General features: G+C 39.5%; 2 protein-coding genes across 4 annotated transcripts; one reads left to right on the top strand and one right to left on the bottom strand.

Moving 5' to 3' along the window:
• The first annotated feature begins 20,269 nt into the window (after positions 1 to 20,269).
• On the top strand, positions 20,270 to 58,628 carry MCM6 (minichromosome maintenance complex component 6). 3 transcript variants are annotated; one of them, XM_057745762.1, is made up of 17 exons: positions 20,270 to 20,462; positions 24,613 to 24,759; positions 26,046 to 26,156; positions 27,026 to 27,275; positions 29,183 to 29,348; positions 29,636 to 29,781; positions 30,553 to 30,703; positions 33,291 to 33,432; positions 35,892 to 36,033; positions 36,759 to 36,866; positions 37,892 to 38,047; positions 39,655 to 39,783; positions 41,463 to 41,624; positions 50,957 to 51,092; positions 51,576 to 51,731; positions 54,940 to 55,079; positions 58,174 to 58,628. In XM_057745762.1, the coding sequence occupies exons 1-17, from the start codon at positions 20,356 to 20,358 to the stop codon at positions 58,288 to 58,290; spliced, it is 2,466 nt and encodes an 821-aa protein (XP_057601745.1). In that variant the 5' UTR covers positions 20,270 to 20,355; the 3' UTR covers positions 58,291 to 58,628. The 3 variants fall into 3 exon arrangements, with proteins under 3 accessions (XP_057601745.1, XP_057601746.1, XP_057601747.1); XM_057745763.1 differs by lacking the exon at positions 37,892 to 38,047; XM_057745764.1 differs by lacking the exon at positions 58,174 to 58,628 and having other exon boundaries at positions 51,576 to 51,773; positions 54,940 to 55,066.
• Positions 44,924 to 46,182, bottom strand: LOC130858773 (heterogeneous nuclear ribonucleoprotein A1-like). The gene has a single exon (XM_057745765.1). It carries the CDS (start codon positions 46,175 to 46,177, stop codon positions 45,191 to 45,193), a length of 987 nt encoding a protein of 328 aa, XP_057601748.1. The 5' UTR covers positions 46,178 to 46,182; the 3' UTR covers positions 44,924 to 45,190.
• Positions 58,629 to 66,482: the final 7,854 nt, after the last annotated feature.

Raw genomic sequence — 66,482 nt, 5'->3', positions numbered from 1 at the left:
AAAACTTTGAGTTCAAATCTTGACATGACAATAATTCTGAGTCTCAGATCTCCTCCTGTGAACAGTGGATTAATGCCTATGTTGTAGAATTGTGAGGATTAAATGAGACACGTAGGTAAAAGCTCTTTCATAGGTCCAAGGTATAAAATGTATTCACTAAACAGGTATTGTTGTTAATGCTAAGAGCAGGCACCTGGTCTTAAACTTTTTGTAGCCCCATATTCAGAGCTTGGTTCTTTGGGACACTAGTCCACCATCTTCTCGTCCACTGGCTTTCCAAATAAAGTCGCTATTCCTTGCTCCAACAACTCGTCTCTCGATTTTATTGTCATGCAACAAGCAGTACAAGCTTATACTGGGCTCCCGAGTCAGCCAGAAGGCTTGCTGCTCATGGCCAGCCGGCCCTGAATGGGGAACTTTGGGATAAGGTCGTAGCAACTGCCAGGACCACTTGTCCTGAGGATCTTCCCTTCAAAACTCCCCAAAGTGACACTGGCTGCCCCAGTGCTTAGCAGTTGGAGCAAAGAATGGACCAGTAGGCTCAGTACAATACAGTCTGCCTATCCAACCGAAGTAGCCTTACATCCTTTCCGACCCAGAGACCAAGTCCTCCTTAAAACCAGGAGAGAACAAGGGCCTGAATTTCCGCTGACTGCAAGGTGGGCAAGTGATATTGTCTGGCAAGTTGACTGGGCTCACAGGAAACATTCTGACCAGGCTTACCTGTGAATGCCTACAGGAAGGAAGAAATTAACACATCCTTTCCAGGACTTTACCCCCTCCTCTTTTAGTATAAAAGAAGGCTGAATTCTAACTCATGGAAGATGGTTTTTTGGGACACTAGTCCACCATCTTCTCGGTCTGCTGCTTTCCAAATAAAGTCACTATTCATTGCCCCACCCCCACACCCAAAATGGCATGGTCCTGATATTAGTTATAAATTGGTTAATTTGGGGAGTTTGGGAGTGAAGCCGTTAATAATTAACCCAGGATAAAATGGAGTTTTACACAGGAGTTTTATATTCGCATCTGATAGTGTAGTGTGTTCATTTAAACGTGAAAATTTGTGTGTATTTTTAGTTAAAACACCAAAGTGTGACCTGAAGGCCTTCTTTAAAAAAAATCATCTATGACAGGGAGCAAGAAAATGGGGACCTCAGTTCTACAATCACCAGGAAATGATTTCTTCCAAAAACCTGGGCAAGTTCAAGGTAGACGCCTCTCCAAGAGTTTTTAGAGAAGAGGCCAGCTTCGTTGATACCTTGTGATCAGCCTAATGAGACCCTAAGCAGAGCACCCAGCTAAGCCCCCCGGATTTATTATCTACAGAATAGTGAGCTAATGAGTACATGGTGTTTTAAGCCCCTAAATTTGTCATAATTTGTTATGTAGCAGAAGAAAACTAATACACTGGCTGACTTGGATTCAAATCTTAGCTTTGACCTTTCTCCAATTTGTGATTGTGGACAAGTTACTTTATCTCTTTGTTTTCCCATCTGTAAATGGAGATAGTAATGCACAGCCCAGAAAGTTAGTGGGAGGACTGGATTAGCTGCACTGGTTCTGGCACCTAGAAGCCAATATCTGCTACTTGTGAGGAAGAATCACAATAGCCCAGTTCCCCAAACTGGCCACCAGGTGGTGCCACCAAACAGGAACAGCTGCGTTTTCATTCTGAACCACTAGCTGGACTAGGAGCAGGGAGCAACGGAAGGAACAAAGGGAGTGAGGCTGGCTCTTTGTACCTATGACTGTTCACTACTCAGGTGTACAGAATCAAGGGAATCAAAAAGGTAAACTGTAGAGAGATGCTATGGAATATGTGCAGAAGTTGTAAAATATTTGACTTCATGCAATGATTTACTTAAAACCTATGTCATTCCAAATGTATTTGAGGTAGTTCACAAAGTAAAACCATCCATCAAGATAATAATTAATAAGTGAGAAAACTGGGGGGGTGGGGAAGAAAACCAGGGATGTACAAACTTCGTGGTATTAAGATCTTTTACCCATGCTGAGAATGGTTTTTGACCGTCCCAGTAATCACTGAAAACAAGGACACAGGGACAGTATACAATTCTCAGAGAAATTTGCTTAGAAAAAGCAGAGACCCGGAAGAGAGACCTCATGTGGAACCTTCAAACCAGACGCCACATCAGATTGGGAAAGAGTTCTTGGAAAACGCACCACAGACATTTATATTTCCTTCTCAATGTTTTTGTGTATATGTCTTTTGCATATTTTTAATTCAATTTTAGTATTTTTCTTCATGATTTATATGGGTTTGTTATACAAGAAGAATAGCTTTTTGTCATATTTGTTGTCTATCATATTTGCAACAAACACACCAAAGAACTAATATCACAAACGTATTTATTTACTTTAATTTTGCTTATATTTTGACATGAGTGAGTTTAAAATTTTTATGTAGTCTAACATAGAGGTATATATTTTCTTATACATATGTGTGTAAGGAATATGTATACATAATGTATATACATATGTATATGTACATTATACAATCTCCTATTACTTTACAGCTAGAATCCATTCTTTCATCTAGAGACGAGATGAATACCTGTATCTTCTTCCAGTTTGTAATGGTTTAATTTTTAAATTTCTGTTGCTAAAGACTACTGAATTTCAAAACGCATCTTTCAGGCCAACGTTCATAAGAAATGGAATGGATAGTGTTCCTGAAGCAAATAAAGGGAACTTTCTTGTAAGAAAATAATTTAAAAATAAAAAATAAATTAAAACAAATAAAAACAAGTCATCTGGCTAAGAGTGGTACCCACCAGTTTGCAAAGTCTTACCATTTTTTTTATCAATATATACTCTTTCTTCAAATCATTGTTTGTTTGTACCTTGCTTAATTAAAACGAGCCACACTCTTAATTGCTGCCCTGAAAGTTGGACTGGTGGCTGCAGCTGTTTCTCTTAGATTAAGATGTCACCATTGTCCCTAGAGCAAGTAAATGCTATGCCTACTTTCAACATCAGTAACCTTTAGGGAACTCTTTTTCCAGATAACTTTTAAAATGTTATCTCTTAAAGATATTCAGCTTCCCTGGCAATCAAATTGAAACACCAGTGAGATATCAAACTGGCAGTGAAGATAAGACATGCTTATTGTTTGCAACAAGATGGAGATTTGGGAACTTTGAGGCCCTGTTGGTGGAGTATAACTGGCCCTCAGCCTGCCTTTCTGGAAGGCAGTTTAGCCATAAGTATCAAGATGTGAATGTGCATAGCCTTTGACCCTGTAAACCCTCATTCTTAGAATTTATCCTAAGAATACAGGTACTCAAAAAAGATATTATAGGGACTTCCCTGTTTGTCCAGGGGTTAAGATTCTGCACTTCCACTGCAGGGGGCATAGGTTTGATCCCTGGTCAGGAATTAAGATCCGACATGCCACACTACATATCCGGGGGGTCGGGGGGAGATGGTATAGGATATTTATTGCAGCATTGTTTATACCAGTGGGAAAAAAATTATCAACCAAATTTCCATTAATAGGTCATTAAATATGTTTTATCTATATTATAGAATGTTAATCAGTCCTTGAAAAGCACAATACAGGCAAGTCCTTGCTTTGCATAGTTGTGCAGAACACTAAAAATGACCATACAAACCCAAACTGTGCAAAACAATATCAATAATCAAAGGGGGAAAATATGATTGTTTTGTGACCTTTATAATTTGTCAAATGTTAAAAATTGTCTTAGTTTGATTATAAGTATATAGGGAAATTAAAAAATAGTAAAGTTAATACTTAATTATACATTATAATTTAAAACATTTTTAAAAATAAAAAAGGGACTTCCTAGATGGCGCAGTTGTTAAGAATCTGCCTGCCAGTGCAGGGGACAAGGGTTCGATCCCTGATCCGAGAAGATCCCACATGCCATGGAGCAGCTAAGTCCATGCGCCACAACTACTGAGACTGCGCTCTAGACCCCACAAAGCACAACTGCTGAGCCCAAGCGCCTAGAGCCGTACTCTGCAACAGGAGAAGCCTCTGCAATGAGGAGCCTGTGCACCACAATGAAGAGTAGCCCCCGCTCACCGTCAACTAGAGAAAGCCCATGTGCAGCAACAAAGACCCAATGCAGCCAATAAATAAATAAATAAATAAATTTTAAAATAAAAAAAAAACATTAGAAACATTAAGAATTAAATTGTTTTAGTCCATAAAAAAAAATTTATTGAGTAATTTGAACAGTGTTTCCCTTCTTGTTTAGCTTTTGGTATGGAGTGAGCATCTCGCCTACACTGTGGTGAATTATCACTGCTTCTTAAATTCAGATAAGCTTCTGACACTTTACCCTTTGTACTTTCAATGTCATGAAATATCTCCAAGAGTTCTTTTACTGTGAATTTTTTTGCTGTTGTCACTTCCTCTGAAATATCTTCATCCTCTCCATCACAGCCACTTTCTTTGTTTATTTCAAGAAGTTCATCCGGCTGCATATCTGGAGTTTCTCAAATGGTGGCAATGTCAACACTCCCATGTTCTTATTTCCTCTATAAATCCATTTATGTGTGATTCAAATTTTACTTTTTGTTTCCTTGCTACGCTTTTATTTTTGTTGGACAATTCCCACTTTCAATTATCTATTTTTGTAAAATATCACATGGGTTCATCAGTAGATGACAAGAAGCAACATAACTACATGTTTTGCTATCTGTATGAACTGAATATCATGTGTAGTGATCAGTCACTGACAAACTTTGACAGAAGTGACATGATTGGTCACTGATCATGACAAACATCTGTTATTTACGGAGTGATCTGTGGACTGTAGAGCTAACAATGAAGTTTGTATTTTATGGTAACTAAAATTTAAACCACGCTAGGGGACTGGTGTAATTTAACAAGATGTTAGAAACTGAAAATCGTACTTATCAGAACCATACAAAGCTATTACTGCATATATGTGTATTCATCGTCATTGAAAACTCTTCATGAGAACTGGACGTTATTTGCCCCTTCTCCTCTCTACTGTGCGCAGGGAAGCCAACTTCTATGGACTACATCAACCAGGTAAGCTTCCCAATGTCTTCTAATTGGGTTTGGTCATTGGAAGACACCAACAGGAGATCAGATGGAGAGAGAGGACAAGGATGGGGATGTTTATTTTCCTTCTCTGCTGGGCCGCACGTTGGCCTTGGCTGTTCTCCTTTCCTGAAGGCTCCAGCTTGCTCTCCACAACCGCAGCTTCTTCTCAGGTCCCACTGCTGCTCCCTCTCTTTGCCCCTTCAGGCCTTATGGGGGGTGAGAGCTTCCTGTGGTTGCTGGCTCTTGGGTGCTTCACTATCCCTTTCTGGTTTCCTCTAAAGCTTCCTAAACCTTTGTTTACGGCCTCTTCACACAACTCTCTTCATGTGTACTCCTGAGCGTGCCACGTTTCCCACCAGGACCCCAACCTAGATACCATGTCGCACTGTCTATGGAAAACTGTATGTACGAGGGCGAGTCAAAAATGATCTGTACTCTGGCTGTAGAATTTTAATTAACTTTTAGAAAAGACAAATACATCATTTTTCCACATAATCTTTTTGCTTTTCAACACACTTTGTGCATCTGTCAACAAGCTTTCGTATTCTGTCATTAAAAAATGTTTTAGGCAGAGCTGCAAGCCACGAATGCACCGCTGCCTTCACTTCTTCATCAGAAGTGAATCTTCGATCTTGTAGGGCTGCTTTCAGGGGACCAGATAGGTGAAAGTCCAATGGAGCAAGATCAGGACTATAGGGAGGATGCTTTAACGCCTCAAAATGAAGTTTTTGCTGAGTGTGGACAGTGTGGGCAGAAGTGTGCGGACGTGCATTGTCATGCAAGATCACAACGCCCTTGGATAGCAGTCCTCTGCGTTTAGTCTGAAGTTTAGGCTTCAGCTCTTCTGAAACCTAAAGTTTAGGCATAAGCATCTCACTGTAATGAGCACTACTGATTGTTGAACTTTTTCCTGATAATGTTCCAATACTGGACCTTGAGAATCCCAGAAAACAGAATCAGTTCATGTGTACGCTCAATGTTGACATCAGCGGTGGATGTGGATGGGCGTCCAGCTCCTTCCTGATAGCTAACACTTGTGTGACCTGCCTTGAACTTATCTATCCATTCATACACACTTCTTCGCGACAAAACACTTTCTCAAAACACTGTGCACAAAGTCTTCGATAAATAACAGCACCAGGTACACCCTCAGACCACAAAAAACGAATCACTGCACGCTGCTCTTCTTTCGTGCAAATCACAAGTGGGGCATCCACTATTGCTTGAACCGCAGTTACAAATGAACTGATGTAACACGTTCACACCTGCACAGCAGTGACTGGGGAGACAGTAGCCTTGAACAGAAAGCGCTGATAAGACAGTGCAGCCAACAGAAGTTTTAATACGACCAGAGTGCAGATAATTTTTGACTTACCCTCATACATATCCAAATATGTATATGCACTCAGAGTTCTGAAAGGATATAAACGTAACAGTGTTTTTAGCCCTTTGCCTTTTTCCTGTCTGCTTTTAAAAATAAGTGAATTACATGTATTAATGGAGTATTCGAGCTTCAAAATAGTTATTCATGTCTCTAATTTGGTCAAATCTTTCTACAAATTTCCAGATTAACCACTCTACTTTTTTAACATACTCAGCCAGACATATCTTTGTATGCGTGTCCTTTAAATCTGTTCTAACAAAGAAGAGTTGATCATGCGGCAATTCGTATGAAGAAATTGCTGAACAGAGACAAGTTGCAGGAATTAAACGAGATTAGTTGTCTGCCTTCTTAAATAGGGTAGCTCAGAGCATGCTTTACGCCCTAGCAGACTCCTGCACCTGGACTGTCACTGGATCCAGTTTGGGACAGCTAATGTTTTCCAATTTGCAGGAAGACCGTTGACGTGCACACATAGCTTTCTCGCTGCTCCGATGGCTATTAGCTACAGCCTCCACACATCCAGCTGAATATTTCCTTCAGAACCACACCTAATTAAATTTTCCACCTGTGAGAGGCATTAAAAAGCTAATTTCAAAGTTCTTCTGTTTTCTTACTGCTGTCACCAGAATATTTAACAAGGCAAAGCAGACATGGTAGGGCCAAACATATACACAAAATGGGTTTTGGAAATGCCCATGTGACTTTATCATTCGAAATGCTGAAGACTCTGTGTGTTTGGGTCTTTTTTTAATTTTTACTTTAAGGGAATAAGAAAGTAAAACATTTCTTCAACTTTTTTTTAAAGAAACCTGTCATGGAAGAGCCTCCTAAAAGAAGATCTGTCCCCTGGAAATCCTTCCCTTTGCCCTGACCGTTTAACACAGCAGTACTTGCAGAATTCACCGTGCTGCTTTTATGACTGTGGGTTAAAGAGTCATTTCCTCCATAACATTTTTATGTTTGCCCCGCTTTATATAAGACATTCAAAAATGCAATAATAACAATAATATCCCAGTTTATTTTTACTTTCCAAGTCTAGCATACATGGAACTAATAACTGTTGGACAGAATACTTTACACTTCGCTCTGACCCATCTGCATGGAATGCTATCAGGTTTGAGTGGTGCCTAGAACAGGAGAGGGCTCTTAAGCAGGTCCAGGCTGTGGTTCAAGTAGCAGAACCTGTGGCTGTAATGGTATCAGTGGTGAGAAAAGGTACTATGTGGGGTTTATTCAATAGGAGAATCACAGCATAGGCCCATTAGCTTCTGGAGCAAGGCTATGCCATCTGCAGCAGAGAACTATACACCATTCAGTAAACAGCCCCTGGCTTGCTACAGGACCCTGGCGGAGATAGAGCATGTGACTATAGGACATCAAATGGCCATGCAGCCAGACCTTCCCATTATGTGCTGGGTTCCATCAGACCCACCAAATTATAAGGGTCAAGGCAATCCATCATAAGATAGTGGTTGGTATGTCTGGGACTGGGCGTGTATAGAAAGGGGCCCCAGTAGGCTGGATAAGCAGAACTCCCAGAGTCCCTCGTCATCACCACTGTTGCTTCAGTGCTTCTCCTTGCTGAAACTTCTGGCCACACATGGGGGAAGGCGGGACAAGGAAACTTCCTTAAGACCAGCTGGCAGAGGAGGAAAGGGGTCATGTTTGCTTCATGGTTGGGCTGACTTGGCAAGTGGCTGCTGCTGTTGCACTACTACCACTCAAGCGTGGCCTTGAGAGGCTTGAAATCCTCCCAATGGTCAGTGCCTCTGGCTATCTATTTTCTGTGGAAAGAGAAGTGGTCCAAGGTAAGACCATACATAACCTTCGTGGGCATCACTGAATGGCTAAGCTGATTAGTCAGAGGCCAAGAAAGAGAAAGATTGGAAACTTGACAATAAGGAGTCTTGCAGAAAAAGCATATGCATAGATGTATAGGTGTAGGCACAAAATGCAAAGTTCTTATTATCACATGTTAATACCCACCAGAGAATATCCACCATAGGAGAGGCACTAGTAGACAGAATGTCTTGGCCAGTTGATGTCAGCCAGCCTCTGTCACCAGCCATTGCAAGCCTGGCACAGTGGGCTCATGAAAGTGTAGCTAGGTGGCAGAGAGGGGCTTTGAGCCCAGCATGAGTTTCCACTCACCGAGGCTGATCTAATTACTCCCACTGCTAAATGTCCTATAGGCCAGCACAGAAATCAATGCTGAGCCATAGTATGGCATCATACCTTGAGGAAACCAACCATTTACTTTTTAGCAAGTTGATTAATTACATTTGGTACTTTCCATCCTGGAAAGGACAGCAATTCACCTTAACTTGACTCAATACATACATCAGGTTATGGGTTTTCCTTTCCTGCCCACATAGCATCTAGTAGCAGTCCAGAGGCTTACAAAGTGTGACCCACCAACATGGAATCCCACACTACAACTCAGACTGAGTCCCACTTTATGATAAAGTATTAGGCACAATACCATGGGATCTACTGATTGAGGAGTCTGGTTCCTGGTTAAAAATCTATGGGTGATGTTTCAGGGCCCAGTTACAAAAGCTTTACCTGACAGAGAAAGCTGCCCTCCCCACACCAGAGCTGGTGCATGGTGAATGCACTGCAGTCTCTGCAGGGAGATGCAGTCAAGGACGACGACCCCTTTGGCTGGTCGTACTCTTCACATATTTACAGCCCTAGCCCAGGCTCCTTCACTCCTAAGTCTCTTTATCTAAGGCCTTGGGAAGAAGTCTTCTTCAGGCAGCTTTGCTGACCCCCCCTTATAGAAGATGGGGGGGGGAGATGAAAGGCTGGGGGTGGGGGTGGCGAAGGGGGTGGACCTTGAAGATGCCTCCTCCCACTCTGACTCAGTACCCAAGACTTTTTCCCTCCAAGTCCTTCCCCCGGTCGCCACCCTCCAACTCCAGGGTCTTAAAACTACCAGAGCCTTTTGTTCAAGCCTCCCTCAACAATGAGGTGACCCCCACATCTGCATGGATGCACCTGACTCTCCACCACTCTCATTCCATTGAGGAAAAGGAACAGAGGAGTCTGCCTTCTCTGGCTTTAGCCTCTTGCTTATACCGTTGCAGTAAGTGCTTAAACGTTTAGCTCTTTCATTTTTGGTTTATGTCATCAATCAGCTATTCAGACACTTGACAGCTTAGCTCTTTCCCAACTCAGCTGTGTTCCTGACACTGATCAATTACATACTGCAAACACTGCCCCCCCGCCCCGCCCTGCAGAAGCTTCAAGCCTTATAGAAGGATAGAGGGGCCTTTTGAATGCTTGACCAAGGCCCCAGTGTAGAGATATTGTGCAAGGAGGGTGCACCACCTCCAGAACATGTTACGTACCTTAAGTCAACAACCACTGCAAGTTGCACGGTGCCCATCAGGTAGAATACAAGGGTCCGGGACTCAAGAGGTGTCAGGAGTGGTCCTGAGCACCGTCTCTTCCAGGGGTCCACCTGGGAAATTAGTGTTCCCTTCCCCCACAGAATGAGACTGTGTGGGTCTAGAGGTCCTGGATTCCAGGGAGTTAGCAATGCCACCAGGAGACACAATAGAGCCCCATAAACTTGAAACTATAGCTGCTCTTCTGCCATTTCAGGCTCCTCATGCCAGAAAGCAGGAGGCAAGGAAGCAACACAATATTGGCAGGTTTACTTGAACTGATTGGCAGGAGGAAGGAGGGCAGCTGGCATAGAAGAAAATGTGTGATATCAGATAATCCAGTAGGGCTTCTCCTTATATATCTGCTAACCAGTTTTAGCCATGGCCTGAGAAAGATATGATGGTCAAAGGCATAGGACCCTCAAGTACAGAGTTCTGTGTCACCTTACCAGGTACGCCACCTACAGCAAAGGTGCTGGCTGAGAGTCAGGGGAACCTAGAATGAGTGGTAGAGGAGGAGTCATGATGAGTATCAGTGGTAGCCTCAAGATCAGCTTCAGCTACAAGGGCCGTCTTTCATTCTACTAACCTTCCTCTTGTAAGTTTCTCCAGGAAAAGAGCCAACCAGGATCCTGGAGATGCTGTTCCCAGATACAGAGTTGAGAGGTGGCTCTTACAGGTGCAAGCAAGTGGATCTGAGAGGTGCAAGCGTGGGCTGTAGTGGATGCTGTGATTATGCCACCCAGACACCCTCTTCAGGACCTCATTCACCACCAGCTCCAGGAGTGCTGGCTGTTGAAGACTCACAGCCATAACCCTTCCTAGGAATTGCCCTTGACCAAAGGAAGGTGCTTCACCTAAAGTTACACTTCCTCCCCAAGGGCAGCCTGCATCCAATGACTGCTTGATGCTGGGGTCAAAGGCCCAGGCCCCTGCCTCAATTTGGGACAACTCTGAGGGGCCATCTGGCCACCAGGGTATCTGTGGGATCAGCTGAGGTCTCTGTTGCAACTGCATCGCAGTTCAACTTCTCCCTCCACTCGGTTGTGCTTTCCCTAACTCCACTTGGTATTGATCCCAGGAGCACTCCCCCGTAAATCTCCTGCACAGAAATCTCTGTCTCAGAGTCCATTTCTGAGGACTAAGACGAGGAAGATGTAGTTTCAGAGTTTCACCCACTGTGTGAAATGCAACAGGAGAGCGTACCCTTGTATAAGCCACAATGGAACAGTCAAAGAAATTCAGATGTAGTGCAATGCACTGAACCCTGAACTGTATTTAGGGGGGTAAGGTGCCCTAGAAAATCGTTAGAAAAAAATGTGAAAACTAAATGTGGTCTCATTTTTTCTTTTTAAATTGGCAAGGAGGGAAAAAATTGCAATGGTACAACCATAATGCTGGAGAGAGTATATCATTTTTCTGGAGGGCAGTTTGGCCACACGTATCAGGAGTATTAAAATGCTTTCCCCTTTGACTCATTAATTCCTCAAAAAATTATTGAAAGATTTAAATTAAATTTGTAAGAATATACTACATGGGTGGACTTTATAGTAATCTAGATAGCCATTAGAAGAATACCGAAATATACTTATCAGCTGTAAAGATGTTCATGATGTATTACTGAGTTGTTAAAAAAACAGCTTGTACAATAGTGTGTTTACATGGAAGGATATACATTCTCAAAATATTAACCAATAATATTTCTGCATGATACAATTTGGGGTGGTTTCTATTGTCTTTTCATTTATCTATATCCATCTGCCTTTGTCTGTATCCCTCTGAATATGTATTACTTGCAATTGTTAAAATTAGAATTTACTATAAAATAAAGAATGAATGATTTTTTTTCCTCCCAATAGGTTATCTCATTTTACAGAAAATATCCTAATTAGAATCCTTCATTTCAACGTTCTTTTATTTTTATTTTTTAATATTTATTTATTTATTTATTTTTAGTTGTGTTGGGTGTTTGTTGCTGTGCACAGGCTTTCTCTAGTTGTGGTGCATGGGCTTCTCATTGTGGTGGCTTCTCTTGTTGCAGAGCATGGGCCCTAGTGTGCAAGGGCTTCAGTAGTTGCGGCACATGGGCTCAGTAGTTGTGGCACACAGGCTTAGCTGCTCCACAGCATATGAGATCTTCCCAACACCAGGGCTTGAGCCCATGTCCCCTGCATCGGCAGGCTGATTTGGTCTTTTTTTTAAATTAATTTATCTATTTATACATTTATTGGCTGCATTGGGTCTTCATTGCTCTGTTGTGGCAAGTGGGGGCTACTCTTTGTTGCAATGCATGGGCTTCTCATGGTGGTGGCTTCTCTTGTTGCAGAGCATGGGCTCTAGGTGCTTGGGTTTCAGTAGTTGCAGCACATGGGCTCAATAGTTGCGGCTTGCGGGCTCTAGAGCCCAGGCTCAGTAGTTGTGGCACATGGGCTTAGTTACTCCGCAGCATGTGGGATCTTCCCTGCCCAGGGATTAAACCCATGTCCCCTGCATTGGCAGGCAGATTCCTAACCACTGTGCCACCAGGGAAGTCCCAGCTTTCCACTTTTATATCACTTTATGCTTTACATATTTTGGTATACTTGCATTTTCTGCAATTTGTAGTTGTATTCATATCCTGCCTCCACCATGAGGTTGTAAGTTTCTTTCTCTCTCTCTTTTTTAATTTATTTATTTATTTTTATTTATTGGCTGTGTTGGATCTTTGTTGCTGTGGGTGGGCTTTCTCTAGTTGTGGAGAGCGGGGGCTACTTTTTATTGTGGTACACGGGCTTCTCACTGCAATGGCTTCTCTTGCTGCGGAGCACAGGCTCCAGGTGCACAGGCTTCAGTAGTTGTGGCACTCAGGCTCAGTAGTTGTGGCTCGCAGGCTGTAGAGCTCAGGCTCAGTAGTTGTGGTGCACGGGCTTAGCTGCTCCATGGCATCTTCCCTGGCCAGGGATCAAAGCCATGTCCCCTGCATTGGCAGGCGGATTCTTAACCACTGTGCTACCAAGGAAGCCCAGGTTGTAAGTTTCTAAGAGCCCTATCTACAAAAATGTCTGCTCACTACAGGACACCCCAACATACTGATGACTGAAGGACAGGATTCATATACTGCGCTGTAGCACAGAAAGAACCAGCAGCAGCACGAAGCACTACAGCTCTTTTTTCCTGTTAATTAAGAATATAACAACAACAAACCCAACACGTGCCACACACCCTCAGACATCCTAGTTGAAGTCATGCTAGGAATCAGACCAGATGCCCTTATAGCCTCCTACATAGTGTGCAATGCAACGCTTTCTGAAACACTGCTATCAGTCATACAATCCTCTACAACTACTAAAGGAGCATGGGCTCCTTTTGGTTTTGTGTTTCCTTTTTTTTTATTCCGTTTAATTATTCAGAATAACCTGGTGGACTTGCATTCAGAGCAGAAAAAAGTTTCATTTGGTTCCATCTGAGCTGCTTGTAAGTGCCTCTTTTTGAGCTGCCTGCCAACCCAGCAGTCTGCTAGGCCCAGGATGAGTCTCCTGGGGCTGATAAAAGATGGATGATTAGCCTGTGATGCCTGCACAGCCTGTTACAACTGCACATGAAGAGTACGAATCTCTTTTTGTCTTGAAGAACAGGCTGTAAAATTTCCTTTTTCAATTTCAAGCCAAGAAGATGGGTTTTACCTCTTTATGAAGCACTGGGTAATTATTGGGCTGAACTGTAACAGAAACAGTTTACCTGGTTGAGGCTCAATAGCAAGAAATAATGAATTTTCTCCAAGTCTTCAGTGTGGTCCACTTCAGCTTGGCCCCCTAGAATGTAAGCTCTACAACAGATAGGCACTGCGGTATCACTAGCACCTTAGTACTGACACATAGCAGGTACTCATTAAATATTTGTTGCATGATTGGATAAGTGAATGAATGGAGCAATTTTAGGGGTCCCAAGCAGCTTCTATTACCCAAATAATAATTTCCCACTGGCAGGCTGCAACCTGTAATTCTAAGCTCAGAACTTAACCCATTTGCCTTAAGGTCCTTATTTCACTTAAAATGAAAACGCCCTGTGCATTGGTAAGAGAAAAGAGTGATACAACCTTATTGAAAAGCAATTTGGCAGTTTAGGAAAATGGAAAATATTCATTCCCTTTCACCTACGACCAGCCCTACCCTCCAGAAATACACACATACAAAGAGGTTTATTGTACTATTGTTTCTAATGGGGGATGGGGTGGGGGGGAGGGAGCAGAAAAAACCCTAACCTAACCTACATACCCATATGTAAGGGGTTGATTAGGGGGAAGCAGTTTAGCCACTGACTCTCCTCTTCCATTGATCAAAGATTCTCTGTGGCCTTGACTCCCTCTCTCCCCCAGGGTGCTTCTAAGAGGCATGAGCCGGTTCCTCAGTGGTGACAACAGGGAAACCTGCGAGGCACAGAGGGCAGGAGACACCATCAAGTGGCTCAGGGCCTTCATGGAACTCCCTTGAGAGATCAGATGAGGACCTGAAGGGGAACATAAGAGCATCTGATACAGTGGCTGTATGTTTTTCACAAGAATGCTTATCTTTTAGAGAAACATACTGGACTACTCACAAAAGAAATTGTACAATGTCAGAAATTTCCCAAATAATTTGGTGTCAGGAGAAGATGGTGGGGCTATAGATCCAACAAGATTGAACTAGGTGACGGATACAGGGCGGGGGGAGGGTTGCATCCTTCTATCCTACTTTTTAATAGATTTGAAATTTTCTATAATAAAAAATCTGCTTGAGAAAATATGCTCTTTGGTTTCTTAGGAGATGTTAAGTATTCCCAAGTTCCCAGTTTTAATCAGTCAATTAAAATGTTTGATATCAAGCCAAAAGATAACAGCCTGAAAAGAAAACCAACCTAACCAAGGCAGAAAGCTACATGTGCCAACTGGGAGACGGAATGTTTCCAGAGTTCAGAGAAAGGAGAGAGAATTGTCGGCTGGGAGGCCAGAAAGCCTCACAGAGGAGGTGGAATGGTAAGGAGCCAGGTCTCATCATAATGGACACGTATCCCACAGTGGCAAGTGGTCTCTGGGTCCCTGGAAATGGCAATGCCAGCCACATCAGCCCCACGTGCATCCTCATAGCACAGTCCTTAAGGAGATGCATTCCTGGAACAAATGCACTGGCATTTGCTCTTGAATCTCCTCAAAAACTCTAACGTTAAGACAGGCCTTGGGCCAAAGTTCTTCCCAGGCACATGTCATACCATTTTGGTCTTTCCTCTCCGGTGGCATTGATGTTTATGAAGCCCTTCATAACACCCATCTTCCACACGTCTCTAACTGGTAGTACTAAACACAGCCGAGTTGCAGAACACAACTGGTAGTACTAAGCACAGCCGAGTTGCAGAACACAACTGGTAGTACTAAGCACAGCCGAGTTGCAGAACACAACTGGTAGTACTAAGCACAGCCGAGTTGCAGAACACAACTGGTAGTACTAAACACAGCCGAGTTGCAGAACACACTCACTTCGGCAGATGGTGGTGTGCAGTTCTGCGGTGTGGTGGGCTGAGCAACCTTTACTGGTACAGAGTACACAGTACAGTGGGCTTCAGTGTTGAGCACTCGTAACAGCAAGGTTACACACACACACACACACACACGCACACACACACACACACGCACATATGTCATACCATACTATACCATGTTATATGAGTGTATTTTTTGTGGAAACTATTTCAGAGACAAATAGTGTTATAATGAATCAGTCCCGAGGAGGGCTAAATAGAGTATGAGGATGATATCTAATAAGTGCCAGGTATATTTGCACATATTATGAAGCACTTTACACATTTTTCTTTTAATCCTTACAACAACAGCCCTGTTAGCAGGTACTATTATTATCCGTCAGATTAAAAACTCATTACATATATTATCTTATTTACTCTTTATAACGATAGTGCTATTAACAGGTTCTATTATTGTCCCACAGATTAAAAAAAAAAACCTATTGCACAGAGAGGTTAAGTAACTTACCCAAGATCACTTAAGTAGCGGAGCCAGGACTCAAATCCAGAGCCTATGTGCTTAACTGTTGAAGCTATGCCAACTACTTGGCATACAAAACGTCCTTCCAGGTACAAGTGGATTCTGGCACAAGGTTCTGAGTGAGTACTCCTTTATTGTACATACTTTTCTAGAGCAAAACACTTCCCCATATTTTGCCTTTGAGGGAGGACAAGTAGGATTAGCTAACGCAAATTTTCTTGGAGAAGGGCTATCTGCTGCTGCCCCATCTAGTAACCCTGTGCAATCTGGAACAAAGTTCTCTACCAGGGTGATTGGCTGGGCTGGTAGAGTTTGACTGGGTTTCAGCAGCCTTGCCTATCACAGGTGGTGACCCTGGCCATATGACTTCAAGAGGGAGTAACAGGAGGCCTGTATGGGGTGAAATGCATCCCTTCCATCGCAAATGTTGAGGGCCATTTAGTCTTCTCCTGAGTTGCCAAAGGGAGAGAGTATCTGCTGACTGACTCTCTCTCCCTGCACCTTTGCTCCAACAGCCAACGGTTTCAAAAGCATCCAAGGCCTCTCAGCCCAGACACAGCAGAGCAGTTCCCTCACGATCCACTCTGTCTTTGTAGCCCAACTTAGTAAGGAGTGGCCGCCACTGACTCTGCTTCCTCAGCTCCCCTCACTCCCCTGCAGTCTAACTTCCACCCCCACCACTTCCCTGAAACTCCTTCTGCCATGTTCAGTCTCTGTCCTCCTTGACCACTCTGCAGCCTTCACCACTGACAGCGACTGAGTCATCCAGAGTCTTCTCTTCTGGCTTTTCAGATTCTCCTCCTATTTCTTTGGCTGTTCTTTCCCAGTCTCTCCCATGGCATTTTCCTCCTCAGCCACCTTTTACTTTTCTTTTGGCCATGCCTCAGCATGTGAGATCTCAGTTCCCTGACCAGAGATCAAACCCACCCCAGCACTGGAAGCACGGAGTCTTAAACACTAGACCGCCAGGGAAGTCCCAGGATGCCTCTCAGCCTCCTTTTAAATGCTGGGATTCTCCAGGGTCTCGTGCTTGGACCTGCCTTCTTCTCTTTCTTCAGATGCTCTCTGGGTGATCGCATCTATTCCTAAGGCTTCCCTACCATCTCTTCTGAGGATTCCTCACTCTGTTTCTGATGCCCAAATCTGTCCTAAACTTGAGAAGAAAAAAAGGTAATTCCAACAAACCTTTGCTTATACAATTTTTTTTAAATAAAGTGCTTTCATTTTATAATGTTCTTTAGATACATATTGGCCAAAACCTTAAAGCTCCAGATTTAGGTCATTCAATGTCTGGAAATGTCCACCCCATAACACTCAGAAAAGCCTGTCCTCGTAAATCAGTCAGCTAAATCACAGTTACCATTTTCTTGGAAAAAAATCCAACATCATTTTTCAATTCAAACAAAAATGTTAGCATTGTTTCAAGAAATAATCTTGAAAACCAGTGGGAGATTATATATATGTATATATGTATATTTTTAAATACATATACACATATATTAAAATATATACTTTTTTAAAATCTTTTGGCCACATCACACAGCGTATCGGATCTTAGTTCCCTGACCAAGGATCAAACCTGCACCCCTTGCATTGGAAGCACAGAGTCTTAACCACTGAACCAGCAGGGAAGTGCCTGAAGTTGGTTCTTTAGTTGTGACATACTGTGGTAATATGAGATGTTAACAGGGAAAAATGGGCATAGAGTATATGAGAACTCTATACTACCTCTTGAAGACTATTTTAAAAGACGATTCTAGGGGCTTCCCTGGTGGCACAGTGGTTAGGAATTTGCCTACCAATGCAGGGGACATGGCAGAGCTACTAAGCCCGCGAGCCACAACTATTGAGCCTATGTGCCACAACTACTGAAGCCTGCATGCCCAGAGCCTGTGCTCTGTAGCAAGAGAAGCCACTGCCATGAGAAGCCCCTGCACCGCAGTGAAAAGTAGCCCCTGCTCGCCACAACTAGAGAATGCCCACTCACAGCAAGGAAGACACAATGCAGCCAATAAATAAATTAATTAATAAATAAATTTATTTTTTTTTAAAAAAGACGATTCTAAAATAAAATTTTTAAGATAATCATTATGGAAAGGGAAAAGCAGATGGGGTGTGTGGTTGGGACAGGATTGGCCACATGTTAGTGCTTATTGGGGCTGCATAATGGAAGTTCATTATACTATTCTGTCTAATTTATGTGTGCTTGAAATTCTCTGTTATAAGGTTAAAAAATACATACATTGTGTTGGGGGGTCCTCAAAGCCATTCTCAGGTTCAGTGATTTGCTAGGAGGACTCCAGGACTCAGCACATAATCATAGTCACAGCTATGATTTATTACAGTGAAAGGATCGAAAATAAAATCAGCAAAGGGAAAAGGCACTGGGGGCAAAGTCCAGAGGAGACCAAGCACAAGCTTCCCAGAGTCCTTTCCCTTTGGAGTCATACTGAATGCACTTAATTCCTTCCCAGCATCAAACTGTAATAACACACATGTCTACCAAGGAAGCTCATCAGAGAAGCCCAGAGTTTTTACTGGGAGCTGGTCATATAAGCACCCTCTACCAAGAACATGTCAAGATTCCAGACTCTCAGAAGATATTCAGTATCAACCACATCGTTTGTAAAAACATTTTAGGCACAGTGAGCCGTCCTTACCATTTAGGAAAAGTGTCATATAAGTGTAGGGAACTGTTTACCAGTCAAGTTCCCAAATGCCAGCCAAGAGCCAACCTTGCAAGCAGGCCATTCTAAGGATAGCAGTCTCAGGCCTACACACACACACACACACACACACACACACACACACACACACAGGCATACTACTCTCTGCGATACAGCACAGAGATGTTTCATAACTCACATCCTCCTCTTCTATGGAAGGTACCTCTACTCATCACTACGAGGTGTCATCTCCTATTCTGGTCCAGGGGGGCATGTCTGAAGGGGGAAGGGAGGACCTGTGAGGTGTGGAGGGCTGAGAAGAGCAAGTTCCAAGTTTCTCAGTGGGCACAGACGTAAATTAGCCTGGAACTCTGCACTCCTGTTCTTTGCTTTCTTCCCTTCTGTACGTGGTACTTTAGTTCTGAGAAATCTACCTTGAGGACAGAAGAGAGAGAGAAGGGGGAGAAAGGAACATGGGAAAGAAAAGAAGGAGGCCTTTTGAGAGAATGAGACAGAATCTGGTCAGCAAACTGCTCCTAGATAGCTCCTGGGTCCGTTCTTGTGCCAGTGCAGGAGGGTTGCGGATATCATGAAACAGGTGAGTTGGAGGTTCCTAAAGTCTATACAAGTGGCGATGTCCTATAGGCAGGCAGATCTGGAGCTGGTGAAGGGCTGAGGGATACAGGCCTGCAAAGGTTCCCATCCCCTTCAAATGAGTAACACACACAATCTGATACACTACAGTACTCAAGCAATGAGCTTTTTTGTTAAAACTTGTAAACATCTTGTGAATAGTGTCTTTGTAAATGTGTGTGTGTTAAAAGAATTACTGTAACTTGTCATCCTGCTTGGCATTTAAAAAAAAAATTTTTTTTATATGCTTGTTGGAAGCCTCAAAAAATGGAATTGATCCAGGCTTCTTATAATCTCGTGGAGGCCCAGGAAACAGAACTGGTTGGTGACACACATTCCGAAGTCATCAGCAGCAAGTGAAGGGGATCGCCCAAGAGAGCTCCCTTATGGGAAAAGAGGGCTCTGAGACCAGAACATTTAAGGGACTCCCTAAAGAGGGGCCTACAAAGGAGGCTAACCAGGAATGGCCGAAGGGGAAAAACCAAGTGAAACGAAGGCCGGGACATATGGCCAAAGAGAGGGGAAGGAAAGTCAGGAGGATGCAAGCCAAGAGTGCGTTTGAGAGAGGAATTAATCAACAGCATCAAATATTCGCTTATTTTTCCCTGTCAGCACCAACCAGACTAATTCTGCTAACTCTCCTCTCCCCCCCCTCCCCCCGCCCCGGTACTGTTTACAGATAACTTTTGACTCTTCTACAGGGTCTTAACCGGTGGTTTACAGTTTACGGCCACCAATTAGATGGCTCAAGCAGGAGGTCTGAATCTTACTCATTTTCCTCTTCCATAAGACCTTACGCTTCCTGCTCAATTAATATCAGTGAAACGATTTGAAGAACATTTGAAAAACCACACACACACACCCCGCCCCCAGCCCCGAACAAAGATTTTATGTTTAAACTGGCTCCAGCAGCCAAATTCTCCCGGACGTGACCAACTGCGCAGGCGCAAAGGCAGAACGCCGGGCCTTCTCAGGTCTTTGCATTTGGCGCGAAAACTCCACTCTGTGGGCGGGGCTGAGGGAGAAGCCGCGCTCATTGGGCAGGTTTGGCGCGAAATCCCCAAGCTCCTGCGCCACGATTGGCTCCGGCCTTCTGACGAAGAGGCGGGGCAGAGGCGGCGCGCGCAGAGCGGCAGCGTACGGGGAGAAGCAACTCTCTGGAGCCGGCGAGCGTGGAGCCGGCGGCCCCTCGCCGTTAGGCAGCGATGGATCTCGCGGCTGCGGCGGAGCCGGGCGCCGGCAGCCAGCACCTGGACGTCCGCGACGAGGTGGCCGAGAAGTGCCAGAAACTGTTCCTCGACTTCTTGGAGGAGTAAGTCGGCGGGCGCCCCTCCCTCGCGGAACTGCCCCTCCCGTCCCTCCCGGCTTCCGGAGCTCGGGGGCGCTGTGGGCCCCGCGCGTGTTCGGGACCTGGGGGTCGCGAGCCTCGGAGAGTGGGCCGCGGGGAGGAGCCTGGGCCGGGCTGGGCTGGTTTCCGGGGGTGAAATCCAGCTGGAGCCCTTTCTCAAACTCCTGCCGTGCGCAGTGCCCTGGGCCGAGCGCCCTAGGCCCGTCGGTCAGTCCTCACAGCCTGGAAGGCTGGTGATCGCGTAGCTCCCGGTTCCCTGTGGGGACCCGGAGGCTGGGTGGGGATGAGTAACTCGCCCAGTTAGGCCGCACGTCCGCCGGGTCGGGTGGGAGGCCGAGCTGGCGTGTGAATCCTGGCGGGGGCCTGACTGGGGTCCACCGAGGGCCTGGCTGCCCTGGAGCCTGTGGAGATGCAAGTGCCGGAGTGAACCCCGTGGTTGACAGCTGCTCGGGCGAGGGGCCTCCCTGCTTACGGCGCTGGACGCACTCCCTCCATCTTTTCCTTTCCTTCCAAGCCCCCGAACCCCACATTTCTTTTTTTCTGTTGCCTTTTTAAGGCTCCAGGCATCTCAAACCCCCTCTCCCTGGCTTTCAGCCACTGCCACCAGCTACTTTTCTTAGATCGTGCAGATATATCACTGCTTTCCCTGAGTATGGATCCTACTGCCTCCAGGATGAAATAGAAGCACTTTGGAATGTCTTAGGAAATTCTTTTTTTTTTTTTTTTTTGTTAAGAGCTCAGTGTTTTTAAATTTGATCATTTCTTGCATTTGAAGTACTCCTCGATGACATCCTTGGCCATAGTCCTAAAAAAAGAAAATCGTATGTGATTTTACTAATATTTAGAAACTTTACTAAGCTCTTAGCACTAGTTATAGTGAAGCTTTTAAAAAATTAGCACGTCTTATGAAAATGCTTCCCATCATTAAAATTTTTTGTAATTATTCTCAGGGACCTTAATGACTTCCGTGTCTTCAAGGCTCATTGACATGACAGGAAATTCTGTGTGTGTGTGTGGTAAAAACTTTATACCATTTTAGCCTTTTTTTTTAAACGGTTTTTGGGTTTTTTTGGCCACGCCCTGTGGCATGCAGGACCCCAACCAGGGATTGAACCCACGCCCCCTGTATTGGGAGCGCAGTCTTAACCACTGGACTGCCAGGGAAGTCCCCATTTTAACCTTTTTTAAACATAGAGTTCACTGGCGTTAAGTACGTTTACCTTGTTATACAGCCATCACCAGCATCCATCTCCAGATGCTTTCCTTCCCAAACTGAAACTCTGCACCCACATTCTCCCCACCCTCCAGCACCTGGCAACCACCATTCTATTTTCTGCCTATGAATTTGACTACTCTAGGTGCCTCAGACTTGGAGTCATACAATATTTGTCCATTTGTGACCAGCTTACTTCACTTAGCATAGTGTCTGAGGTTTTCCACACTATAGCATGTGCCAGAATTTCCTTTTTAAGGGTGACTAGTATTTCATTGTATGTCTCTGCCACATTTCGTTTATCTCTTCATCTATCCATGGACATGTGGGTTGTTTCCACACTTTCACTATTGTGAATAATTCTGCTGTCTTAGGAAATTCTGATATAGTTAAAACCATAGTTTAATTTATATTTCCCTACTTTTGGCAATGTTTTTCTCTGCCTGACAACTATTCATCCTTCAAAGCCTAGCTAAAGATTCATACCTCATTTGTTAAACCCTATAAACCTTTCAGGCAGCACCAATCCTTTTTTCCCTTACGTTCCCAAGCTGCCATTTTCTATTATCTCTGGTAATATATCTACCTGCCGGCCATTTCATCTGAATATAAATCCCATCCTTAATCCCACCTAGCCACCACACCACATTACAAAAGTCCTCATTATGTTTGATTTTAACAAATGTAATTACCTTCACTTCCTTGCAGTTTGCCATGCAGCTAACTGCTGGGCACAATGATAAACAAGACAAATAATCCCTATATTTGTTGGGAAAAAATGTTAACTCCCTCTCAGAATACCAACTTTGATTTTCCATTGCTTTTGGAATAAAGTCCAAATTTTTCACAGCTGCTCTTTCCAGTTTGAGCTTCCACAGCCATTCTGTCATCATCCACACTCCTCCTATACCTTTCCTGACTTTGCCACATACTTGCAAACATCTGTAGCCAATCTATCCACCACTCATTTTTTTCTTTCAAATTTTAAGTCTTTCAAGGCTGAATTCCAGTGCTACCTTTTATTTTTATTTTTTTGGCACATGGGCTTAGTTGCTCCACGGCGTGTGGGATCTTCCTGGAGCTGGGATCAAACCCGTGACCTCTGCATTAGCAGACGGATTCTTAACCACTGCGCCACCTAGGAAGCCCAGTGCTACCTTTTATATGCATGAAATCTTTCTAGTTATTCCCATTAGGCAAAATTAGCTTACATTCCCCTGTCACATTTCTTTTACATCCTCCTTTTTTTCCTTTTTCCTTTTATTGTGGAAAGAACACTTAACATGAGGTCTACCCTCTTCACAAAATTTTAACTACCATGTCTTGTTGCACAGTAGATCTGTTAGATCTTACTGAAACTTTATGCCTGTAGTGCTTCCACATTTTCCTCGTCTTCCAACTGCCATTCCACTCTTTGATTCTATGAATTTGACTTTTTTTGGGGGGGCGCCCCCCCATGGCTTGTGGGATCTTAGTTCTCTGACCAGGGATCAAACCCAGGCCCACAGCAGTGAGAACGTGGAGTCCTAACCACTGGACTGCCAGGGAATTCCCAAATTTGACTATTTTAGATACCTCGTATAAGTAGAATCATGCAACTTTCTTTGTGTAATTGGCTTATTTCACTTAGCACCATGTCCTCAAGATTCATCCCTGTTGAGACACTGCAGAATGTCCTGTTTTAAGGTTGAATAATATTCCATTGTATGTGTATGCTACATTTTGTTTATTCATTTGTCACGGACATTTAGATGTCTTGTCCCTCTCTTTAGTAGAAACGTCTCCTATGAGAGTGTCAACCCTAGGAGAGGAGCAATGCTGTCATTTCCAGCTTATCTCTGGCATGGTGTTTTGCAGATAGATATTGTTCATTAAGTTTTTGTTTTTGTTAACTTTATTTATTTATTGGCTGTGTTGGGTCTTTATTGCTGCACACAGGCTTTCTCTAGTTGCAGAGAGCAGGGGCTACTCTTCGTTGTGGTGTACAGGCTTCTCATTGTGGTGGCTTCTCTTGTTGTGGAGCACAGGCTCTAGGCTCGCAGGCTTCAGTAGTTGTGGTGCATGGGGTCAATAGTTGTGGCTCGCAGGCTCAGTAATTACGGCACACAGGCTTAGTTTCTCCACGGCATGTGGGATCTTCCCAGACCAGGGCTCGAACCAGTGTCCCCTGTATTGGCAGGCAGATTCTTAACCACTGCACCACCAGGGAAGCCCTCATTAAGTATTTAGCAGAGTTAGAACATTCTGTGTTTGAAGGAGGAATTGATTTTTCCTCAAAACTGACTTGCATGGTTATGTTAAACGAACAAAAAGCAAATATGTTTGTATGATACTCTTTTAGAAAAAACATACCAGCTTCACTTTGTGTGTATGTATGTTTCCATTTTCCTGAGGTCTTGGGTGCTGAAGCACCTCATTTCTGTGTATTTATTTGTATCCTGTTTCTTAAATCAACAGCTAATCTGTCAGTTTTCCCTTTAGAAATTAAATCTTGGGATTTTAACCTAAATTTCTTGATTTAATATTTTCTAATCAACAGATGCTTTCTTTTATTGTTGGTATGTACAGTTAAGATTGGAAAACGTTAAATCAAGAAACTCAGGTTTAAAATTTAAGACCTAGTTTTCCTATGTTCCCAGTTTTGTGCAAAACATTTTACAGACATTCTCTCATTTAATCGTCACAGTTATCTTATGAGATAGGAAGATTTTCTAATTTTTTTATTATTATTTGCATAAAGGAGAGGGTAAGTAACTTGCCCCAAGTTATACAATTACTAAAATGGGCCTGTCTCACCCTAAAGCTGACCGTCTTTAACCAATATGCTAAATTATCACGCATTCAGATTCTTCTTTTTACTGCCTACTTCTTCAGTTTAATCTAACTTGCATGTATCTGCAGGTTCCAGAACAGCGATGGAGAAATTAAGTACTTGCAGTTAGCTGAGGAGTTAATTCGTCCTGAGAGAAACACGTTGGTTGTGAGTTTTGTGGACCTGGAGCAATTTAACCAGCAACTTTCCACCACCATTCAAGAGGAGTTTTATAGGTATGGTGTATTCATCTTTACTTTAAATAGACATGGAACCTGGGAAGCCAGCTCTTCTTGGAACAGAAATGTCCATTTGTGAGGCAAGAGGACAGCTGTCACAGAGGCCCTTTGATACAGCTAGTGGTCATTTTAGTGCTGCTGTGAACTAATTTAGGCCTTTGTGGGGTTGACTGTTTTTCATATGTGAATGTTGAAAACCTTTGCTTTCTATGTAGTTTTTCCAAGGCAATCAGTGCTATTGCTGTATCATTCATTTAATCCCCTCCCCCTCCCCATGTCATAAAATCCCTTGAAACATTTAAAAAAGCTGAATGGTATTTTTTTGGCAGAAATTAGACATTTGGCTTTTGTTTTGCTTTTAATTGCTATATGAAGCCAGAAACATCTTTCTACACAACTTTGTTTAAATAAAATCAGGTTAAGATAAATACTGTGGACAGTTATGAAAGATAAATGAAGACCCAGGAGTAAGGAGTCACAGTCCTGTTCTTCTGCCTGGTGGACTGGGAGATGGAGGATTTGTCTCAGTGTTTCTAGTCATATATGACTATCAAGAATGGTTGGAGGGATGAGCAGCAGAGTTTATTGTGAAAGTATGTAGCAGGAAAAGTTGTACTGACAAGTGAGAGGGAGGTAGAAAATCAGGGCTGGTGGTAGAAACATCTATGCCCATGCCTCATGCACAGACCATGCCGCAGTTCTGTCTCCTAAAAGTAGCTGGTTTTTCAGAGGACTTCCAGATCCTACCGCTTCAACCAAGCAGCCGCAGCTCTTTGAAACTTAAATCAAGGGGACATGCACACTTCCATCTAACCAGTCTAGTGAAATGTTTCTGCCAACTTGCTCTCACATCAGTACATCTTCCCTGCCCTTATTCATTTCCTATCAATCAAGAATTAAACCTGAAAGAAAATGACACCAAATGGGTGGCTGCCTTGCTAGGTAGTATACTGCCCAGGTGGTTCAGGTAGTCATCTTGGACAGAGGATTGACCTGCAGTGTGCATGCTAAATGATTATTTCATAATAATAGGTATTCAGGAACAACATTTTATCTTTGGTGTGTCTACTGTCTGAGATGTATTTGTGATGAAATAGGATAGGATTGAAGAGGCTCTAAACCTAGACCAGATCATAGAAGTGTTCTGCAGAGTTAAATTCTAAAGCTTGGTTGTAACAAGATGAAATTCCTTAGTTTCAGCTGTTGGGAAACATAAAAGGGGAAGGAGCCCTAGGTAAGCCTCTTGATGTTGTCAGTTGATTTTCTTTTTGTTTGCTTTTCAGAGTTTACCCTTACCTGTGTCGGGCCTTGAAAACCTTTGTCAAAGACCGTAAAGAGATCCCTCTTGCCAAGGATTTTTATGTTGCATTCCAAGACCTGCCTACCAGACACAAGTAAGAAACCCATCTTTGAAAGAAAAAGAATTCTGCAAATAGTATCGGCATCACTTAATTGTCAGAAAGCTCAGAAGGTTGTAGTCTTAGGTCTATAAAGAGTTATACCCAGTTATCCAGAAGGTTTAGTTTTGGAAAATATATATTTCCAGGGAAATGGGATGGGAAGTAAATTAAGTGAAGCAATTTCTGGGAATTATATTATTTTAGGACATCTTTTAAGAGATGTTGAGGTGAAAAATTAGTTCAGTGAGAAAACATGAAAACTGAGAGTAGTCACAAAAATTAATGAATTGTCAAGAGCTTAAATAAGCATAGCTTTTAAACTGTTTTCCTCTTTAGCAGTTATTTAAAGAATAAATTTATTGGGAGATGTTGAAGTGATATTTTGAAAACTTAAACTACTAAAATTACGTGTAAAATTACCAAGTTATTTAATATAAAATGGGTTTGTGAAATAGTGTTTTCTAAACCTTCAAGTTCAGAAAAAAAATTTTTCCCAATAATAATTTTTCCCAGTGATAACTTTACTATGAAAATGCTTATTTAGAAATGTAGGTAAGAAAAAAAATTGCATATAAAAAAAATGGGATCATTCTGTTTTATAATTGTAATTGTATTTCTTTCATGTCCTTTACTTAGTTTTTCTTATTTATTCATTTATGTATTTTGTTTTGGATACATGTACATTGTACTTCGCAAATGGGCATGTTGACTAAATCAATCTTGCAGGAGAGTCCAGAGAATACCTTGTCTCATTTTCTTGTCGTTGTTTTGAGCATAAATTATCATTGAATATCCTCTCAGTAAAAGTGAAAACTTTTAGTTTGAAATGAATATTTACTAATGCAGTATGTGTCTTTAAACAGAATTCGAGAACTCAACTCATCCAGAATTGGTTTGCTCACTCGCATCAGTGGACAGGTGGTACGGACTCACCCTGTTCACCCAGAGCTTATTAGTGGAACTTTCCTGTGCTTGGACTGTCAGACAGTGATCAAGGATGTAGAACAGCAGTTCAAATACACACAGCCAAATATCTGCCGAAATCCAGTTTGTGCCAACAGAAGGAGATTCCTGCTGGATACGAATAAATCGAGATTTGTTGATTTTCAAAAGGTATTAACTTCTCTTTAGGTCGTATTCAGCCTATGCTAGTAATGCACTTCTAGGCACTTGTAATTATTATTGTAAGCTTACTTAGGCAATGTTAAACTCAGTTTTCGTGTAAGTCAAGGATTATCAAATATGACTACAGATTTAAGGTAAAAATTTGTAATGCAAATTTCAATTATCAGTATATAGATGTGTTTTAACCTTTAATAATTTGGATCGGAAGCTCCTTCGGACAAATAAAACGTATTTGTCAAACAATAAGCAGTAACCATTATTATTACTACTGTTGTTATTATAAGCTAGAGTTAAGAAAACTTTTGAAGAAGTAGAGACTTGTTGATGTAAGACTTAGAGTTGGTGGTTTGGAAGGAGGAAGGCCTGAGTAAAAGAGCAGGTGAAAATGGACATGCTTGTCAGTAGCAATGAGGGTTATCATGATTAAAGTAGAGGAACCAAGGACTTCTCTGGTGATACAATAGTTAAGAATTCGCCTGCCAATGCGGAGGACACAGGTTTGAGCCCTGGTCCGGGAAGATCCCATATGCTGTGGAGCAGGTAAGCCTGTGCACCACAACTGCCGAGCCTGTGTGCCACAACTACTAAAGCCCACACACCTAGAGCCTGTGCTCTGCAACAAGAGAAGCCACTGCAATGAGGAGCCCGTGCACTGCAATGAAGAGTAACCCCTGCTCGCTGCAACTAGTGAAAGCCCACACAGCAACGAAGACCCAATGCAGCCAATTAATTAATTAATTAAAATTAAAGTAGAGGAACCAAATTGGATATCATCTGAGAGTTGATTTGGTATGCGGCATGGAAGTTCTCAGAGCCTTAAATCTCAGATTGAGAAGCTTGGCTCTATCTTAATAAGCAAGAGGGATACGTTTTCAGAGGATGTGAATTTTCCTTTGTTAAAGGACGATTAATGAGCCAACTGTGTGTAGTATTTAACAAGAGACTGATAGGCAGTTGTAGTTAACTGGGCAAGAGTTGGATGATAGCGGTAGGAATGAAGGGGCTAAATCTCTTCAGGACTTAGTAACTCTGGGATATACAAAGAGGAAAGAAAAGTTGCAGCAGCTCAAGCACTAAGAGAATGAGTACCGGACTAAAATAAATAATTAATATTAAATTCAGTTTTTAGTCTTCACTTAGTTATCTTGTATTATTCTGCTTCTTGATTTATATATAAGAAGCATGTACTCTACCAACAACTTTGCATAAGAGATGCTTTATATTTGATAAAGAACGTAATATAACAACCAAATATAAAATATAAATTTCGGTTGAGTCTTGGTTTGGGGGAAAAGAAAAACAGCTGTAATAGAGGGTGTTCTTCACAACTGGGGAAATTTGAAGATGGACTAGATGATAGACGATATTGTCGAATTAAATATGTAAATCCCTTGCTGTGATCAATGGTATTGTAGTTACATAGGAGATTGTCTTTATTCTTAGGAGATGAGTGCTAAAATATTTAGGGGTGAAGTATCTTGACTTTTGCAACTTCTTTCAAATAATACAGTAAAAATATGTGTGTCTTAAGTAATGTTAACAGTTGTGTTGAGGTGGAGGGTATAAAGTGAAATTTTTCATAAAATTTCCCTGACAATTTAGTGGAAGATGGAACAGAGAACTATAGATATTTAAAGTCAATTGAACAAAAAGGAAAAAATACATGTATTATTTAATGAGAGGAAAAGTGAAGTTGAAGTTTTTAAATAGATGTAATCTCTTACCAAATTGAAAGGAGTTTCTGGTAGAGAATTTTTAAGATGAAAGTTGGCACATGTCAGAAGTGTGCGAACTAGTAGGATAATTTAGGATAGGTCAGTATTTGACATTTAATTTAGATTGCATGGCATTTGAAAGAGATCTCATTATTGGCCATTTATTTGTCTTTGTTATAGGTTCGTATTCAAGAGACTCAAGCTGAGCTTCCTCGAGGAAGTATCCCCCGCAGTTTAGAAGTGATCTTGAGGGCTGAAGCTGTGGAGTCAGCTCAAGCTGGTGACAAATGTGACTTTACAGGGACGCTGATTGTTGTGCCTGACGTGTCTAAGCTTAGCATACCAGGTGAGTAATCTGTGGCTCACATTCAACAAATTCTCAGTTATCTGAACTGCAGAGTATCTAGCTTCTTGCATCTTCCTTGTCTTATTTTTGGCTGCCAGTCAGAGGGTGAGCAAGGAACTGTGATGAGAATAAAGACAAATTGGTTTTGCTACAAAAGGTACTGTTCTGAAAAATTTCAAAGCCTAAATGAAATTTTTGGATTTATAGGTTTCATTTATCTGAGCAGTTTTGATTCTCAGCACCTTCAGTATTTGAACTGTGAAACAACCTATCATTCAATGTTTCAGGAGCACGTGCAGAAACTAATTCCCGTGTCAGTGGTGTTGATGGATATGAGACAGAAGGCATTCGAGGACTCCGGGCCCTTGGTGTTAGGGACCTTTCATACAGGCTGGTCTTTCTTGCCTGCTGTGTTGCACCAACCAACCCAAGGGTGAGTCTTAGTAGCATGGCAGAGTTTAAGAAAGATGTCCCCTGAGGCTGCCGCAAACTCAATGTTAATGACAGGGAGTTGGGTTGAGATTTGTTCTTTAGTTTTAAAGCCAGATTTTTTAGTGTCTGTCTTCCCAACCTTGTCTTACTTGTTTTCCTACATGAGAGCTGAGTGCTTTAAGAGCATTGGTACTATTATTATTCATCGTGGTTTTTCTGGTTTTACCTTTTGTTTTTAATTGTTACAGTTCCTCTGTCATGCTCCTTGAGAAAATACAAGTAGAAAAATTGAGTAATCTAGGAAGTACAGTAAATTGCTCTTTCTGAGAGTGATTGACCCCTGGTATTACAGTTGTTTAGAATTTGATTTTGTTTCCAGGTTGGGAAAACAGTGAGGAAAAGTCTGGAAAATGAGGGGTGAACATAATATTCTGTTTCTTCATTTTCATCTTCATATCAGTGATTAACATTTTACTGTGGTTCATCTCTTGAGCATCTAGATTCATTTAGATGGCAATACAAAACAATGGTGGTGGCTTTTTCTGTTATTTTTAAATCACTAGACAGATGACAAGCTCTTTGGTATTCTTGATTAACTTAGGCCATCCTGATTAGGAGATTTAAAAAAAAAAAAACAAAAAACCTTTACAGTCAACAGATTCTGAAGTTGACCTCCCAGGCTATCTTTTGTTTGTGGTGATGTTTCTTCTATTTCACATTATTTTGAGTATTTCTGTACTACTGTTTTTTTCCTTTCTCTTCTACACCTCAGTTCGGAGGAAAAGAGCTCCGAGATGAGGAACAGACAGCTGAGAGCATTAAGAACCAAATGACTGTGAAGGAGTGGGAGAAAGTGTTTGAAATGAGTCAAGACAAAAATCTATATCACAATCTTTGTACAAGCCTGTTCCCTACTATACATGGTAAGTATTTGTGGCATAAACTTGAAATCAAAATAATGATTATAAAACAGCAACATGTGACTTCTTAAAACACACAAATCAGATCATGAAAGTTTTTTAGTAGCTTTAAAAGGGATTTTAAAAAGTCATTTATAAAAAGACAGATATACGATTCCACTTAAAATGAGGTACTTAGAATAGGTAAATTCATAGAGACAGAATATAGAAAGAGGTTACCTGGTGGGGAGGGAAATAGGGAATTGTTTAATGGATAGAGTTTCTGTTTGGGATGATAAAATTTCTAGAAAAGATAGTGAATGTACTTAATTCCACTGAACAACTTAAAAGTGGTTGAAATGGTTAATTTTGTGTATATTTTACTACAGTTTTTTTTTTTTAAAGAAAAAAAGGTCATTTAGTCTTCTTTTTCTGGCTTTAAAAGGACAGAACTGCACTTAAGTATATTCAATATGCCAGATTAGTATCCTGATCTTGTTTTTCTTTTTAGTTTTTGCAATGGAGAGAGATTTCATGCTGTTTTTTGGTTATATGTACTATTCCTGGACCTTGTGGTTTCTTTCACAGCTCTTGGTTACTAGCTGCTCACGGTCATTAAATCCTCTTGTGTATGGAGGATATGACTAAATTTTCAGGCCTCATGCTTTACCTTTGCTTTTTTTTTTCGTTCTTCCATATTCAGTTGGAGTTATGGCAAGAATTCATAAGATTATGGGTATTTCTCTTAGGTATATATTTTTAATCATTGAAGATTAACCTTTTTTCTACTTAAATATTTGGTTGGTGAAATTGAACTGAAAACCTTTATGTTAATAATCCTTTGTGGGTTTTAGAGTCCTTTATAATGAGTAGGTGTCAGATTTTATGCTGCTCCATTCCCCCATAAATTAATCTACTGCTACATAACAAATTATCCAAAAACTTAATGGCTTAAAATAACAAACAGTATCTCATACAATCTATATGTCAGGAATTTGAGAGAAATTTAGCTAGGTGGTTCTGGCTCAGTCTTTGATGAGTTTGTAGCCAAGATGTCAGCTGGGGCTGCAGTCATCTAAAGGCTTGATTTCTGCTGGAGGATCCACTTACAAGGGAGTGGAGCTCACTCACTGCTTATCTGTTGGTGATAGTTGGTAGCTGGAACCCTCAATTCCTTGCCACATGAGTCTCTTCCATTGGGCTGCTTCAGTGTCCTCACAAGACAGCAGCTCGCTTCCTCCAATGCAATCCTAGAGAGCAGAGGAAGGAGGAAGAAAAATGCTTCTCAGGGTTGGAAGGAGTCTCGGGAGCAAGGGGATATGGGGATGTATGTGTAAATACAGCTGATTCACTTTGTTGTACAGCAGTTGTACAGTTTACAACAGTGTAAAGCCATTATACTCCAATGAAGAGCTTTAAAAAAAAGAGAAAAATGCTTCTCAGTACCTAGTGTCAGAAGTTACACACCTTCACTTCCACCATATGCTGTTTGTGGGAAGCAAGTTACTAAGCACAGCCACATTGAAGGAGAGGAGAATTAAGCTCCCTCTAGAAATGAGGATTATCAAATAATTTCTGGACTATTTTAAAACTACCATACGTCCAACACATTTGTTTCATATAGGTTATGAGTCAGAGAAATTTTGTTTTTGGAACAGATTTTTGATTTTCTGCTTTTAAGGAGTGGTTTGTGTAGATGTGCCTAGCACTCTGTTGATGGAATTCACAGAAAGTCATAATAATTAAAACAGAAAAGTGTTTCTTCTGGTATCACATTTCTAAAAATCTGGTGGTATCTTTTTTTTTTAACTGTGCATTTCCTTCTTATGTTGCATTTATAAACAGTTCTTAGAAGCAGCTGTAAATCCTTAGAAGCAGCTGTAAATCGCATTCAGCATCTTATCTAATCCATATCAGTTCAGTTAGCTTGTATTTATTTATTTACTTGTTGTTAAATATTTATTTATTAGATTGTACTAGGTCTTAGTTGAGGCTTGAGGGCTCCTTAGTTGTGGTTTGAGGGCTCCTTAGTTGTGGCATGCGAACTCTTAGCCATGGCATGCATGTGGGATCTAGCTCCCTGAGCAGAGACCAAACCCAGGCCCCCTGCGTTGGGAGCATGGTGTTTTAACCACTGCGCCACCAGGGAAGTCCCTAGCTTGTATTTATATTCAGCATGGATCACTGTTCCTAATACAAAAGAAGTAAGTCATGGACCATTTCCTCAAACTCTTGATAGAACTTTAAGACCTGCTGTTAGAAAGAACTAGCAAATGTGGTAGACTGTAGTGGGCCTAGTCTATTTATGGGGAGAGATATTTGAGAACTATGACATAGGGAAAGGCTTTGTGTAGGAAGTGGGACTTATGGACAAGGAGAGGCTCTTAGAATGGTGAGCATTGGCATCTGTGATTAGGTGAAGACATTAGTACAGTGACTAAGTGACTTTATGTTCACGGGACAAGAACCAAGATAAGAAATCAGATATTTTTACTCTAGTCTTAGCTTTGCTTCAGCTGTCTCTGCTCTTTTGGTTGGTAAATATGCCTTTGTAGTTTCCTGTGAAATTGTTTAGCCTCATGTTGAAAAATACCTTGGGTTTTCATTTCAGGCAATGATGAAGTAAAACGGGGTGTCTTGCTGATGCTCTTTGGTGGTGTTCCAAAAACAACAGGGGAAGGGACCTCTCTTCGAGGGGACATAAATGTTTGCATTGTTGGTGACCCAAGTACAGCTAAGAGCCAGTTTCTCAAGTAAGTGTTTGCCTGACATAGTACAGCAGAGAAAACAATATGCATAGTTCCAGGCTTTCTTTGCTACCAAGAATGCAGTCATTGTGCCCTTACCAGAGCAGGAGTATAAATTATGACTGTTGAATGTATAACTCTTAGGTTAAGTACACCTTAATTTGTTAAGTAGAGTGTAACAGCATTTTACGACTTTTTGGAATAGGGAAGAATTGTCTGTAATTCCAGTCCCACATAGAGTTCTTTTAATCTTTGTATAGAAGTCTTTGAATATATGAGTATATATTTCATGGTTGTAAGTCTCAGCACGCATATTTTTAACTTTAATTTACCCTAAATATTTTTCCATGTTTCTTTATTGTCACAATTGTTGTTTTTTGTTGGTATATTGTAACTTACAAAATCATTCCCCCAGCCTGATATTAGACAATTCAACAGAGTAATTCATTTTAATGATCAAATACAGTGAACATCATAATGTATATGTTTTTGTTTTATTATTTTCCTTTGGGTAAATTCCTAGGCATAGGATTGCCGAGATTAAGAATACAAACATCTTTAAGGTTCTTAAACAGGACACTCTTTGCAAAGACAGTACGATAAAAGATGAGATGTTTTATGCTAAACTTATCAAAAGGAGTACTACTTTAGCAATTTTTGCTTATTTTTAGAAGCTGTAATAAGTACTTGCTTACTTTCAAACCTTTAAGAAACTCAGGGGTCAAGATAATAGCAACCAGTTTTTGAGCACCAGCTGTGTTCTTGGTGAAGTGTGTGTGTGTGTGTGTGTGTGTGTGTGTGTGTGTGTGTGTGTGTGTGTGTGTGTGTGTGTGTGTGTGTGTGTGTGTGCTGTCTTATCTTACCAGCATCCAGACAGGCATGTAATATTATTCTCTTTTTTTAGAGAGGCAAACAAAACTTCTCTGATCCTCAGTAACTCATCTGACTTCTTAGAGCTGACAAGTGACTCTAAGCCATGAATATTAGAACTCAGCATTTGACTGCAAAGCATGTGCTTGTAGTACTATGTCAAGCTGCCTTTATTTGTTTGGGAAGTTATTAACATGGCAGTGTTCTAGAACCTAAAACATTTTTAGTTAAGTCTTAGATCCATGAACATGGGATATCTTTCCATTTATTTAGATCTTATTTAATTACTTTTACTAATGTTTTGTAATTTTCAGAGTATAAGCTTGCACTGCTTTTATTAAATGTATGCCAAAGTATTTTATTATTTTTGATGCTATTGTAGGTGGAACTGTTCTTTTTAGTTTCATTTTTGGGTTCATTACAAGTCTGTAGAAATACAATTAATGATATTTTCTCTCACAACATTCCAGGAACTGATTTATTAGTGCTGTTTTAGTGGATTCTGTAAGATTTTCTGTCAACAAGATCGTGTTAACTGCAAATGATGATAGTTGTTTCTTTCAAATCTGGGTGCCTTTTACTTTTTCTTGCCTAGTTGCCCTGGCTGAACCTTTCAGTATAATGTGGAATAGAAATGGCAAGAGCAGACCCCCAAGTCTTGTTCCTGCACTTTGGGAGAAAGCATTCAGCCTTTTACCATTAAGATGTTAGTTGTGGGTTTTCATAGATACCCTTTACCAGGTTGAGGGAAAGTGTCTTCTATTCTAGTTAGTTGAGTTTTTATCGTGAAAGTGTGTTAGGTTTTTTTCACATGCTTTTTCTGCATCCATTAGGATGGGTCTTATCCTTTTTTAATATGGCATATTATTGATTCATAGATGTTAAACCTGCCCTGCCTTTTTGGAATAAATCTCACATCGAGTTTTGTTTTTGGTTTTTTTGTTGTTGTTCATTTGTTTTGTTTTTTTAAGTGCAAGGTCTTTTTTTTTTTTTTTTTTTTTTTGCTGTGTGCGGGCTCTCTTTTAGTTGCAGCAAGCGGGGGCTACTCTTAGTTGTGGTGTGTGGGCTCCTCATTGCCATGGCTTCTCTTGTTGCAGAGCACAGGCTCTAGGTGCGTGGGCTTCAGTAGTTGCAGCACATGGGCTCAATAGTTGTGGCTCACAGGCTCTAGAGCACAGGCTCAGTAGTTGTGGCGCATGGGCTTAGTTGCTCCACAGCATGTGGGATCTTCCTGGGGCAGGGATTGAACCCATGTCCCCTGCATTGGCAGGCAGATTCTTAACCACTGCACCACCTAGGAAGCCCGCAAGGTCTTCTAATAGATCATTGTGCTGAACTGTTTATTATTGATGTTTTTGTCATATATGAACTTCATCTTCCTTTAACAGGCATGGATTTAACCTATTTAAAAGACCAAAGGAGAAAAGGCTATCTATTTGGTCTATGATGTGTCTATGAATTGCTTTTTCTTAATGCCTCTCTCAAATGTTCTTTTAGAAATTTAAATTCTTACTTGATATAAACCATATCCAGCTGATAATAGTGAAAAGGATGCTTTGTAGTCATGTATTAATGAATATGATAACCTTAAACAGGCATGTGGAGGAATTCAGTCCCAGAGCTGTCTACACCAGTGGCAAAGCGTCCAGTGCTGCTGGCTTAACAGCAGCTGTTGTGAGAGATGAAGAATCTCATGAGTTTGTCATTGAGGCTGGAGCTTTGATGCTGGCTGATAATGTAAGAACATTTTACCCTCTCGGATATAAAGAAGTCAGAATATCTCCTACCTTATCAATACAGGCCTATAAGTTCCTATTAAAGAGATGTCCCTTTTTTTTGATAAGTACTTTTAGTAAATAATTCATAGTTTTATTAATCTAGAAATTGGGATTGTTATCATTAATCAGCACTTTCCGAGCTTCTCTAGAATGTGTTGTGTGCCCTGAGCTTGTGTGTTTGCTGTTGCTAGTACTTCTCAGCATTTTTTCCTTTCTAGACTGTGACACATCTATGAGTATGTCTGCTGCATTTCACATGTATTTGTCATAGATCAATTAGATCTCTGAGTGCATGTAAATTGTAGTTATATATACTTATAAACATTATGTTCCAACTTCATCCTTCACTTTCCCAGCCTGAAATCAACACTGAGGTGACGCAGAATATTTGCAGAATATTTTGACCCTGAGATTTACACAAGGTTTTGTGTTGAGTAAAAGTTCAATAAGTAACTTTGTGTTTTTAGTTTCACTCTTAGTTTAAAATGAGTCAAAAGCATATGGTTCCCTTTAGCTCTGGGATCTACTGTACTGTCTTACTCTAGTAGAGGGAATTAGGATTGCTTACTTACCTATCTTAGTTGTTTAAAAGAATGGAAAGATCTCTGAGGTAGCAAACGTTGAGTTTCCTTGCCGTTTGACATCTGAAAGGCAGTTTCTTATTCTGGGTTTGTTTGGTTACAGGGTGTATGTTGTATTGATGAATTTGATAAGATGGATGTGCGGGATCAGGTTGCTATTCACGAAGCTATGGAGCAGCAGACCATCTCCATCACTAAAGCAGGAGTGAAGGTATGTGTGTCCACTTCTGTTCCACTGCATCATGCCTTAACCTTGTAGATTAATGTAGCTCTAGAGAAGATCACTTTGATAAAATGCATTACTTCAATATGAAATGCAGTTTATTGAAATGGAAAACACAACCCTGAGGGTTATTAATCCAAGTTATAGGTGCTGTTTAGGGTACTGTGAAAATTATGGTTATGACACAAAGTAGAGGAAGTACCAGTGAAATTTTTAGCACTTTCAACATTTCCACAAAGCTTCTGTAGTCTTTGATATAAAGCGTATTTGCAATTGTAACAAAAATGTAGTCGACAGGTTATTTAAATGAAAATAATAAGTACAATATTGTAACTAGCATTAGAGAGAAATCAAACTTTAAAAATAAAAGTAATACATTCAAATAAATAGTTAAGGAAAATGTAAGCAGTACATTAATATATAAGTTAAAAAGAGAAATCTTCCCCTCCAACTCCCAGTGCCAATAGATACTCAGAAGTATCTGCTGAGTTTATGTCCCTTTTAGGAATATTTTATCATAAATAAGCATAATATACATACAGTTTTGTTCTTTGCTCATTTAACTTCATAATTTCATTTCGGTAATCTTTCTATACCAGTATATATTAGATCCACTTGATTTTTTATTACTCTGTGATTTTCAATTGTATATACCCCAGTTTGGCTCATTAGACTCTTATATAAAAGACTGACATTCAGGTCATTTCCAGCCTTTTGTATTACAAACAATATTGTAAACATCCTTGTGTACATCTTCCTGTACTTAGCTGCAAGATAAATTCTCAGTAAGAAATTGCTGGCTTAAAGGGTGTGCACATCATACCATCATCATATGGTAGTACCTGTTGCTATATATTATTATTGGACTTTAATTTTGATGATTCAGTAGGTGAAAGACGATATCTTATTTTTTTGGTTTGCATTTAGTTAATTACGAAGAAAGTTGAGCATTTCGTCATATGCCATTCCAGTTGTCTTCTTAAACCTGTCACAATTTTTCCTTTTGTGGTCAGGCTACTCTGAATGCCAGGACATCCATTTTGGCAGCAGCAAACCCAATCAGTGGACACTATGACAGATCAAAATCATTGAAACAGAATATAAATTTGTCAGCTCCTATCATGTCCCGATTTGATCTCTTCTTTATACTTGTGGATGAATGTAATGAGGTAACTACATGAGCTATTGCTCTAAGCTTGCTTTATTATTTCCAGTTTGAGTAATTGAGTGAGACAGGCCTGGAGGATGTACTCCTGAAGAACTGGTGCATGTATTGGCACTGACCTTTTATATCTCCCAGAGTGGCACAGGATTGGACAGAGGTTTATTAAACAACTCAAAATCACTTGAATTGCTGGTTCTGTTTAATTGTGTTGAGGAATATCAAGATTTTTGGTTTTGTTACTGTTTTTTTATTTCTCAAAGCATATATTACAGTTAATTTCCAACCATACTCTTTAAGATTTTTATTATTTTTTTGTTTTTGTTTTTTCATTAAGGTTGAAAAGAATTGGGATACCAAACAAATTTCTTTTTAATTTTTTTTTTCAAATTATGAGTCATTTGTCTTTTTGTATCTGCCTATCAGTTTACTTCTTGCCACATTTTTCCCCCTAATTATGTAACAGTTTTAAGATTGAATGTAAAAATTGTGGATTTACTTATATTCTAACATGTTAGTATTAGAGTTATTTATACTTATACTTAAATATTTAACAACATTGCACATCTCAGATGTGCACAGAACTACAAAATGACCTTCTGTAGAAGGTTATATTGTATTGTACTTTTAATTGCTGAGCATGGAGGCTCTATATTACGTTAGTAACAGTGCATACCTGTTGCTTACACTAAAATTTTAAATTTTCTAGTTAAAATTTGCCTTCCATTAATGTGAATGTTTAGAGGGTTTTCGTTTTTTATGTTTGGTTTGGTTCTTTTCCTTCACAAATCTGTATAAATGTTTAACCCAGTCCCCTCCGCCCATTGTTGGGCATTATCTGATTTTCATATATTCCTGTCTATACATAATTTACTAAATTAATTTTTTAATTAGGAATAATTTATAACTTACAGAAAAGTTGCAGGAAATACAATAGTGCATATAGTACTGGTATACCCTTTATTCAGTTCACATAATAACTTTTGCCCCATTTGTTTTACCATTTGCTCTGTATCTCTACATTTTTTTCCGGTACCATTTAAGAGTAAATTACATATTTTAGTATGATTTTATTGTTTTCAATGTTAATAACAGTTCTGTGGTTATTATCTTTATATATTCGTAAGTGGCAACATAATGTAGTGGCTAGGAGGCTGCACTCTCAAACCAGACTCTTCATATCCTTGCTGTATTACTAATTGTATGGACAAATTACTTAACCTTTCCAGGCCTAATTTACTCATCTGTAAAATGGGGGTAATATTACCTACCTAATAAAGTTTTTGTGAGGCCTGCATGAATTAATGCTTCTAGACACACTTAACACAATAGGGCCTGGTGTATACAGAGGGCCCTAGAAATCTTACTTCTGCCATATTAAAGTCAGTAAATTCCTTCAGGAATAGTCTTAGAGTAGGGCAGAAGTATACATTTAAATGCCTAATTTTGGATGAAACTGATACTAAAATTTCCTCAGAAACTTGAACCCATTAATACAGCTTGTGGTGGCATGTTAGAGTTTGTTGTTAGCTATAAATAATTTCTTAATGCCTGGGATAGTCTGGAGTGGATATTACTATAACTGATCAAAATGATTTTCTTATTTTGAATTAGGTTACAGATTATGCAATTGCCAGGCGAATAGTAGACTTACATTCAAGAATTGAGGATTCAATTGATCGTGTGTATTCTCTTGATGATATCAGGAGGTATCTTCTTTTTGCAAGACAGTTTAAACCCAAGGTAACCTGCCCTTTTGTACTGTAATTGGGTTTATGACAGTGGCATTTAAACCTTACTTATTGGCTGCGTTGGGTCTTCGTTGCTGCACGTGGGCTTTCTCTAGTTGCAGTTGTGGCAGGCAGGGGCTACTCTTTATTGTGGTGCACGTGCTCTAGGCACAGGCTTCAGTAGTTGTGGCACACAGGCTCAATAGCTGTGGTTTGCAGGCTCTAGAGCGCAGGCATAGTAGTTGTGGCGCCCGGGTTTAGTTGCTCCATGGCATGTGCGATCTTCCTGGACCAGAGCTTGAACCTACGTCCCCTGCACTGGCAGGCGGATTCTTAACCACTGTGCCACCAAGGAAGTCCAAGAATAGTTTGTTTCTTCAGGGAGACTTAAGAAAAGGAAATTTTTTAAAAGTCTGAAAAATTCCATTTCTTTTACTCTTTAGGTGCTAATAAAAAGATTTTTAAAATAAACCTTCATAATGCATATTTTGTTTGGCATTTTCCTAAAGTAGAATTCAAAAAAAAATTTTGTTTGATTCTGGTTGGGAATTTCTGGCTTGACTTTTGGGAGTTAGTCTTAGATTTTAATTATCTATCACCTTCACTTGATTACCCATAATACTGGGATTGACTCTCACTGTCCCAAGGAAAGGGTAAAGCATCACTTTTGTTTGCAGAGGCATTTGCTCTCCATGACTGCGCTAGTCCTTTTGTGACCTTGGCATGCTTCCTTTATGCTTAGTTCCTTACTCTGAAAAACTGAGTATTCTTTAGTATGCCTCACTTTGTTATTATACAACAAATAATAAGGTTTACTGAAATAACTGGTTTATATACAGTAGGGGATACATTCCAAGACCCCCAGTGGATGCCAGAAGCCACAGATAGTACCAAGCCCTATATGTACTATGATTTTTCCTATATGTACATACCTGTGATAAAGTTTAATTTATAAGTTAGGCATAATAAGAGAATATCTGAATTGCCAGCATTACTATTCTTGCGCTCTGGGGCCATTATTAAGTAAAATAAGGGTTACTTGAACACAAGCACTGTGTTACACTAACAGTTGATCTGATAACCAAAATGGCTAAAAAGTGACTGACAAGCAAGTAACATACAGTGTGGATACGCTGGATAAAGGGATGATTCACATCCTGGGGGTGGGTGGTACTTTGGACAGTGTACAATTTCATCACACTCCTCAGAACAGTGCACAATTTAAAACTTATGAATTGTTTATCTCTGAAATTTTCTATTAATATTTTCAGACTGCAGTTGACCACAGAATGTGAAGCCACCGATGGGGGCACTATTAGATATATTGACTTCTCTTTTTCCCGAAGACTGCATAAGTTAATTAACTGAGCCTCAAGAATAGCCTGAGTAGTAATTTGTTTAATGAGCTTCGGCATCTTGGGTATAAAAGTATACATTATTTAGAAATAGTCATTTGCTTAAATACTAACTACTGTCTTCGTATTCATAAAATTAGTACATGGAGTTCATTGTCCTCCTTAGTATTAAATTCTTCTGAAAGGCATTTCAGTACTAATTTCTTGTCATTGGTTTCAAAGTTTTGACCCTCTCAGTTCCCCCAGAGTATCTTCACCTGGGAGGCTCTTAAACTTAATATTTAATTCAGCTCCCATTAAGTAGAAATTCTCTGACTTCATTGATGTTCCGAAACAGATTTCTAAAGAGTCAGAGGACTTCATCGTGGAGCAGTATAAACGTCTCCGCCAGAGGGATGGTTCTGGAGTAACCAAGTCTTCATGGAGGATTACAGTGCGACAGCTTGAGAGTATGATCCGTCTCTCTGAAGCAATGGCTCGGATGCACTGTTGTGATGAGGTAGCAAAGTCACTTTAACATAATGGGAAAGAGAAATTGATGTGTTGACTTATAAGCTGTTTTTATCTTTGGTATAGGACATACTAGGATTCACTGCAGGTTTATTTTTATATAACTGTTTAATGCTCCTAGGATACGTGACCCCTGACCCTGGGAGTTTTCCCTTGAAGAAGGTTGCTGTCAAACATTTATTGAATGTAGTAGTTAGATTAATAGTAATGAGATAATCATGACAGATTATAGAGTACATATAGAGGTGAGTTCAAGATTAATGCCATTTACTCAAGAAAAATTTGTTTAAACCCTACAGTGTGCTAGGCCTGTGGGCAGGGGATACAGATATGATAATGTAGCCTCCAGTCTCCTCTAAGAAGGGAATTTTACTCCTTAGGCTTGTATAATGTGTGGATATTAAATTGTTCCTTGAGCCCTGGATTCTACAGGTACACATCAGTGGGTATTTAGGGAGTAAACGGGGAACAGAATGGAAGGACATTCATGCCCTCATCTCTGCTTCAAGCAAACAAGCCCTGCTTTTATCTACCTTTATATTTTAGACAGTGTAAGGTTTTGTTTGAGGAAAGAGTTTGGCTGTTTTTCTTAGTAGTATGATTGAGGTTGAAGTCACATAGAGGAAAATGTACAGCTCTGACTTTTTACATACACCCTTGTGGCCACCCAGCTCGTTTACATCATCCTAGAACATTCCCTTGCACCCTTCCCCACAGTAACCTCTGTTCTGACTTCATTCACCATTTCTATCCCATAGATTTCATTTTTTGGCTTTTTTTCTTTTTGTTTAATTTTTCAAATTCTCTGATATGGTGCTTTACTGTTTACAAAATACTTTCACACTATCTTACTTATTATTCTTTGATTCTCCTAACATTTAATGGACATCTTTGTAAGTTAAGAGATGAATAAAAAGAGCCCCTGTCTTCCATTGCTGATAATTTGGTGGGAGCAAGACATGTTTAATTAAGTATGTGAAATATGAAAGAGAGGATATTATGGTAGAGTGTCATCAGCATAGAGTACAGAGATCAATGAATTCTTTCCTAACAAAGGAGGAGGGTTTGGGGAGATGCCAACATTTAAAATGGATCACTGAAGAGCATATAGAATTTTGATAGGCATTTTTAGAGTGAAGGCAGAAAGTTTAGTAAGAGCATGGGTTATCAGGAGGAATATAGTAGAATCTGCAGAGAAAGAATAGGCCATGATGGAGGGGAATTCTTAAAAACCATGCTGACATTTGTACTTCCTTTTTTTCCCCTCCTTGTAATGTTTTCTAAAATGAGGTTCATAGAACTGATGTGTCTTGGAGAATCTCTAACAGATTTTTCTTTCCTTTTTTGGTTTTTCCATAGGTAACAAATTCACATGATATGAGATAAATATACATATATATGCATATATATACACACACAAATACGTTTCCTGAGTAAAATTGAGTGTTTTTGCGTATATTTAAAAGCCATTTCTACTTCCTTTTATGGCCATATTCTTTGTTCCTTTTTTATGTATTGTTTTATTAGAAAGGCCTCCCCCACTCTAAGATTATCAGAGAATTTTCTTAGGATTTCCTCAAGCACTTGAATGGTTTCATTGTTTGTATTTAAATCATTCAAACATTTGGTATTTTTTCTGTTCTAAGATGTGAGGTATAAATTACTTGATTCTTTTTCAGATAGTTTCCTAGTTGTTCCAATACCATTTATTGAACAATCCATCCACACTGATTTGGTACACTTTTATTATTATATATTAAATTCTTAATGTTTGTTAAGGATCTCTTTCTGTATTCTGTTTCTTTTGTGTATCAGCCTCCTCTTGGATTAGTACCACAATATTTTAATCATTGGGGCTTTATATTTTAAACGTACAGCTGGTTCCACTGCATTGTTCTCTTTTGGCTGTTGTGAACTTAATAACCAGCTGGCTTAGGGGTTTTTTTGTTTGTTTGTTTGCTTGTTTTTTAAATATTGATATTCACTATTTGAGGAAGGCATCCTAGGAACTTGTTTGGAAAACTCAGGAATTTTTGAAGAAAGCACTAACCATTCTGTCTGTAGACTGCTGTTCTAATCTATAGATTCTGAACTTGAGCTACAACATTTCCAGCCTCCAGTCACTTCTGCTCACTTCAGACTGGGCCTCATAATCCTGATTGGCAAGAACCAGTTCCTTAATACCTATCCTATTGCTCCTGTTTGTCCTGAATTCGGTGGGTTTTGTGTACTGACAGACTCCTTGGTTTATCTGAAGTCAAGGAGAGATTTTGTGGTTTTCAAGGACCTCTCTGTTCAGCCCTGAAATGGGTTTTTCCTCCAATCGGTTTTCAAGGACCTCTCTGTTCAGCCCTGAAATGGGTTTTTCCTCCAATCGGTTTTCAAGGACCTCTCTGTTCAGCCCTGAAATGGGTTTTTCCTCCAATCGCATGACTTGTCCCTATACCTGTGCTATTAAATGTATAAAGGTATATAATTATTACCACCCCCTAGATTTTCTGTAATTGTTGAATATATTGTGCAACATGAAATACATTGCACTTTTAAAGTTATATGTCCATTTATCTTTATTTAAAAAATATGAACCTAGGGCCAGCTTATACTTGAGCTCAGTATTTGAGGTGAAATTTAAATATGAGTAAAATAAAAATAGTATACCCCCCCAAAAATTACTGATATTTAGAGCATGTTGAATTTATATGTTAATATGGAGAATTGATGTCTTTATGGTGATTTTTCCTACCTAAGAAAACATAATAGCAGTTAGAATCTAGATTATGCCACTATAAAAATCTCAGCTGTTTAAAACAGAAATAATTACATTTTTTTTTTGACGGTATTAAATTGTTTATTGATTACACATGATAATGGATGATACACAAGCTTCATTCCCATCTGTAACTTTATCTGGTACCATAATTCAATTTAGATATATTGCATAGGATGTGCCAACAATCATAATATTAGTAACCAAAAAAATCCCGTGACTTTGCTTGGGTGACCCTTTTAAAGGTGAACTCCAGGTCACAACACAGTAACTGTCAGTTCAACTACACCACGGTTTCTGAAGACAATAGCTTCTCCACCAAAGCAGGTTGTAAATAAATTTCAAATGGAACCTGGCATCACCCTGAAGGAATTCTAACTTCACACTGTTGGGGTAATTTACCAAAATGGCTTCAGAGTAGACTAACTTTACACAGCACGTTTGAAAAAAGACACATTTATTCAGCATCATGATCAGACTATTACATTTAGCAATCAACAGCATGGGTGCAAAAAAAAAAACAATCTACATTAAAATCCTTTGTTGGAATGCTTTACACTTTCCACAGAACAGAAACTAAAATAACCTGTTATACAATTAGTCACAAATACAGTCCTCGAGTTTTTTTTGCCCATACACATGAGTATTGTCTAAAACATGTCTTCTTTGTAGCAGCTAGGCCCTGCCACCACTGTGCTTGGCTGAGTTCACAAATCTGTTGTAACCTGTAGCTTCCCTGTCACTTCTCTGGCTCTCCTCTCCTGCTAAGCTTTGTTTCCTGGCAGTAATTAAAACCTTCTGCCGCTGCCATAGCTGCTGCTGCTGCTGGAACCGCCATAGCCACCTTGGTTTCGTGGTTTGGCAAAGTATTGGCCTCCACCGCCATAGGGGCCAGAGCTTCTGCCTCCAAAGTTCCCTCCTTTCATGGGTCCAAAATTTGAAGATTGATTGTTGTAATTGCCAAAATCATTGTAGCTTCCACCACCTCCAAAATTGCTTCCATCATTACCAAATCCATTATGGCCATCCCCACTGCCACCATATCCACCACCACTGCGGCTGCCACCAAAGCCACCTCGACCACTGAAGTTTCCTCCACGACCAAAGTTGTCATTCCCACCAAAACCACCTCCACGACCACCACCAAAGTTTCCAGAACCACTTCGACCTCTCTGACTCGATGAAGCACTAGCCATCTCTTGCTTAGATAGGGCTTTCCTTACTTCACAGTTATGGCCATTCACAGTATGGTACTTCTGAATGACAATCTTGTCTACGGAGTCATGGTCATCAGAGGTTACGAAAGCAAAGCCTCTCTTTTTGCCACTGCCTCGGTCAGTCATGATTTCAATCACTTCAATTTTCCCATACTGTTCAAAATAATCTCTTAAGTGATGTTCCTCAGTGTCTTCTTTAATGCCACCGACAAAAATCTTTTTCACAGTTAAGTGGGCACCAGGTCTTTGAGAATCTTCTCTTGAGACGGCCCTCTTTGGTGCCACAACTCTTCCATCCACCTTGTGTGGCCTTGCATTCATGGCCGCATCCACCTCCTCCACAGTGGCATAGGTGACAAACCCGAAGCCTCTGGAGCGCTTCGTGTTTGGATCCCTCATTACCACACAGTCTGTGAGCGTTCCCCATTGCTCAAAATGGCTCCTCAGACTCTCATCGGTTGTTTCAAAGCTCAAACCTCCGATGAAGAGCTTCCGCAGCTGTTCGGGCTCTTTGGGAGACTCTGACTTGGACATGACGGCAGTGGAGGAGGGAGACATCAACGATGCTTACTCAGCGGTGTCCACCAATTACATTTTTTTCTCATGCTTCATGTTCATTTATGTTAGCCAGAGGTTCTCCTCTTCACATTGCTCAGAAATTCAGGCTGATGTAAAGGCTCTTTCTTGATATATACTTTCATGATCACAGAAGATAGAGAAAAGAAAAGGTGAAGCATATGCCATTTCTTAACCTATCTAGAAATGACATGGCACTGCTGCTCACATTTCATTGGTCAGAGGAATTAACATGGCCATGCCTAAGTTCAAGTGGCTAAAGAAGTGCCTTCCTTTCATGTGTCTAGAATGAGAAAAGCAAACATTTGAACAGTCCTGATGAGTACCAGAGACATCATTCATTATCTTTCCACTTAATGTCTTTTTTTGTTTCACCCAATAGGTTTTAAAGTTCATATGTTTTTTGCATGTTTCTTGTTGAATTTATTTCTTGATATTTTGTTATTTTTCTTGGTATTGAAGCTAGACTTTTTTCCATTTAATGTTTTAACTGGTTGTTGCTTGTATTAACTATTAATTTCTGTATACTTATTTTGTACCATACTGATACCTTTTATTTGTAGTTGTTTTTCAGTTGAGTCTATTGATTTTCCAGGTTTTCATTCTTATTTGCAAATGATAAATGGCATATGTTTTCTTTCTATTCTTATTTTGAAAAATAAACTTAATCTTTTCCCATATTCTCCACTAAGTTTACTTTTGCTATTACAATACAGTGTCTAATAATTGTGACATTGGGCTTTTTTTTCTTGTTTCTAATTGGCTCTGAGATACAATATACTTTTATCAATAGGAACTAGACATTTATTATTCCTATCTTAAATATTTTTATCAAGAAGTTTGTTTTTTTGTGGGGGGGGGGGTTTGCCAGATGTCTTTTTAGTGTGTTTAGAGTTAATCATGATTTTTTTTCTCCTGGATTTATTAAACTGAAAAATAAACTAATAGACTTTCTAATATCAAGCCTTCCTGGAGTAAATCCTACTTTTTTAATGCGTTTGGCTTCTGTTTGCTGTTATTTAGAAACTTAAAGCAGTACTCATAAAAAACATTGGTCTCTGTTTTTCTTTGTTTTTGCATTCTCTGTTTTAGTGCCACGGTTGTTATTTCATTTAAATTTTTGGAAGGTTTTCCCTTTTTTCCTCAACTCTAGAATGGTTTTCTATTGCATTAAAATGATCTGCTGTTTTACTGATAAGAATTCTCAAGTAAAACTCTCTGGGTCTAGTATATACAGTTTGGGCACGTAGTTCTTAATTTCTGCCATGGAAATCAGTCTTGTTTAGATTTTCTATCTCTTCTTGGGTCAGTTTTTTGGTTTTTTGTTTGTTTGTTTATTTATTTATTGGCTGCATTAAGTCTTTGTTGCTGCGTGTGGGCTTTCTCTAGTTGTGGTGAGCAGGGGCTACTCTTCGTTGCAGTACGTGAGCTCTAGGCACACAGGCTTCAGTAGTTGTGGCTCTCGGGCTCTAGAGCATAGGCTCGTTAGTTGTGGCACACAGGCCTTGTTGCTCCGAGGCATGTAGGATCTTCCTGGACCAGTGATTGAACCGTGTCCCCTGCATTGACAGGCAGATTCTTAACCACTTCGCCACCAGGGAAGTCCCTCTTCTTGGGTCAGTTTTGGTAAGCTACATTTTCCTAGAAAAGTATCCACTTCCAAGAGTTGTTTCAGAGTTTAATATTATCCAGTTAGAATGTGGTTTTTTTGGTTGCTTGTTTTAATTTTACTGCATTATGATTCGAAAATGATGTCTGTTTCTCATTTAGTTTTTTGGTTTTTTTGGAATTTGGTTTCTTGGATGCTTTCTTTGTAGCCCAATGCCAATTTTTATAAACGTTTCATGAACACTTCAATGGAAGGCCTAGTCTCTGTTTACAGTGTACATAATTTTATATATATCTGTGAAGGGGGAGGTTACCTTATTATGTTACATGGGGCTTCTGTTTTTTTGAGGGGTTTTTGGTCTATTGCATCTTTTCTAGATTGAAAGTTAAGAGTCTCCTATGAATAGTTTTTATTTTTCTAGCAACATAGTTAGTGTCTCTTTGTAGTTATCCTTTTATCTCCTATAATTTCTATTTTACAAATATTGTCCTCTTAACTGGTACATATATTTTCATCGTGATTTGTACCCTCTAACTTTCTTTGTCTCATTTACGCTTTTTGTCCCAAATTACTCCACCTTGCTTTCTTTGTCTGGTATACCTTTGCCTAACTTTTTACTGTATTTTGTCATTTCTGAGTAAATTTAAGTGTGTCACATATATGTAGCATAGTCAGGTTTTGTTTTAATCTGTAAGTTAAACATGTTTACATTTATTGGTATGAGAGAGAGGTTTATTTTTGTTTTGGGGGTTTTTTTTTCTTTTTGTAGTTGAAATGATTTTTCATTTTGTGGTCACTTTGCTTTTGCTTGTATGTGCAGTTCTGAGATTCAGAAAGTTTACATTTTATTTTAGTGGTTGCCTTTATTATTATAACTTTATATTGTACCCTTAGTTCTCTGTTGGTTCCCTACTATGAAGAGTGATAAAACTAGCATGTTTCATCATTTTTCTTTCCTTCTCTCTAAACCACCTGATTTTAGTAAATAATATTTTACTGTTTACCTTTGCGCAGTCAGATATGCTTATCCATTGCTTGATTTATCATTTGATTTTCATCTGTTACAGGTGAGAGGCAATCAGCAAATTTTTTTTTAGTTGGGGTATAGTTGTTTTACAATGTTGTGTTAGTTTCTGCTGTACAGCAAAGTGAAGTAGAGTTCCCTGTGCTATACGGCAGGTTCTCATTAGTTAGCTATTTTATACATATTAGTTAGTATATATATGTCAATCCCAATCTCCCAATTCATCCCACCCCTTCTTTCCCAAAACCCTTGGTGTCCATACATTTGTTCTCTATGTCTGTGTCTCTGTTTCTGCCTTGCAAACAGGTTTATCTCTACTATTTTTCTAGATTCCACATGTATGTGTTAATATACGATATTTGTTTTTCTCTTTCTGACTTACTTCACTCTGTATGACAGTCTCTAGGTCCATCCATGTCTCTGCAAATGACCCAATTTCGTTCCTTTTTATGGCTGAGTAATATTCCATTGTATATTGTACCACATCTTCTTTAACCGTTCATCTGTCAGTGGGCATTTAGGTTGTTTCCATGTCCTAGCTGTTGTAAATAGTGCTGCAATGAACATTGGGGTGCATGTGTCTTTTTGAAGTATGGTTTTCTCTGGGTATATGCCCAGTAGTAGAATTGCTGGGTCATATGGTGATTATATTTTTAGTTTTTTAAGGAACCTCTATACTGTTCTCCATAGCTGTATCAGTTTACATTCCCACCAACAGTCCCACCTTTTCTCCACACCCTCTCCAGCGTTTATTGTTTGTAGATTTTTTTCATGATGGCCATTCTGACCAGTGTGAGGTGATAACCTCATTGTAGTTTTGATTTTCATTTCTTTAATAATGAATGATGTTGAGCATCTATTCATGTGCCTCTTGGCCATCTGTGTGTCTTCTTTGGAGAAATGTCTATGTAGGTCTTCTGCCCATTTGTAATTATTTTGTAGTCTTTACCTGAATAACCTACAACCTCTGCTCATACTTTCTTTTCTTATGAATTTTTCTACTATATCCTGACATCAGTTGTTCCTTTGGGGATATCTGAGACCAGCCCTTTATTATTAATTTTTCCCCCATAATTAATTTGATATTTTTCTCTTTCCAAAGTATTCTTTATTTTTATAGACCAGTAAGTTTACTAGGATATGTCTTGATATTGACTGTTCTCAAATGACTCAAAGTTTCCTTGCAGGTGGTAATGTATTTAAAAAAAAAAAAATGCTGCTCTGCTGGGTTTATCTGTTGTTATGGGGCTCAGCTAGTTGGGAAGGGAGTAGACTTAGAGAAACTTGGTTTTTTATACAAGGACTGAAAGCAATCTCTGCCCCCCAACCCCCGCCCCCAAATAGACTTGTAATTTTTCTTCCAAGTAAGCCTTTTTATTGAGGCAAAAGATATGTACAAAGAGTGCACAAATCACAAGTGTACAGTTCAGTTAACTTTCAGTGACATACCTGTGTAACCTACACCCAGATCAGGAAGTTGAACATTGCTTACTAGCATCTCTAAGAGCTACCCTTTGAGCTTCTTTACAGTCACTGCTACCTTCTCTGAGGATAACTTTTTTTCTTTTTTTTCTTTATGGCCATACAGTACTCTAACCATACTTTTCCCGATGGTCAGTTAGGTTGTTTTCAAACTTTTTTTCCCCTCCCAGTTGTGGTTAAATACACATAACTATCAGTGAATATATCACAGTGATTGGCTCTTTCTTTTATTAATGGACATTTGGCTAGTTCCCAGTTTGGGTTCTTATGGGATGTGCATGTCTTTTAGTTCATCTGGTGTATTTATATGTACATTTCTGTTCAGTGTGTACCTAGGAGTGGAATTATTGGGTCATAGATTGTACATGTGCACAGCTTAGTAAAGCCTGAAAAACAGTTTTCCATAATGGGTGTAATGATTTATATTCCCAACAGCAGTGAATGAAAGTTGTCTACATTCTCAATACTCAATATTTTGGTCCTTTTAGTCATTCTGGTGAATTTATGGTGTTCGCTTATGTTTTATGTCATGTGACAGGGAGAGTGTGAGAAAACCAAAATGCCACTGTAATTTCATATGGAAAAAAATCTGCTTGGTATATCAAAAAGACTGGCTTACTGATATATTTCATCTTAATTGGCTTAGGTCCAGCCTAAACATGTGAAGGAAGCTTTCAGGTTACTGAATAAATCAATCATCCGTGTAGAAACACCTGATGTCAATCTAGATCAAGAAGAAGATGCCCAGATGGAGGTAGATGAGGGCCCAGATGGCATCAATGGTGAGGTGTCTGTTCATGACCATTCTAGAGTTAGGGACCAAAATGTTCTCTGAGATGTCGTGGAAAAAGTACACTTATTGATGGTTATGAAGTCTATGTAGCAAAAGGGGAAAAGATGGATGTTGAATTTTATTGACTGTTTATAAATTAAAATATAATTAAATAGCTGATATAAAATGTATATGCTTGAAAGACTGAGAGAAATACACCAAAATGGAGCAGGTGGACTTAATATTGAAAATGCACTTTTAGATCATGAAATCCTTTTATCTCCCAATCGTCCCATCCCTTCCAAATGGGTTTTTTCCTTCACTCGTAGCATTTATAAAGTTGCTTCTAATGTATTTGTACAGTTACTAAATACTGAGTATATGTGGTTGTTTTTAACTTAGTATTAAAATGTAAGTAGTATATTTATAAACATTTGATAAGGGAGTGTGGGAGACACAGAAACAAGATTCAAAGAGTTCATATTTCACTTAGGTCATGCTGATAGCCCTGCTCCTGTGAATGGAATTAACGGCCACAGTGAAGACGTGAACCAAGATTCTGTTCCAAAAGCCTCCTTAAGGCTGGGCTTCTCTGAATACTGCCGAATCTCTAACCTCATTGTGCTTCACCTCAGAAAGATGGAAGAAGGTGAGGCCATACCTAGTGCTGCTCACATGCCAAGTCATTTATGTAAGCTGTATTCACGTAAACAACTTCTAATTGCTAAAGATTGTGTTATTTTGTCAGAAGAGATGATAAATTGTTAGACAAGCTCACTTTGGCAAACAAAATCTACTAGGGAATGTCAGCATATCTACCACCCTAGACATTTCCCCACAAGTTCATTGTCAAAGATTTATGACTTGTGTTTGTTAATGTCCTTGGCCTATTTTAGTATTTGTGAAGCCAAATTTGGGATCTGATAATATATAAAGACGCACTTAACAAATGTTTCTACAGATGCAAAGTCACTCTTCCTTACAATGGCTTTGTTTAAAATGGATGGATTGCTAGGGTATCTATATTTCGTAGACAAGTAATTGAACTCAAAAGACTATTAGCACAAGTACAGTCCAGACTAGAAAGGAAGTAAAATCCTCATTTCTCTGTAAGTAAAGTATGATATCTGAACAATAATACCCGTCCTGTTCTTAACTGCTTTACCATGCTATCCAAGTTTTCTCAACCTATAATTAGCCACAAGGCAGAAGGAAAAGTGATTAAATGAAGAAGTTAAACTTCAGTTTGGTGATTAACCATCAGGTAATTCTTATTTGACTTTTAATACGCTGGCTTCCAGACATATTCTCATCCCAGTGTCCTAACTGTGATGGGGGAAGAGAACACCAGAGATTGTCTTAGCTTACTAAAAGATTTGAGCCCTTTAGTTTCTGCCCTCATTCCCCTGGGAACTGTGGACCAGTGGGAAAGAGGAAAGAAGGCAGTAAAGAGGCCACTAGAACAGACAGGTTTTAGTCCCAGTCCCTTCTCACATAAAAAAGATTTGGGAGCAAACATTCCTGTGTTCACATTATACTTCATTATTCTTTCTCTCTCATGCAACTAAGTTTTAAACATGGCCATTGCCATCCATCAATGGAGCAAAGATATGAGTAGCACCCACACACTGCATTCCACAGATGCATTCTGCTAGGTCTTCCTTCTTTCCCTAAAAAAAGAAAAAAGTCACTATTCACCCAGCCAGGTAAGTTAATAATCCTCAGACAGCTGTTTTCTAGCAAAACTTTTTTTTTTTTATTTTTTTTATTTTGGCTGCATTGGGTCTTCGTTGCAGTGCACAGGCTTCTCTGGTTGCAGCGCATGGGCTATAGAGCATGTGGGTTTAGTTGCTGTATGTGGGGTCTTAGTTCCCCAACCAGGGATCGAACGCAGGCCCCCTGCGTTGGGAGCACAGAGTCTTGACCACTGGACCACCAGGGAAGTCCCCTAGCAAAACTTGAAACTATAAACCAAGGAGGTTACTTACTCAAAAACATTTGGACAAACCACTGAAATTTGAGTACAACCATAATAAAACTTTTCAGAGCCATTATCATCAGTAAAGCTAAAATTTTCCTATTTTGATTTTGTATTTTATTAGCAGTTTCTAAAATCAAGAGAAGTGAAGTTTTCTTTTATTACACTTTATATCTGTGATAGTTAACTATCTGTGATAGTTAAAAATATTATCCAAGTTCCAATTTTTCCTGTGAATTTAGAGTTCTGGACTCTAAAGGGCAGATAGTTCAGTCAATAAGGACAGAACTTGTTGGAACAAATTGGTAGTTTGGGGGCTTCCCTGGTGGCACAGTGGTTAAGAATCCGCCTGCCAAGGTAAAGGACAGGGGTTTCATCCCTGGTCTGGGAAGATACCACATGCTGCAGAGCAACTAAGCCCATGCACCACAGCTACTGAGCCTGCGCTCTGGAGCCTGCATGCCACAGCTGTTGAGCCTGTGTGTCACAACTACTGAGGCCCATGCCCCTGGAGCCCATGCTCTGCAGCAGGAGAAACCACAGCAATGAGAAGCCCACACACTGCAGTGAAGCATGTCCCCCCTCGCCACAACTAGAGAAAGCCCATGCACAGCAACGAAGACCCAATGCAGCCAATCAATCAATAAATAAATTTATCTTTTTTAAAAATATTTATTTATTTATTGGCTGTGTTGGGTCTTCATTGCTACACATGGGCATTCTCTGGTTGTGGAGAGCGGGGACTGCTCTTGGTTGAGGTGTGCGGGCTTCTCAATGTGGTGGCTTCTCTTGTTGCAGAGCATGGGCTCTAGGCACTCGGGCTTCAGTAGTTGTGGCATGCAGGCTCAGTAGTTTTGGCTTGCCAGCTCTACAGCACAGGCTCAGTAGTTGCAGCTTACAGGCTCTAGAGCGCAACCTCAGTAGTTGTGGCACATGGGCTTAGTTGCTCCATAGAATGTGGGATCTTCCCAGCCCAGGGATCAAAACCATGTCTCCTGCATTGGCAGGCAGATTCTTAACCACTGTGCCACCAGGGAAGCCCTATCTTTTTTTTAAATTGGTAATTTTTTATTTTTGACTGAACTCCTATGGATTTCACTCCTCAGTTGACCTCAACCATAAAGTGTTCCCCTTTCCAAAGGGGGATCTGAGCAGTTTTGCTTGCCGTGACTTCATTCCTAATTTATGCTTTCAGTTGCTGTCGACAAAGATTGTCATAGGTGGTGAAGCATGAGAAGATGAAGGAGGACTTCCCTGGTGGTACAGCGGTTAAGTGTGTCGTTTCCCCCAGCCACCCCCCACCCCCACCTTTGCCAATGCAGGGGACACAGGTTCGATCCCTGGTCCAGGAAGATCCCACATGCTGCAGAGCAACTAAGCCTGTGTGCCAGAGCTACCAAGCTCGAGCTCAAGAGCCCACGTGCTGCAACTAACTAAAGCCCACGTGCCCAGAGCAGGTGCTCCACAAGTGAAGCCACCTCAATGAGAAGCCCGTGCACCTAGAGAAAGCCCACACACAGCAACAAAGACCCAGTGCAGCCAAAAATTAATAATAATAATAATTTTTTACAAAAAAGAAGAAAAAGGTGAAGGAAACACCTTCATACTTTAAAATCGTTATAGTTTTAGGAAACTTTGTTTCTTATAATCTCCATTTTTTAGATTTTTCTTTGCAGGATAAAGAAAGGCCTACTTTAATTCAAGTAATAAAACAGGTTATTTCAGGCTTATGCTGGAACATTGCAAACCTTATTTCAGCAGATATGTTTTCTGACAGATTGATGGTTATCTAATTGTGTATGCAGACTCCAAGAATTAGCAATACAGTTTACTACAAGGATAATTTAATCCTTTTTAAATGTATTTTCTTTCATTGCAGAAGAGGATGAGTCGGCTTTAAAGAGGAGTGAGCTTGTTAATTGGTACTTGAAGGAAATTGAATCAGAAATAGATTCTGAAGAGGAGCTGATAAATAAAAAGAGGATCATAGAGAAAGTCATTTATCGACTCACCCACTATGTACGTATAGAATTAAGCTTCCCTGGGATATTAGGGAGGGAGTTCATGTCTCACATCTTTATAGGTTCATTAGATGTTCATTTATTTTGAGTTATTAGAATCTAGTCAGAACTAGGACTTGTATAAAACAAGAGAGAATTAACAACAATTAATTGGCTTATTTCTTCTGCTAAAAAAAAGCAGAACTTAAAGCTGGCAAATTAAATTTAGGGTCTATTTGAGTGTTTTTAATCTTTGTTTTCCACTTTCTTTACCGTAAACCTTCAAGCATCCTGACCACTATCACCTATTTTCTGCATTTTATCCTTCCTCATGTTCTTATCTCCCCTGTTATCCAGCTTACAGTCTATCCCATAATCACTTTTTTCTTATACTTTGAACTTCATTCATTCTCTTTTTGTATTATTTACTTGGCAAAACTCCAGATTTGGTTAAATCTAATTTGTTTTCTGTACCTAATATCTAAGCAGTTAAAAGTATGTGGAGAAAAGCATACAACCATGTGCCCACTCTTATTTTATATTCATGACCACCAATCTCAAATGGACAGTTCTTTACTTCTGTCTTACCAACGTCACAGTAGCACTGACCTCACAGTAGCACTGCTCAGTGTTGTTACTTTTCCCTAGGCAGTTCATTCTCCCCCTCTCTTAAAGGACCATTACATACATACCTTCTCACTACTCCAGTCAGTTGGTTATTTTCAGTATTCAGCCTGTCGGCAGCATCTGTCAAAGTTGATCACTCCTAGAAATACTTTGTTCACTTGGCTTCTGAGTCACCATATTTTCCTGGGTCGTCTTCTCACTGGTTTTTTCCTCTTATTCTTTTCCTGAGTCTTTCTCTTGTCACTTTTTAAATGAAGTACTGTGCTTAGTCCTCAGACCTTATTTTTATTTATATTCATTGCCTGAGTGATTTCATTTGGTTCTATGAACTGAAAACCATTTGTGATGACTCCCATATTTATATCTCCAGCTCTCACCCAGCCTCTAAATTCCTAATGTGTGCAGCTGTCTGCCTACTTATAAATTAATAGGCATCTCACACTTAATGTATTCAACAGTTTTTCCTTGCAGTGTTTCACTTACTCAGTTGCTTTAGGCCAGACATCTTAGAATTATCCTTGATTGCTTGATTTCACTTTCCCCTCACAACTTCTTTTATCAGCAAATCCTGTGAGCGCTGCTTTCAGTATCAGTATTCTCTGTTCTCTTCTCACTACCATCGCATCCACCCAAGCCACCATGCCTGGGCCTCCACAGCTGCCTCCTAACTGTCCCCCCCGTGCAGTGGCTCTCTGCCTAGCAACCAGACAGATCTTTTAACAAATCAAACTGTTTTAGTGCCCTACCTTCCAGGTCCTTCCCTCACATTTAGAATAAAAGCCAGTCTCCGTACCTTGGCCTATAAAACCCTACACAAGAAAGTCCCTGCCCACCTCATTACCTCGTTTCATAGACTCTTCCCCTTGTCCATTCTGCTCAGTGACACTGGCCTTGTCACTGTTCCTTAGACACACCAAGCATGAAGGCCTTTGCACTTGCCCTTTGTTTCTTTGCCCATATTCCCTCCTCCATTCTCATGTCAGCTCAGATGTTACCTTCTCAGAGAAGTTCTTCTCGCCTACCCTGTTGAAATAGCCTCCTCCTTGCTGTCACCCCCTTACACTTTGTTTCTTCATAATGCTTATCATTGCCTGGCAGTACAGTCTTTATTTAGGTGTTTATTTTGTCTCTCTTATTAACATGCAAGCACCATGAGGGCAGGGGCTTTGTTTTGTTAGCCACTGTATCCCCAGGATCTGCAGTGATGCCTAGCTCATAGAGGGGTCAAATACTTGTTAAATGATTGAATTTTTCTGTTCAAGTGGCAGAGATTGCAATTCACATCACAGTGCTTACTATATAAATATTATAGTTGTCACACATCATAGTTTGTCATCTGAAAAACTATCCCCCTGTAGAACTAGATGAGTCTATGATTACAGGTAAGTGGCGTGGGAAGAACTATTCTATTCAAAATTTAATGAATAATACATATAAAACTAAAGCTGAACAGGGGCGGTATTGTGCTCAGAGTTGTATAGTAGTGGGCAATGTGTTTGTATCAGGCCAGCCCTTCCCTCCCCCTTGTGGCCCTGGGATCAGTGTGAGATAAAATGGTCCATGCAAGAAACACACATTGGGACACATAGTGAAATTAACTGATCTAAATTGGGCTTACCTTCTTAAGTTTGACTCACTGCCTGAGCCAACTCAATACAAAAGACTGAGGAACTTGTACTGTGCTGATGAAATGTGCTTCCTATGAAGGTGTGTTAATGCAGAGTGAGTGCTTGAAAGTGTCCGATCTGTCTTAGTGGAATTAGTACTTACACTGTGGGACTTCTCCACCTTCTTAGGATCAAATCACTATTTCCTGAGTTCCTCTGTATGGCCCTTAGATAGGAATTCTTCTCATTGTGGACATATTAGACTGGCTTAGTTACATCGTGGCTTCAAATCTGTCACCAAGTTTATTAAGCCACATGGCATGTTCTACTTTTTTTTATTAGTTAATAGGTCAGAGTGAAAATTTTTTCATGTTAATTATCTTTAGATTCTGCTTCTAACTGAATTATGAATGGATGGTATGAAAGAGTTCAGTGGCCAATAATTTAAAATTAATATAATATTAAGTGAAATTAAGCCCTTTTATCAGAGTGATAAACAGAAGGATAAACATACTTATCAGGATTTTATACAATTGCATGATTATAAAATTCATGTTCTTTTTTGAAGTTTATTTATAAGTAGTTGATGTAATATGTATGCTAGGGAACCTGATTAAAATCAGTGTCAATTGTACTGATACATATCTTAATTTTTCAAAGGAAGTTTGTGACCTGAAAAGGTCTATATCCTAATGGGAAGGTGATGTAGCAGAAACTTGATGTTGATTTTAAGATATAGTCCTTTTTCTGAGAGAGTTTCTGGGGGGAAATGAAAGAAAATGTTAGTAGCAAACATTCAGAAGAAGGGTCAAGTCCTGTGTATCTTAGCGTTCTTCTAATACTGCTGGAGATCTGAGGACAGACGTTTCTGTTCCATAGGATCACGTTCTAATTGAGCTCACCCAGGCTGGATTGAAAGGCTCCTCGGAAGGAAGTGAGAGCTATGAAGAGGATCCCTACTTAGTAGTTAACCCTAACTACCTGCTTGAAGATTGAGCTGTTCAAAGTAACCAGAGAAACTGTGGCCCTTCTCCTCTGGCCTGGAGTCTGGATGGAGCTCTACCAGCCAGAGAAATGCTTCTGGGAGGAAAAGAACCACGTTGATTGCTCTGTATGTCACATTCCTTTTATACCAACAGAGGTTGTATCCCTTTGTTTAGCGTGCTGCTTGTCTGAAAAAAGGCTGGATTGCAATAATGTGTTGTTTCTATAATTAAGATCTTTGTTTTCATGAGGAGGAAAAGGTCTGTTGCTTTTATGTTATGTGGTATCATATTGGAGAAATAACTTCTGTCAATTGCCAACTACTGCTTTTTTCACCAAAATAAAGAGAGTTTATGAAAATAAAAAGTGTATTATACTTTTTTCATTACTCTTTAATAGCTTTTTAAACTTCTGTATCCTAAGCGTAAGGTCTCAGAATTATTTTCTAATTGCTTTTTTAAGGGAAATACATCATTTTCTATATTACAGACAACACTTAAATTTTATGGCTTTATTCCAGGAAAAGAATTATTGCTGTTTATGATATTAATAGTCCCTGAGGCTTAGCTTTGATCAGTATGTTCATGTAGCAGTTCCTATTGTTGCAGCTTCTGACAACAGAAGGCATTCTGGGGCCTGTGGGGCCAATTGGGGAATGTTTATATGTGGCATTTGAGTTCACTAGTAGAAACTTCACTCTCTACTGGCTTGAGTACAATAGGGTAAGGGAGACTGGAAATGGATAAAGAAGTTGCACAGTTAGCAGAGGCAGGGTACAAGCTCCTGTGAAAACTATGTTCCTAATTAATGGGGGTAAGAGCCTGTTGAAACAAGGCAACATCAATGTACAGGATCTCAGACTTCCTGTTGAGACAGGAGAGGCTAGGGTAAGGCATGGACTAAGGCAGGATGTTCAGTAACAGGTGATAGGAAGAACAGCTAGTAAAAACTCAGAAAGCAGCAAGAAAGAGGTCCTTCTGTGCACTGATTCCCAACTTGATAAAGAAAATGGGGTGGGGAGGTTCTGAAAAGAGAAACAGCCTGACAAGTATTTGAACTTTAATTTGATCAAATACTGAACCAAAGGAAAGTGTGAAGCCCAGGAAAGATGAATTCCTTTGTGGTGACTGTCTTCTCCTCCCCAATTAGCTCATTAGTGGTGGGGGCTCTAAAGCAAAGTGAGGCTGTTATTACAACTAAAATTGGCTTTTCCAAATCTGAGTAAGTGCTTACATTTTTACACACCCCCTTTCTCTACATGTTATCAGAGAAGTGAAGTGCTAATGGATGAGGGAATATATACAAGATCATTGTGAAGAAAATTAGACAGGTATTTAGTAAGTGGATAGGTGTAACTTGTTTCTGAATGGGATGTCTTGAGTAATATTTTCAACCAAATCCCAACAGATGTCCATCAGTAAGGAAATGACTACATAAGTTATGATATAGCAATGCTCTGTATTATACAAACAAAAATGAGGGAAACCAAGATGTTTGAAATAGAAATATCTCTAAGGCACATGGAAAAGAAAATGTGCAAATAAAGCCATGGAGTAACTAAATATATAAAGCACATACTAGCAGACATAGCAAATATTAACAGAATAGACAGCAAAACAGTAATAGGGGATTTTAGTACCCCATTTTCAGCAAAAGGATAGATCATCCAGTTAGGTTATCAATAAGGAAGCGTTGACCTTAAATAATATGTTTAGACCAGATGAACTTAACAGATATATACTGAACATTCCATCCAAAAGCAGCAGAATACAGATTCTTCTCAAGCACACATGGAGAATTCTTCAGGATAGATCATATGTTAGGCCACAAAACAAGTCTTAAGTTTAAAAAGACTGAAGTCAATATCTAGCATCTTTTCTTACCATAATGGTATAAAACTAGAAATTAACTACAAAAAGAAACCTGAAAGTTTCAAAAATATGTGGAAATTAAGCAACATCCTACTGAACAACCAATGGGTCAAAGAAGAAATCAAAAGAGAAAATGAAAAATAATGAGACAAACGGAAATACAGGGGACTTCCTGGTAGCACAGTGGTTAAGAATCCACCTGCCAATGCAGGGGACATAGGTTTGATCCCTGGGCTGGGAAGATCCCACATGCCAAGGAGCAGCTAAGCCTGCATGCCACCACTACTGAGCCTGCACTGTAGAGCCTGTGAGCCACAACAAAATGAGCCCATGCTCCACAACTAATGAAGCCCGCACACCTAGAGCCCATGCTCCTCAACAAAAGAAGCTACCACGAGAAGCCTACACACTGCAACGAAGAGTAGCCCCTGCTCTCCACAACTACAGAAAGCCTGCGCACAGCAACGAAGACCCGACAGCCAATAAATAAAAAATTAATTTAAAAAAGAAAAAGAAACAAAGATCTCAACCTGTTTATATCTCGGGGGAAAAAATGAAGCCTGAAGTTAGTCTAAGAAAGGAAAGACCAATGAAGCTAAGAGCTGGGTTTTTTTCAAGATAAACAAAATTGATAAAACTTTAGCTAGGCTCACAAAAAATAAATGAAGAAAGAGGACTCAGAATCAGAAAGGAAAATGATGTTACAAGTAATACCACGGAAATACAAAGAATCAGATGTTACTATGAATGATTGTTTGCCAACAAATTGGACAACCTAGAAGTGGATAAACTTCTAGAAACATATCCTACCAAGATTGAATCATGATGAAATGGGCAATCTGGGTATTCTGGTTAGTAGTAAGGAGACTGAATCAATAATCAAAAAACCTCCCAGCAAACAAAAGTCCAGGACCATATGGCTTCACTGATGACTTCTACCAAACCTTAAAGAAGAATTAATACCAGTCCTTCTCAAACATTTCCAAAAAGTGGGAGAGGAGGTACCACTTACAAACTCAATTTATGAAGCCAGCATTACCCTGATACAAAGCCAGACAAGGACGGCTAAAGAAAAGAAAATTATAGGCCAATATCCCTGATGTACAAAATAGATGCAAAAATCCTCAACAAAACATTAGCAAAGTTAATGCAACAATATGTTAAAATGATCATATAACATGATCAACAGATTATTCCAGGGATGCAAGGATGACTCAACATCCTTGAAACATCCTTCAACATCTGAAAATCAATCAGTGTATTACACCAGGTTAACAAAATGAAGGATAAAAATCATGGTCATCTCCATAGATGCGGAAAAAGCATTTGATAAAAGTCAACATCCATTTATGATTTTTAAAAACTCAACAAATTGAGTATAGAGGGGAAGTACCTCAACATAATAATGTTGTGGGCTTCCCTGGTGGTCCCCTGGTTAAGACTCTGTGCTCCCAATGCATGGGGCCTAGGTTCAATCCCTGGTCAGGGAACTAGATCCTGAATGCAGCAACTAAGAGCCCACATGTCTCGACTACAAGATCCCACACATGGCAATGAAGATCCCATATGCCTCAACTGAGACCTGGCACAGCCAAATAAATATTAAAAATAAAATAAAAATAAAAATAAATAAAAGCCATAAGTGGCAAGTCCACAGAAAATCATGCTCTTGGAAATGAGACAAAGATGCCCACTCTCACCACTTTTATTCAATATAGTATTGGAATCCTAGCCAGAGCTAGAAAAGAAAGGCAACCAAATTAGACAGGGAGAAGTAAAATTGTCACTATTTGCAGATGACATGATGTTGCATCTAGGAAACCCTAAAGACTCCACTAAAAAACTGGTCAACAAATTCAGCAAAGTTTCAGGATAGTAAATCAACATGCAAAAATCTGCATTTTTATACACTAATAAAAACTATCAGAAGAAGAAATTAAGGAGTAATCCCATTTACAGTTGCATAGTAAGAAAAAAGTACCTAGGAATAAATTTGACCAAGGAGGTAAAAGACCTGTACACTGAAAACTGACAGTGGTGAAAGAAACTGAAGAACACACTGATAAATGGAAAGATATTCCATGATTACAGATTGGAAGAATTAATACTGTTAAAATGTCCATACTATCCAGAGGAATGTATATATCCAGTGCAATCACTATCAAAATTCCAATGGCATTTTTCATGGAAACAGAACAGACAATCCTAAGACTTGTATAAAACCACAAAAGACCCTGAATAGTCAAAGCAATGTTGAGAAAGAACAAAGCTAGAGTCATCATGCTTCCTGATTTCAAGCTATATTACAAAGGTATAGTAATTAAAACATTACAATATTGGCATAAAAACAGATGTGTAGATGAGTGGAACAGAATAGAGAACCTAGAAATAGACCCATGCCAACAGGAACATGAAAAAGTGCTCAACATAACTAATCATCAGGGAAATGAAAGTGAAAACCACAATGAGATATCACATTATACCTGTTAGAAAGGCTATTATGAAAAAGACAAAAAATAACAAGTGTTGGCAAGGATGTGGAGAAAAGAGAACCCTTGTGTAATATTGGTGAGAACCTCTATGGAAAACACAGAAGTTTACCAAAAAACTAAAAATAGAACTACCATATAATCCAGCAATTCCACTTCTAGGTCTTTATCTGAAGAAAATGAAAATGATAACCCAGAAAGATACATGCACTGTCATGTTCGTTGCCATGTTATTTATAATAGCCAAGACATGGAAGCAATCTAAGTGTTCACTGATGGATGAATGGATAAAGAAAATGTACAACCAAATACTATTCAGCCATAAAAAGAAGGAAATCTTGTCATTTGTGACAATATGGATGAAACTGGAGGGCATTATGCTAAATGAAATGTCAGACAGAGAAAGACAAATAGTGTAATCTGTGTGGAATCTAAAAATATATTTTTAGAGTAATTTTTTAAATTTATTTTTTCTTTATTTGGGGGCTGCATCAGGTCTTAGTCGCAGCATGCAGGATCTTTCATTGTAGCACACAGGCTTCTCTCTAGTTGTGGCGTGTGGGTTTTCTCTCTCTAGTTGTGGCACACAGGCTCCAGGGTGCGAGGGCTCTCTTGTTGAGGTGCGAGAGCTCATTAGGTGTGGTGCGGACTTAGTTTCCCCACAGCATGTGGGATCTTAGTTCCCAGACCAGGGATCAAACCCACATCCCCTGCATTGGAAGGCAGATTTTTTACCACTGAACCACCAGGAAAGTCCCTAAAGAAAATATTAGTAGTAAGATAAAAACTGAACTCATAGGTACAAAGAATAGATTGGTGGTTGCCAGAGGTGGAGGTGGTAGGTGGGTGAAATGGGTGAAGGTGGTCAAAAGGTACAAACTTCCAGTTACAGAATAAATGTCATGGGGATGTAATGTACACCACAGTGACTACAGTTAATAACACTCTACTTGAAAGCTGCTAAGAGAGTAGATCTTAAACGTTATCACAACACACGAGAAAAAATTTTGTATCGATGTGTGGTGATGGATATGTTAACTAGATTTATTGTAGTGATCTTTGTGCAATGTATACAATCATGTACACCTGAAACAAATATAATGTTATGTGTTGATTGTATCATTTTTTAATTAATTTAAAAAAGGAAAAATATGAGCTTTTCTTATAACTTTGCAGAACAGGCTTTTTAAAACTATGTATAAACAGAGACACCATAAGGAAAAAAATTAATAAATTTGAACACAAATATTTAAAAATTAAAAAATTAAAAACCAAAGCTACAGATTGGGAAAATGTTTTGTCAACCTGTATACCAGAGAAGGGATTAATGTCCAGGATAAATAAGCTGCAAGTGAGAAGAATATACTATACATATAAATTTCAATAGCTATGTATTTTCTCAATTTATAATGGGAAAAAGATTATCTCCCAAAATGGATACAGAGCAGATACAAATCAATTTTTAAAATCATTCAAAATTATAAAAACTAATAATTTGATAATATTATAATAGCATTGGTGGGTTTGTCTGAAATTTGATGTTGTAATGCACTACTGTTAGGAGTGTAAATTGGGACATCCCTTTTAGGGAAAAATTTGTCAGTACCATTAAAAGTTAAAATATAACTGACTACCCTTTTACCCAGCAATTGTACTCTTCAGTATTTTCCCTGGAGAAATACTTATATATATGTATAGAAAAAGGCATATGCAATGACATTCATTGTGACATTGTGTGTGACACTTAAAATGGAAAACAACCTAAAACTCAATCAACAAAATGATGATTATGCAAGGTCACAAAATGCATCTCTTGAAAAGAATAAGATATATCAATATTTGCACAACGTGGAAAGATCTCCAAGTTGTGCTATATGGTAAAAATGCCATCTGTAGACCAATACTCACATTATAGTACCTCTTATTGTGTAAATGTGTTAAATAAAACTATATTCTTTATGTACATACACATGTAATAAATGGTGGATACTTTTTAGGAAGTAGCTGGGATTAGGTATAAGGCAAATGGAACTATTTTATCTAAATTTTGGGATTATTTGTGAGAATGCATTTATTTAATATATCTATAATTAAAATATATACTTTTAGAGAGATCACAATGGCTATAAACACAGGAATCTGAAAAATGATATTTTGATATGATGCTGTCGGGGCCACCTTGAAAATTCCACTGAAATAAAACTATTTCTATTAAAATTAATATATATACATATATTACACATTTCCAAGACAATTCCAGGGAAAAGAATGATAGGAGAGGCCATGTCCTATCATAAAGTGAAAGGTACTACACAGGTATAAACATTGGCACAGGAATAGACAGACAAGGAGTAAAAAGTCTAGAAATACATGCGTCTAGATAAATGTTTCATTTCTGATAGCTGGCATTTCAAATAGTGGGGAGAGAATGACCTATTCGATAACCCATTAGAAATTGATAAACCCTTCCACACAACATAAACAAAGCTAACAGTCAAGACGGGCTAAAGATCTGAAGATTAGAAACAAGATTATTAAATAATGCATTTGACACGAGCTTTCAAAAATATGCTGCCAAGTCATGTATTTTGAAGGACACTATAAACCAAATTTTAAAACAGGGGAAATATTTTTTCTGTCACATTTTAATACATGATATTCAAGCTCTATTGAGTTCTTATATCAGTAATAGGCTAAATAATAAAAATGTACAAAGGATATGAACATAAATCTCAGGAGAAAAACAGGTAGCCAATTAACATGAAAAGCTACCTCTCTAAACAAAAAAAAAGGTGTCCAAAATATGAAGTTTTATAACAGGTGTAAGCAAACCAGAGAGATTTAAACACACTTCTAACTGCAGGTAGGATTTAAATTTGAAGAAGCCTGTTTTGGAACACTTTGGATTGTGATCAAAACTCCAAATGGGCATGCCATTGGGTCAGCAACTTAATATCTAAGAACCTATCTTTAAAAAATGTGAACAAAGATGTATAGTTAAAGATACAGATATTAATTTGAAACATATTAAAATTAAGAACCATATGCAAGAGCTTAAATTGTGATACACCCTTCCTGTGGAATGCTATGCATCTGTTAAAAAGAACTGAGTCTAGGACTTCCTAGGTGGCGCAGTGGGTAAGAATCCGCCTGCCAATGCAGGGGACACGGGTTCAATCCCTGCCCCAGGAAGATACCACATGCGACGGAGCAACTAAGCCCGTGCACCACAACTATTGAGCCTGCGCTCTAGAGCCCATGAGCCACAACTATTGAGCCCATGTGCCGCAACTACTGAAGCCCATGCGCCTAGAGCCCGTGCTCTGCAATAAGAGAGGCCACCGCAATGAGAAGCCCATGCACCACAATGAAGAGAGAAGCCCCCACTCACTGCAACTAGAGAAAGCCCATGTGCAGCAATGAAGACCCAACACAGCCAATAAAATAAATAAATAAATAAATAAATAAATAAATAAATAAAAAAGAAGTGGGTCTACATATTCTGATATAAACAGAGCTCCAAGTGCTATTAAGTGAAGAAAAAGAAAAAAAAGAAAACTGAGGAATGCTGTATGACATAATTCCGTATATATTATATTATATATTTTAAATGTTATACACATGTATGTTTGCATTTGTATATATGTAATAATAGCTATCACTGAGTTGCATTGTGCTAAACACGGTAATGAATAACCTCATTTAATTCTCACAACCTATCTATCCCCACTCTACAGATGAGGAAACAGAGGCACAGAGAACTTAAGTAACTTTCACCAGATGAGATTTAAACCCTGACATTCCAACTGGTGAATAACCATTAACATGTTCAGAGAAAGAAAAC

The sequence above is a fragment of the Hippopotamus amphibius genome, chromosome 8 (genome assembly GCF_030028045.1).
Source record: "Hippopotamus amphibius kiboko isolate mHipAmp2 chromosome 8, mHipAmp2.hap2, whole genome shotgun sequence".
NCBI classification, from domain to species: Eukaryota; Metazoa; Chordata; class Mammalia; order Artiodactyla; family Hippopotamidae; genus Hippopotamus; species Hippopotamus amphibius.
Note: the sequence above shows the minus strand (reverse complement) of the source record. Positions and strands in the feature narration are given on the sequence as shown.

Coding starts and splice junctions, on each gene's coding strand:
- LOC130858773 (XM_057745765.1), bottom strand. CDS start 46,177: ATGTCTCCCTCCTCCACTGCCGTCATGTCCAAGTCAGAGTCTCCCAAA.
- MCM6 (XM_057745762.1), top strand. CDS start 20,356: ATGGATCTCGCGGCTGCGGCGGAGCCGGGCGCCGGCAGCCAGCACCTG. Junction 30,704..33,290: donor CCTGTTCCCTACTATACATG/GTAAGTATTTGT, acceptor TTTTCATTTCAG/GCAATGATGAAGTAAAACGG. Junction 36,867..37,891: donor TCACTAAAGCAGGAGTGAAG/GTATGTGTGTCC, acceptor TTTTGTGGTCAG/GCTACTCTGAATGCCAGGAC.